General features: G+C 35.1%; 7 protein-coding genes across 8 annotated transcripts in view; 4 read left to right on the forward strand and 3 right to left on the reverse strand.

Moving 5' to 3' along the window:
- The first annotated feature begins 627 nt into the window (after positions 1 to 627).
- On the forward strand, positions 628 to 6,864 carry LOC133871066 (DNA-directed RNA polymerase III subunit rpc4-like). The gene is made up of 9 exons (XM_062308419.1): positions 628 to 783; positions 898 to 956; positions 1,105 to 1,165; positions 2,091 to 2,130; positions 4,144 to 4,382; positions 4,463 to 4,526; positions 5,756 to 5,847; positions 5,941 to 6,177; positions 6,504 to 6,864. The coding sequence occupies exons 1-9, from the start codon at positions 748 to 750 to the stop codon at positions 6,654 to 6,656; spliced, it is 981 nt and encodes a 326-aa protein (XP_062164403.1). The 5' UTR covers positions 628 to 747; the 3' UTR covers positions 6,657 to 6,864.
- Positions 6,865 to 7,336: 472 nt separating this feature from the next.
- Positions 7,337 to 11,596, reverse strand: LOC133870081 (uncharacterized). The gene is made up of 4 exons (XM_062307121.1): positions 10,941 to 11,596; positions 9,086 to 9,284; positions 8,414 to 8,507; positions 7,337 to 7,918 (listed from the first exon to the last, which is right to left on the reverse strand). The coding sequence occupies exons 1-4, from the start codon at positions 11,369 to 11,371 to the stop codon at positions 7,599 to 7,601; spliced, it is 1,044 nt and encodes a 347-aa protein (XP_062163105.1). The 5' UTR covers positions 11,372 to 11,596; the 3' UTR covers positions 7,337 to 7,598.
- A 1,304-nt stretch (positions 11,597 to 12,900) lies between these two features.
- LOC133870108 (large ribosomal subunit protein eL15z-like) lies at positions 12,901 to 15,826 on the forward strand. The gene is made up of 4 exons (XM_062307157.1): positions 12,901 to 13,057; positions 13,217 to 13,383; positions 14,865 to 15,062; positions 15,437 to 15,826. Exons 1-4 carry the CDS (start codon positions 13,054 to 13,056, stop codon positions 15,680 to 15,682), a joined length of 615 nt encoding a protein of 204 aa, XP_062163141.1. The 5' UTR covers positions 12,901 to 13,053; the 3' UTR covers positions 15,683 to 15,826.
- A 6,488-nt stretch (positions 15,827 to 22,314) lies between these two features.
- On the forward strand, positions 22,315 to 23,445 carry LOC133870534 (protein ASPARTIC PROTEASE IN GUARD CELL 2-like). Its single transcript, XM_062307698.1, has one exon. It carries the CDS (start codon positions 22,315 to 22,317, stop codon positions 23,443 to 23,445), a length of 1,131 nt encoding a protein of 376 aa, XP_062163682.1.
- Positions 23,446 to 33,853: 10,408 nt separating this feature from the next.
- Positions 33,854 to 35,427, forward strand: LOC133870536 (glucan endo-1,3-beta-glucosidase 6-like). Its single transcript, XM_062307701.1, has 2 exons — positions 33,854 to 34,197; positions 34,305 to 35,427. The coding sequence occupies exons 1-2, from the start codon at positions 33,854 to 33,856 to the stop codon at positions 35,425 to 35,427; spliced, it is 1,467 nt and encodes a 488-aa protein (XP_062163685.1).
- Positions 35,428 to 53,455: 18,028 nt separating this feature from the next.
- Positions 53,456 to 69,925, reverse strand: LOC133870455 (ran-binding protein M homolog). Of its 2 annotated transcripts, none has more exons than XM_062307583.1 (10): positions 69,394 to 69,925; positions 67,938 to 68,084; positions 67,617 to 67,703; positions 66,036 to 66,081; positions 59,020 to 59,096; positions 58,332 to 58,494; positions 57,391 to 57,459; positions 54,790 to 54,843; positions 54,297 to 54,383; positions 53,456 to 54,008 (listed from the first exon to the last, which is right to left on the reverse strand). In XM_062307583.1, exons 1-10 carry the CDS (start codon positions 69,765 to 69,767, stop codon positions 53,727 to 53,729), a joined length of 1,386 nt encoding a protein of 461 aa, XP_062163567.1. In that variant the 5' UTR covers positions 69,768 to 69,925; the 3' UTR covers positions 53,456 to 53,726. The 2 variants fall into 2 exon arrangements, with proteins under 2 accessions (XP_062163567.1, XP_062163566.1); XM_062307582.1 differs by having other exon boundaries at positions 54,784 to 54,843.
- A 1,579-nt stretch (positions 69,926 to 71,504) lies between these two features.
- Positions 71,505 to 71,592, reverse strand: part of LOC133871833 (uncharacterized) — a 2,746-nt gene continuing 2,658 nt past the window's right edge. Inside the window, exon 2 of the mRNA XM_062309271.1 lies at positions 71,505 to 71,592. This exon is cut by the window's right edge and continues 1,042 nt beyond it. The gene's annotated coding sequence lies outside the window, so the exon portion shown is untranslated.

Here is a 71,592-nt window from a genome sequence, read left to right on the forward strand (position 1 = left end):
GTTTTTTTTGTTTTTTAAATGCTATTTAATAGACTGTTATACACCTGCCATATAACTTGATGATGTGGTAGTAAAACTCCGCCTATAGTAATCTACTAAATTGCATTGCTCTTAAAAGAAAAAAAGCAAGATTTAATTTGTAATTACATAATTTACATTTTCAAAATCATTTTGTCATTAAATGCGCAATAAGTGTGTTAGTAGTTTAATCTCTGTTTGTTTTAACATAAAACGTTTTTGGCGAAAATTATTTTTCAATGTTTGACTCATGCATAAAATCTGCAACCGCGGCTACAACTCCAATGACAACAAGTGAGAGAGAGCGTGCGGAAATCAGACCAGATATTGTCGGTTGAAAAAGAGAAGATCAAACTTATTTCATGGTTTACGAAATTAAAAAAAAAAAAGAAAAAAAGAAGAAGAAGAAGAAGACTATTTTACGTCATTTAAATAAGATTTTCTTGATGAATTGAAAAAGTTTTTGGTCTATCCAAACATCAGAAAAAAGTAAAAAAGTTTTTAGAAAATTTGTCGAGGCAAAAGGAACGGAGTCAGTTTTAGATTGCATGTATAAATAATAAAATTTGGGAATCCTACGTAAGTATCATTATAAGCCTAGTGGTAAAATACTTTCATCTCCTCTCTGAGGTCTCTCGTTCGAAACGCCGTGCCTTCACTTTTGCCCCTTTTCTGGCATTTTTCGTCGTCGCCGTCGCCGTCGTCTTCTTCCACTTCAACCTGAAAACCATGGAACCAGACCAGTCCTCTTCGGCCCCTAGGAAGGTAACAACGCTTTCTTTCACGGCCTCCAAATCTATCTGAATTCGAAATTGGGATCTGGGTTCTAAAAATCTTTGCAATTCGAACTGAAAAGTGTGATTAAATCTGTCTCTGCAGCTCAAGTTTGCTCCCAAAGCCCCTCCTCGCAGAAGGCTCAAACCCACCGCTCCCAAAACGTAATCTGATAATCTCCCTTCATTTCGCTTTTTTAGTTCTCTCTAATTTTGCGCATTACTCTTATATATGGTTGTGGATAATAGTAATTATCATTTCAAATAAATGAAATTTTGTTTTGTTTTGTTTTCAATGTATTTTTCGATGCAGCGAAGCTGGTGACGAAGATGGAGAAGCTGAGCAGGTCCAGCAACTGCTTCGCCGCATCAATGTGTGTATTTCTTTCCCCCTTTTATAAAACATATTTGGGTCTCTGTTTTTAATAACAAATGTTTTTTAAGGCTCTGTTTGGTTGCCGAGAAACGGTTGGCGAGGAAAAAAAATAAATCGGTGTTTGTGGTCTTAAGCTCCTGTTTGGTTACATTTGTTAAAGACTTAAAGTCATCAAGTGGGTTTTTTTTTTTTAATTTTTTTTTAAATAACCATGTTAGGTGTGACGTGTGTCAGGAATCATTTTATTTTTGGGCAACTGGAAGAAAGAACACTTTGCCCAAATGCAATTATTTTAGCTTACTGAAAAGGTTTTCTTTCTTTACTTCTTTATAATTGATCTTATTATATTTTAAAAAAGATTAATAAAACCTTAAGTATGAGATTTACTATTTTGGTGAAATTCCTTTACAATTCTACTATATGCAGTTCCTTAAATCACAAATATTGTTTTCAAATTAAATTGTTAGAATTTTATCACGGCAACATTTATGGATCTAATATTTTTTACTTTAATATTTATCACATTTTACCACGTTTTACAAGTGATGGATACTGATGTGGCAAATTCTTAATCATTTACTTTGACAATCTTAATCTTATTCACATTTTTTTTTGTCTTAACTTCCTGTTAAATTAAAGCATGTGGCTATGATTTTACAGAGTTTTATGCTTTGTGATGTAAGAGCTTTATGCTCGTCATTTTTGATCAATAAAGTACTCAGATCTTTCATTCAAAAAAATAAAATAAAAAATCTGAAGCATGATATTTTTTCCCCCATTTCATAGTTGAAAATGTGTTTGACAACAATGCAACATTCGTTAGCTTTGATAATGAGCTTATTTCAAGAAGACATTTTATTCGGTTGTTTTGATGAGATATTCTCTGCTATCAACATTGACTTCTTTGCCTCTCATTTTTGTAGGAGAATCATGGAAGACGGAGGCCTAAAGACGAAAAGAAATGTAATTTCTCATCATATTCTTTCATTATTATTTTCCCAAATTTACATTAGAATTCATCAAACATTCATTTCCTTATCTACATTCGAATCCGTTAGTAAAAAGGCTTCAGAGTTCAGTTGTTGATAGATAGATGATGTGACTCAACTGCTGTGACTTGAACTTCTCAGTTTTGAGAAGCATCTTTTGAAGTAATGAGCTCATTGAATTTGTCCCGTGGAAATTGTTATTTATTTTTTCTTGCCCTAGAGGTAAACCATGAATTCGTATCCATTTCTTTTAGGCATAAGTTATCTAACACCCAACACCCATTCTTCATGGAGAAGCTCATCCCTCTGATTAGAGAGCCAGATTAACAAATGACAGTTTAGAAAAACATGTTTCAGAAGGTATGTCAATGGAATTGAGAGAAAGTTGGTCTAAAATGCGACTTTAGGATTTGATAGACTGGTATGTATTTTGATGTGCAAGTACCACGAAGAGATCAAAGGCTTCTCCTCTAGAAATAAATATGTAGATTGAAAATTGTGGAGTCCTGAGAAGATTTATATTAAGGACATCAGTAGAGTGACTAAGGAGAAGTGAAAAGTTAAGTAAAAAATACCTTTTTTGTTCAATTTTTTTTTTTTTTATGGAGTTGCTCAAGAAGCTCAACAGTTGGTGTAAACCCTTCCATATAAATTGAGAGAGAAGTTTTTGGCAGATTCCTATCCCAAAAGCTTGCTCTTGGAGTTGGAAAAAATTGCTTCAACTAAGGGATATTGCTAAATTGTTCATTTGGCTCAAGGTTGGCAAGGGAAGGAATATTTTTCTATGGTTTGATCATTGGCATCCTTTTGGATATCTTCTTGATAAGTTTGCTTACAGAGTGGTTTATGACTCGGGTTTTCCTCTAGGGGCTAAGCTCTCTACCATTCTTAGAGAAGGTGCTTGGCATTGGCCTCTTGCTCATTCAGAGGAGATAGTAGAGATTCAAAGTAGGCTCGTTGAAGTGATTATTGGGGATGCCGACTTGCCGGTTTGGAACTCTAGCAATGGAGTCTACTCATGTGCTGCTACGTGGGAGGTTTTGAGAGAAGAAGATCCCTGTGATTTGGTGGAAGCTGGTGTGGTTCTCCATGGTCATCCCTAAACACTCGTTTATCCTTTGGTTGGTTTTCCGTGATGCTCTTGTTACTAAACAGAGAATGTGTGCATGGGGATATGCTGGGCCTTCAAATTGCCTATCTTGTTATGGCTGTATGGAGAGTTGTTGTGATCATCTCTTCTTCCACTGTGGATTTAGCAGACGGATATGGTACTCTGTCATACATGATTGTGGGTTTTCTGCTCCTCCTTTTTGACTGGGACTCAGTTGTGGTGTGGAGTGTTGCTAAGCTAAAGGATAAAAGTCTCAAAGTTTGCCTTGCAAAGCTTTGCCTAGGTGCTTGCATCTATCACATTTGGAGGCAAAGAAATGCCTGCTTCATGGAAATTTCCCCCGGTCCGAGGAAGCCATTGTAGGCCAGATAAGGTGGGAGGTGCGATCCAGGATTTTGGCTAGGAAATCGGTTCAGATTGAAGCTAAGGATAGGCCTCTCATTCACTGTTGGAACCTTCATTCACTTTTGTAAATGTTTGGTTCTGTTTTGAACTCGTGGGGGTGTTTTTAGTTTCTGCTGTTTGTCTTTGTTGGAGCTCTGTTTTACTGGTTTAGCAGTTGTTGCTGCTTGTTGTGTTGTTTTCCATTTGGTTGCTGGGTTGGGTTTGTGGTTCCAGTGTTTACTGGAGTGATTTTGTGTTCTGTTGAGTTTTGAGCTATAAAAGTATTAATTCATCCAAAAAAAAACCCTTCCATATAATTGGAAGAAAACTGCATGCTTTGGATGGGCCGAACTAGATGGAAGAGCCTGTATTATCCATCAATATAACATGTATGACAGTATGAGGAAATGTGAATTGTAATGATCATCATCATTGGTTTTAACATTGTTGTGGATCCAGTTTTCATCTTATGTTTGGTGTGCGAACCTGCAGCTTCCATTCAAGTTGCATTTGGTCCTGGAGATAAGGCATCAACTCAGATAAAGAGATACGGTAGTGCTAAGGATGGGAGTGGTGGTAAAAGCAGCGATTCAGACACAAAAAGTTCCGATTATGGGCAAACTCTCTTATCTTTACCTTCAGCTGCCAATGAAAATGTCAGAGAAGCGTGTTTTGAAGATTCTACCAGTAAATCTGCGCAGCTTGTCAAGAAAGACTATAGAGAACCTTGGGTAAGAAATCACTGCCATGGATCTCTCTCTCTCTCTCTTGCTCATGTACTGGGCATCTAATGTCCCTGATGCTTCTGCAGGATTACCACAACACTTACTATCCTTCTACTCTTCCTTTGAGGATGCCTTCCTCTGGTGACCCAGGTATACTTTTAGATGCATCCAGAAATAATGACTCCATTTGCAGATGAATATCAAGTATTTATCCTTGTGAAGAAAGACAAATTCTTCTTGTCACATATGGCCATCTTCTAAAATAATTGTTAGTAAATATAACCCTCGGCCTTCTTCAATAAATGAAAACTGCCTTTTCTTTGCAATCTATATTCGTGTCGATCTTCATTTGAATCTATGAACGTGTAACTCCAACATAAAGGTGACCCTGGAGGCGGTGAGGACTGATATTAATGCATACTTCTCACTATCATTCTTTGTTCCTTGGCATAATGCTGAGCAGTGAGGCTGCAAAACCGAAATTCTTGCTGCAACTAGCAAGCTAAAGGCTAAAAATGCTAATGAAGGAGAAATACAAACAATTAATAAAATTACTGTAGTCCAATAAGTCAGCATATCCACATTTTCAGCTCAAAATTGTCGGCCCCGTTTAATAACCCCCTTCCCTCCCCCTTCCCCTTATTTTTACTTTTCCCAAAAAATATCAACTCAAAACATTCTTAATCTTTTTTACTTTTTATATCACATCAACAATTTTTTATTATTATTTAAATAAAAAAATCCACTACAAAACAAAAAATTTCTACTTTTCCATATAAATTATTTCAACTTTATATCACATCAATCACTTTTTACTCACACTCAAAAAAAAAATTCTCCCATAAGGGAAGGGGAGGGGAGGGGAGGGGGATTACTAAACAGGGTCAGGAAGACTTAACTTAGGTTTAATGCACTTAAACATTCTAGCAGATATTAGCGATATTCATAAGTCCCTAGGTCTGTAGTCAATATACAGGAAGACTAATTCACATACTAATCACTACTCGAGTTCCCAAATCATCACACTAAGGACTGATATTAATATTATGCCTCATTATCAGGCTACCCATAAAAAAGACAAAAGGGAAAATACCCAGAAATGGTAAAACTTCTTACAAAATTTTTTAAGCAAACATGCTTTCATCAGATATTCATATAACCCATTGTACCAAAGAATAAGGAAAGCTAAACAGCAATCTTGTATCAAAGGATTATGTTCATGTCACAAATGGGACTTGTGTTAAGTGGTTATTTTAGTGATTGCAGTATAGTTTTTCAGTAATGAGTGTAGAGTGATTATTTCAGCGATTCCTATTGTAATTTTTATTTAACTCATCTAACTCTGTAATGCTAAATACCATTGCTTGTTTTGCTTTCAGAAATTCTTGATGAAGCAGAATTTGGGGAGGCTGCAGCTAATACAGAGTACGATGAAAATACAATAAATCCTGCTTCAGACCTTGGGCTGATGGTTGGTTATCAAATCAAATGTCTAGATAATGTTGCATATTTACTAGAACAACATATTTAGCCATATTTACTACAAATTGGTGATTGGTGACAGGTGGAAAGTGAGGAAGAAAAGATGTTTTTCTTTAAGCTTCCTGCTAGTCTGCCATTTCTCAAGCGATCGACTAGTAGAAAGGGGAAAGAGAAAGTTGAAACCCATACATCATCGGATGGAGGAGGCGTTTCAAACAAGGGCTGCAGGTTGGAAGAGTTGCCAGATGGATATATGGGCAAAATGCTGGTCTACAAGAGTGGAGCAATCAAGTTAAAGCTAGGAGATGCCCTGTATGATGTGAGTCAAAACATGAGCTTGCTTTAACTAGGATACATGCACGCACAGACACTCCCTTGTTTCCTTACCTGCAGTTGGAAGGACCAAGCCAAGTTTTCTTTTAAGAACACCAGTAATTTCTTGCTGGTTTGTCCAGCCAAAACTTATATTTTTTCATCTTTTTGCCAGATAAGTTAGTATGTCTAGACTGTCTAGTGACTTGTTTTAAAACCCCCTTGGTAGGGGTCATATTTTCCATTCCTTACAAAATTAGTAGCTTCAGCGATCATATGTAGAAAGAAAGAAAGAAAAAAATTAAGTTTTTGGGGCTTCTGGTTTATGTGCAGGTTTCACCTGGTTCAGATTGCATATTTGCTCAAGATGTTGCAGCAATCAACCTTGCAGAAAGACAGTGTTGTGTTCTGGGAGAGCTTGGGAAACGGGCTGTCGTAAGCCCTGATGTTGATTCCCTGTTGGATAGCGTAATTGACTTGGGCTAGTGCAAAAGACCTTTCATGGTGGGAGAACTGCTAGAGCATGATAGAGAGCTATTATAGGCGCATTTGCAAAGAGGTAGTTATTAAAGAGTAAATATGTAACTAAACTGCTGACAAGTTGGCTTGTGCTGACCTTTAGGATGTCAAATTCTGAACTGTCAAATCCCTTCACAAAATCCATTCTAGAGAATTAAAAGGAGATATTTTGTCTGTTTTCGTCTATTCGGCAAACAGTAATTAAGGTTTGATAATCTTTTAAACGACCTCGAAAATCTACACAAAATTAATGGATTAAAGTTGAGAAGACTAATTCATTTAATTCAACCAGTTAATCTAAAATTAACTTATATAATCTTATTCCTATTTTTCTACACAACCTAAATCTGACATACAATATTTATTTTTGATGCGATCCATGAACTTAATACAAAATTAACATGTTAGAATTTTTAAAATTGAAAGATCTAACCCGTTTAATTAAATAAATCGAATTAAAATTGACTTATATAATCTTGAAACGATCCAAATTCAACACACAATCACAAATTACTACCCCTAACGGTTATGTTTTGCGATCAAGTGGCTTTAACAAGCATATATCTATTGCCACCAGATAATCAGTAATGTGTCATGACTCCAGGACTCTCTTATTGCTGGAATTTCTCTGTTAAAAGGGATCGGAGTTCATAAAATGGGACTGGAATAATTCAAATTGTTTCAGGAAATCTTGTACATGATCTGCAAATAAATCTCCACACCCTTGCAACGAATTGAAACTTACGATACATATCCAAGCAGAAAAGAGAGGTACACCATGCATACCCTGCCAGCTGAAAGGTCTTCACTTCCATTGTTAATACACTAAGCACAACTTGGCCGGAGGTAAACTTGTACCTATACAAGTTCCCGCCGGGGAAAAGCACCTGTCATGTCGTCAAATTCGGGTCAAGCCCTTTTGGGTCTAATGACATTTCGACCCAACACCACAATCAACAGGACCACAACCGAGATTAAGAACGACGTCTTTAGCCTTTTCTTGAAGGGATCCGAGGCTCCTGCTGCTGTGTCTCCTGGTGTTGTTGTCTTCTCGTCATCAGGGGACTCAAATAACTTGTTCATGCGATTTGTGATTTTATTGATCACTTCCATGAACTTAGCCTTGGTGTTGTCAAAAATCTGCCTTAATATATTCGTTGATTCATTGGAGTCATCAGAAGTCCCACAACTCTCATCTGGATCCAGGGGATTCTTGTTTTCAACTGCATCTATCATGAAAATTTCACGTCCAACATATCAGTAATAAACCAAAATATTTCATGAAGATCACATATCCCTGAATTGTAAGAATTAATCAGAAAACTAAAGTTTGTTATTGATATTAAAGCATTGCTTAGAGCATCGAAAGTTCAGCACCTTATTCTTACCCTACTAATGAAAATTTATTTATAATTGGCTAATCATTCTAGATTAAATACTTAATACTTCAAAAGAATAAATAGCATGTTGCCATTCCCATTTTATCAGATGACCTATTCCTATATAGCAAAATATCACCACCTTTCAAGGGCTTTTTGCACATTCAGTTAAAGGAAAAACCAATGACTGAAGTCAGAAATACAAGATCCATACAGAATTTGAAGGTTATGATAAAATGAAATACAAATATTTTGCAACACTCATTATAATAAATATGACTTTCCTCTATAACTTGAAATGTATTAATCAAATACACTTAACATAATAAACTAAAATCTACAAACCTGCAAAGTATGACTCCCTGAGCTCCCGCACCACCTCATTATTCATAACAGCATCCCAAACTGCTTTATCTGATGATAATGATATGACCATTCTCTACACAAGAAATACCCTTATTAAAAACAAAAATAATCTTGTCAGAGAAAAGAAAAATCCATATGACTTTAATGTAATAAGTGTAAAACATAAGAAGAAAACAGCTATAGCCGTTCTATACATTAGAGCAAGATCACAAGCACTACCACTTCCAGTTGTTAAGTCTTCAATTCACATGCATTCTATCTTGTATATAGCTTTAACCCAAGTTCAATAGACATAACTGCTAATGATATTGTGCGTAGGCTCCAACTCTGATCAGGAATTTCTCATAAAATTTGTCAAAAGCATTTTAGGCATTTAAAAAGATATTGTTGCCACATTTTTCTATTATCAATTTCACTCCCTCAAAGTTCTATAAATATTTAAATATGCCAACGCTTTCTGTGATACTAAAATATATGATATTAAAAAAAAGAAACTATAAATCTCAAATTCAATTATCTTTAATCTTCTCCTACAGTCTCAACCTACAATATTTCACCAAAAAACAGAACAAAAAGAGTTCAGTAAGTTCATGTTAAATAATTCATCCACACAGATTACATGGAAACCTAGATTTGGCGAGTATAAGGCACCTGAACAGACGGTTCAGTCTGCATTAAATGAAATGCATCAAAAACTCTATCAGATCCAAGAGGTTGCAGTGTTCTTGAATTGCAGAGATGCAACGAGGGCTCCACCCAGTCTAACTCCGACCCAGTAGGACTTGTGACTTGATCTGCTGCATCCTTGTCCGAATCAAAAGAAAATTTGTCCCAGACAAGCTTGGAGTATCTAGTAGGATCAAACACCCAATAAATTAAAAACCATTTCAGAAACAGAAAATGTTACAACTATACAATGTAATAGTCATAGTGAAAATATGATTAGATAATCCCTAAAAATATATATTTAAAGTCATAAGCCAACATTTATGGGGGGAAAACAGCTCATGAAAATTATGTTTTGAATTTCTCTTTCTACTTAGGTGTTTTCTTTGTATACTCCCAATGTAATAAGGGGTGTCTTACGCTTTCAATGAGATTGGTTTATTACTTATCAAAAAAAAATGTTTTGAATCATTTGCATCATATGCTAAACATCTTATAGGAGATAGCATTATCAGACTATGTAAGGCAGCATCTGTTTTGACTTAAAACATTTTCTCAATTTTCCAGTGTTTAGTACAAATGAAAAATACTGGTCAACAGAAAATGACTTCCAAGTGAGCAACAAATTTTCCTTTAATACTGGTCACTATGCTTCTTTAGATTACAAACCCTTTAATACTCTGTTCTGGACTGATTACGGCACTTAATCCTGGCATCTCTCTCACAGAAATTTACCAAAAAAATTCTAGCTTTCAATCATATTATAATAATGAAGTACAATTATCTTTGTCTCCAAATCAAATCACAAATCGAGCATAAAAGGAGTTGGATGAGAAAAAAAATTGGAGTCTATTCTCATAAATTTATTTTTTATAACTTTCATAGACCTTTTGAGTTGAAGATTTCTTCTTGTTCTTGGACAGGAATTTCTTGTGCAGGTTTATTGGGTTTCTAAGGATCTTGCAATCGGTATGAATAAGTCATCAACAATTAGACTACATAGACACTGCAATATTGGAAATTTCTGCTTTCTATTCTGTTTGACCACATGTATATAAACCAAGACATTGCTTATAGATTGAACAATATATGAAGCATAGAAGCGACTTCAAATGAGAATAAAGTGGACCACAGTTGCCAAACGTGTGTGGTTTCTTCTACAATATTTAAGACTAATATGACAATTGAGTCATTTTCGATTGCCAGCAAAGTATACAAATCAAATCAATGAATAATTTGCCTATAAATTATTCATCTACTTTCATTTACCCTTCCAGGCTACATATTTCCCTTTATGTGCTACATATATTCAGCATCACCATTTCTATTGTCATAGCGATCCCCATCACCATCACCATCAACGTTATTTCAACGTTATTGTGTGTAAGATTAAACCAAAGGTAGGCATACTTTAAAAATAACACCTGATCCAAGAATTGCTTGTTGGGGAAACTCAATGCACTTGTCATATTCTACCACCATCATCCCCATCATCCCCAACCCCACCGCCATAACCACAGTGATATAATTATACTGGAAGCAATTGATGCTTTAATGACAAAGCTAGAAAAGGAAAAAAAAAAAGAAAAAATCGATCTTCCTAGAGGTACTTGCTCCACCCAATGTATCATAAAACTCCAACACAACAATAACAAAAAAAATCGATGGGAATTTAAAAACAACAAATTTACAATATTTCCCCTTCTAATTACCCGGGTATATATATATATATATATATATATGTATATATAAAATAATGAACAACAAAAAGGAAATCCTAGACTTAGTTTAAATAAAATTGGAATCTTATTTTTCTGGGCAAATAGAATTAGAATCTTACTGTTGGAGAGCAGAGACAGCGTCCTGGACTTCATCCTTGGAAGGAACAGGGCCAAGAACAAAATCATCAAAATACCCATGTGGCCTCTCATCTTCGCACCCATCCACAGCCACCCAGTCAAACTCATCGCACTGAGACAAAGGAGGAGGCCATGTGGGTACCCCAGAGGCTGCAAAAATGGGAATATTATGTGAAGCAAAAGGCGAAGAATTGGACGAGAGAGAAAGGTGGGTAGAGGAACTGGGCTTATGGGTAGGCCTAGAGGTCGGACTGGTAGCAGTAGTGGTAGCATTGGTGGAGGAAGAAGTGGGTTCCTGAAGGGCCCCACCAGCAGCCACGCCGGTGGTTCTCGCAGAAGTAACTGCTCTCCCAACTGTCCTCAACATGCCTCCTCCTCCACTTCCGCCTCCCATGCCTTTGCCACTAAACATGGACAGAAGAATCTCTTATTATATCTTCTCTCTCTCACACTGTCTCTGCCTTTTGAAATCTATCTCCCCGACCGACCGACCGACTGACTGGTGATGTTTTCGATAAAAGTAATGGATAGGGTCACAGGATTGGAACAAGTTCCATTGGCGTCTCGAGTCTATTTCAAGAATGATTCTTCTGTTTGTCTGATAAGCGCCCGAGAGTCTTTTTCGAGTGCTCCCTCTATAAATTGTCTCGCTTAGTATACTATATACGTAACATCTTGCTTTATAATTAAGTTTCTATTATAATTAATGCGATTGTGACATATTAATTGCAATGTAAACAAGTCAATCACTATGGTATACTTTTTATGTCACTATCACGTAGACTTACATGTTTACTTTAGGATTTTAAGTATTTTATGGTTAGTTTGTTTGGACGTAAATTATTTTTTACATAATTATTTTTTAAAATTTAGTTTAGTATTTTAATGCCTAAAGAACTTTTGGGTACTAAAATTTTTCCTTTAATCACTTATAAAAGTTGACGTAATAATTCACGTAACAAGGTAACATGCTATTTCCGATCTATTATTGTTTTGTTTCATCTTGTGTGCCACGCGTAATGTAATATTGTCATTCATCAGTGCTCTTTAACATTTTTTTTTTCTTTCTTAATGTTGAAAGAGAAATTATTCATTTTTGTTATTGGTATTTTTTCATCCTTTTTAACTTTTTGAAGTTATCATTGAATTAATGGAGTCCATGTGGGCCAAAGACCAAAAGAAAATTTATAGCACCTATCTTGTTGACAAATGAAAATACACACTTAAGGTTGCCATGTTCTTCATCTCAAATCTAGGACAAATACAGAGTCTTTTCTATGTTGGGTGTTTTTATGCATTCAAACTTGGGGATTGGCATGAGTTTGAATTTAATTTGTTTTTTTACATATTTTTATTATAAGTGACACATGTCATATTATAATTGGTGCTACATATCATTTGATTGGTTTTCGTAAAAATTTTGGACAAAAGTCAATTATTTTTTTTTCCTTATCACAATGAGCTATGAGCAAATTTTTATACCCCAATAAATTTATCATAAATCGGTGTAACTACAAGAATTAAATTTGTAATTTTCCTTAAAATTAAAGAAACAAAGTCATCCTAAAGAAAAAGAGATCAGGATTGACTGCAATTTATTAACCGAATTGTAACTTACCCGAGCTAAGCTCAAGATGAAATGAAACCTAATTATCGGATAATCTGAGGTGCAGAGCCCATCTGTTCCAACAAATTAACCTTATTGGGGCACTTACTGAGGTGTCTGTCTGAACTTTTATAACTGCAATTTGAACAACCAGGCCGAAGAAGAAGAAGAGGCCAATCTAAAACCCCAAAGCCCAAATGTAGTATGTACAAAACCCCGAAGCCCTTCAGGCTCAAGAACCCTCCAAATAAAAATCTAAAAGGAAATTTTGAAAAGGCAAAGAAGCCCTTAAGACACATCACCAAAACACTGGAAAAAAACGATGAAGGGGGTATTTTCGTCTTTCAGAGAACTCACAGTGACATGATATGATTTTCTCTAAAACCCTAGTTTCAAGTTTGAACCCCATCGACACCGCAGTCTCCGATATTGGCCTCCCACGCAGCCTTCCCCTCGAAACCCAGAGAGAAAAAAAGCTTCTTTAGATAATGGGTATGGATTTATACACTCTTTTTTTGATTTACACTTTCCCTTTGCATCTTTATCTGTGAATTGAAAATGGGTATTATTGTTTTGTGTTCATAAAGTTTGTGGCGGGTTTTGTTCAATGTTTATGTGGGGTTGATACAATATTGGGATTGGTCTGAATAGGGGCATACAAGTACGTGTCGGAGCTATGGAGGAAGAAGCAGTCGGATGTGATGAGGTTTCTGCAGAGAGTCAGGTGCTGGGAGTACCGCCAGCACCCTTCCATTGTGCGCGTCACGCATCCTACCCGCCCCGACAAGGCTCGCCGCTTGGGCTACAAGGCCAAGCAGGTTTCTTTATATATGCATGCCCACATATATGCGTTGTATCGTCTTCTTGACCTTTGAGACTCATTGACTCCCTTCCTCATAGTTTTGCTACATTTACATATACTTGATTTGTGTGCTTGATATTTCTGTGATTATTGATTCTGGGGGTGTCCTGCATGCATTATTTTATTGTTTTAAGTCCTTGAGGAATCCTTTTGTTTGATATTAGTTTTGATTTGAACACCATGATGAGACTTCTTTGTAATGACTTAATTTGCATTAGCCTGCATTAATTCGGGATACAAAATTCAATGCTGTGTTAGAATGATATATACATAAAATCTTAAAGTTGCTTTTTGGTTTTTGGGTGACTAATACCTCCTATCAAACTTCATGAGCTACCATCTGTCATTTGCTTACCATATAAGTTCAAAAGGCTCAGACTGCGAATTGAACTTGCATTTCAGAAAATGCTATTCTTTTCTTGGTTTTCTGAAGGAAGGTATGATTTCAGTTTTGAAAATCTGGGTCTATAAATTTGAAAAGACTTTGACACCAGGAAAGGTTTAATTTGCATTGATCCCTTATTCTCAGCAATCAGCTGGAGTGAAAGGGTTTGATAGAAAGTATACACACACACACACACACACACTACTTGTTCCATATACTCATTTTTATGTTTTTGCGGATGAGTCCTTAAAAACATCCTTCTAACTGTTGCTCAGAAAATTGCTACATCATAATAGTGTCCATAAATGTTTTAAGATTTAGTTTTCCATTGCATTTTTTTCCCTTGGGCATCTGCGCACTCCGTTCTTCATTAACTGAATAGCATTTGCTCTTGCAAAATGTTGCTGTTTGATTGATATATTTCAGGATATCAGTGATGGTATTGCTACCACCTGAATGATTTTCTCTGGATTTCATTTTGCTTACTATGTTTGTAGTAGGTGTTGGTGTTGTTGACTACACCAAAAGAGATCCTATGTACTTAATGATCTCCTTTTAGAGCTGAGCTTAAAACAAAAGGAGAAGGTAAAGATGAAAAAAAAATGGACGGAAAATAATAATACGTGTTTCAAGGACTTGGAGAGGTCCTTGGAGGATATTTTAGCTTCGTTTTTTCATACTTTGTATCTCTAGATGGTGGCTTTTGTGTTCCCACTGTCGCTTAGTTATGTCGATTTTCTTGTTCGTTTTTCTTTCTAGTTTGATGATTCATTTTGTATACTTCCAGTGTACTTAGGGGGGCCTAACGCTTTTAATAAGACTTGATTATTATTTATAAAAAAAGAAGAAGACAGTTGGCATTACAATCTACTGATGCACTGAATTGTCCATTTTATTTAAATGCCATATTACAATGTTTGTGAAAGGTAAGAACAATTGCATCTCTTTCTCGAGTATTATGCTGCAGTAGCAATTGCTATACTTACTTTGATGATGTACTTATAATTTACCTGTTGCGCTCTGTACTTAGTGACTGGTAATATTCTCAATAGGGTTATGTGATATATCGTGTACGTGTAAGACGTGGCGGACGGAAGCGACCAGTTCCTAAGGGTATTGTGTATGGCAAACCCACAAACCAGGGTGTCACACAACTGAAATTCCAACGCAGCAAGCGCTCGGTCGCAGAGGAGCGTGCTGGACGTAAACTGGGCGGTCTTAGGGTTCTCAACTCTTACTGGCTCAATGAGGTATGTATAAAATGTATTGTATTTCACAACTACTTTTGTACTTGTTCATTCATCTGCAACTTTAAAAGGAGACTGCACTGGGACTTAGAACTGTAGAGGCATTCTTTTTTGTAATACTCAAGACTTCTGAATGATGGTGGGAACCCATCGATTGAATGTCTTATTAACAGTTGGAAAAATATTGTGAGAAAATGGGTTGTGGACTGGTGTTTGGGCATGGAATTTTCTTGAAAGGGTTCTCATGTGAAATTTTGTGTTGTCTTCCCCTTCGGATAAATTTTTGTCAAGTTCTCTAAGCATGCCATTTGTTGTAACATTTATAATTTCACTTTTCATATTTTGATGCATATTAATTCCGTTTTTTTTTTTTGCAGGATTCTACTTACAAATACTATGAGATTATCATGGTTGATCCTGCCCACAATGCGATCCGCAATGACCCAAGGATCACGTGGATCTGCAAACCGGTTCACAAGCACAGAGAACTTCGAGGACTCACCTCTGCTGGGAAGAAATACAGAGGTCTCCGTGGAAAGGGACACACGCATCACAAGGCACGGCCTTCGAGAAGAGCAACTTGGAAGAGGAACAACACTCTCTCTCTTCGCCGTTACCGTTAAATTGCAAGACATTTTTGGTGCTTTTTTTATTGTCTAGTTTTATCGATCTCTTGTAAGATTTTAGTTTAAGAAACTTACGTTTTCTGAATTAGAGTTGTTGAACATGGTTGATCTGGTTATGCTCAAACTTCTCAGTTTTGTGCTTGTTGAATTTGGTTTGGGATATGTCACCACATAACTGCATTTCAAGCTTCAGGCCTCTTGTTACTGGAATTTACTTGTGTTCTTTGTTAAAGAAATGCTTTGTGCTGATTCTTTGTTAATGGAGAAGCTTTTTGGACCCAAAGAATACAAGCCCGACTCTTGACTAAACCAGCTTAATGGACTAAGAAGAAACTTTCGGTCTAACTTTGGTCCAAGCAAATATGTATTTGTTACAGAGCAAGCCTTTTGAGCCCAAAGAACGTAAGTCTTTAGGGTGAAATGACAACTACTTTTATTTTTTATTTTTTATTTTTTTATTTTTTGGCACAATTCTAATTTAGTTCTGGCTAATAATTCTTGTACATTACCTTGGTATACAACAATTGTATACCAAGATACATTGTATGGGTCCCATGAGAAATGATACACTTATATTTTATATATATTTCTTGTACATCTACAGACAATTAAGTTTTAAATTTATGGGGCCCAATGTGGGTCCTATAAATCTAAAGGTGGAAAAGATGTATGGAAGATGTAAAAATATCATTTTTCGGGTAAATCACCCTCTTTTTCTAATCACTCCCCCTTATTTTTGTTTTTCTTTTTTTAAATTTTTTTTTATTAAGGATATTTTGTCATTTGAGACATTAAAATTTTTTGGTAGTTTGGAATGATATTATCGCAATCTTAAGTTTGTGGGACATTAATTGTCAATTAAATGGTAGTTTGAAAATATGGGTGTACAAGCGGGCAGATTTAAGAATGAAGCATTCTTAAATCTATTCTTAAATCTGTATGTTAGAACCACCGATCAATTTCATTTACAAAAAGTTTTGTATTGAAATTGAAGAATATTCCTCTCACTCTTCTTATTTGTATAGCAATTAATTCTTCATAAAGATAGAAAATCCACTTGATTTTTGTTAATAATTTTGACAGAAAGTGTGTTGGTAGGATGTCATTATAGGAAAAATGACACTTCAACTATGATAACCCACATTACTTTTAATTGTCCAAACTCTCATATCCGGATTTCTTGGGATGAGTCTGACATCTGAGTTTGCAAGACCTGCTTGTCCCGAGCCTCGGTTGGATGAGTTGAATCTCGATTCCGGAATGTTTGTATACGTATTCCCAAGACTCAATCTAGATGTATCTCATGTCGCTTATTCCCGAAAATAGTTTTTTCGGGGGATAACTAATTGGGGCTTCTATCTCCCGGAAATTTTGTTGTCTTAGTTTGAGACCCGCAATTCTCAATGGGCCGGTAAGAGTGAGATTATTCCCAACAGATAGAGACAAATATGGCTAACCCATCTTGCTTTTCCATGGTCTTACCAAAGAAACACACCATTTTACGTGCATGGCATGGCCGGGCGACCATGCAGCATCAACAATGTGATTGTCGAAAAGACATGTTGGTGTGGAGTATAACATTACTCATGATATTATACTTCAATTACATTTGACGTCTGTTGAGATTGTATTCTGAACTCCTAGCTTGCAAGCAATTGCCTCCGAGAAGATTTTAATTTTTACATGAAGAATGATCATTTGAAAGACTTGGATTTTAAAAATACTTTTTCCCCTAATTTTATTCAAGTTAATAAAGTTTTTGTTTTTGTTTTTTTTTTTAAAAGAACTTTTTCGTTGTGCCCTAGAAAAACACAATTGGGAGACGGTGAAGCAATCTTCCTTTCTTTTTGAGACTGGTATTTTGGATAGTAAGCTCAATGCTACTCACATAGCCTGTATTCCTATAACTAGCAGTCCTGTTAGTGTTACTGATTTTAGGTCGATTAGTCTCTGTAATGTTTTGTATAAGTTAATCTCCAAGATTCTTGCTAATATATAGGATCAAGGAAGTTTTGCCAGATATAATGTCTTGTACACAGAGTGCTTTTATCTCAGGTCGCTTGATCACTGACAACATCTTTGCAGCATATGAGACCATGCACTTCATGCAGACTAGCATATGGAGTAAGGTGGGGTATATGAGGATTAAACTTGATATGAGTAAGGCGTACGATCGGGTGGAGTGGGTTTTTCTGGAATCTGTTATGGGAAGACTTGGGTTTTTCTAATTGGTGGATAACCTGGATTATGGCCTGTGTTCATTCTGTTTCTTACTGATCAGTGCTGGTTAACTGGAATCCTGTGGGAGAGATTATTCCTACTCAATGGATTCGTCAAGGGGACCCTATCTCCCCTTACCTATTCCTATATGTGAAGAGGCTCTCAGCTCCCAAGCTTCTTCGATCACCAATTAAGCTGAGCACAATGAGGTTATAAGGGGCCCTAAACTTAGCCATCTATTTTTTATTGTCTATACTCTCAACTTCACCCATGAAAGACTTATGGTCCATGCATGTGTTACGTACCTAAGTTGGAGTACGTATATACATTCGAGCAAATGACTTTACAAAGGTGTGCATTTGCTTTTTTCTATTTTGGAAGATTGAGATTAATTAATTAGGATACAAAAAGCCTCGCAAACTCATATGCTATATATACAGTGCATCTATATAACAAGAAAAATAAAAATTCAAACAACGTAACCGATTAATTTTTTGTTTTGCAAAAAAAAAAGTTACTAAAAAAAAGGAAAAACAAAAGAAAACCACTAGTGAATCTGGAATCTATATAATGTGCTTGCAGAAAAAAGGAGATTAAAGCTCTGGTGTTTATATATATATACACATATATTTTGTTCTTTTGCAATGCATGCATATATAGGCGAAATTAGGGGCCTAGCTAGCCCACAGTTCCAGTGCAATTTATGTTCAATTGCCTCTTATATCTACTCTCCAACGTGACAGCGCGCATGCACCATGTTGTATCCAACGATTATTTCCCAACTTTAATTTCAAGGGCTCACTCCCATTAATTTTACTTTTACAATTAATGTATATATATATGCATGCATCCTATATATGTTGCATGCACATAATACGTGTTTTATGTAGTACTGGATAGGTACTCAGAATCTCCAAGGCTCCAAAGATGGTTCTATTTTCTCATATTTGCGATGCTTTATTATAAACATCCTGTCATTTATTTTCATGTGATCGGAAAACTGTTTTATCTATGATAATATACATGTTTTTTTTTTTCTTTTCTTGTAATTTCTTTAATTAATATTTTATATATAATACTCTATCTTAATAAGTAAGACCAACGTCAGCACATGTAATATTTCATTAAAATGAGAGCTGAATAACCGAGACATTATTTGGACTCACATAGATGTTTGGACTCTAAATTTAGAGTCTTTTAATTTAGATTTCATACATAGATGGTTTTGTTGTATACGCAGTATCATTTGGTTATGCTTTCATTTATATCTTCTACCTTGCTATTTTTTGTTATTCTATTGATTGACATAGACTTTATTATATAGTATAATAGATTGAATGTAATATGTTCTGTTGGTTGTTGTTAAATACGTACATTTTATGATCTATATAGTAACATATGGAAGACGCTCGATCTTAGTGATGCAAGTAACCCTGTTATGGTAGAGGACAATCCTGAAACACCTTCCTCTGCAAATGCTGGAAGCCCCGAATCTTTCCTCCGATCACAATAGACACAATCCAAAAAACCACCCATGAATTAGCCTATTGTATGGGATCACTTTAAAAAAGTGGAACCAATTGATAAGGACAACCCTAAAGCTATGTACAATCATTGCAATAGGTATGTAGAAGGCAAATTACGCAAAAAGAAGAAGAAGAAGAAGATGAGGGATGCCTAGTCCGGGGGAACGCATGAGAGAGAGAGAGATGAGAGCAAATGAGATGGGGTTTGACGGCGTGAGGAAAAAATAAGAAGTTAAGAACCAAGTTAAACCCTATTGCAAAACGACGTCATTTTGTATAATATGTATATATAACGGTTGCCTTACAAAAAATTACTAACCGCCCCACTAGGTATGTTTAGCGATTATTTTTAACTACCTTTAAAAGCAATTAAATGATTTAACGATTAGCGATTATAAGCAGTTAAGAGTTAACCGTTCGTTTTTTCAGCCCTACCCATAGCCCCTAGTAATGGGCTTCACATGTACACGTACTACGATAATGGCATACAATGCTTATGCATTGATGAGGAAAACGGGCGTATTATAATTTATTGGACCATCTCATGCATGCCACCTTAAGGATTCTAGCTCTGATACCCAAGTAATGGCTTTTTTTTTGGGAGATTCTTTTGACTTGTTTTCAGATTTGCCTTGATCACAATGAACTTTCGTATTTTCATTTTTTTTTACTAGTCATTTTGTTAATCAAAACTACCACTTCTCTTAATTGGCTAAAGACTATTATAACTTAGATGGTTAATTTGTATACTTAGATTTCTCTCAAAATGGAAAAGCAAATTATTATCTGTCGAGAATAATCTCATCGAAAACTGTTTTAACATTGTTGATCTATAATTAAATGATCAGTCTAGAAGAAAGACGTACACGTAACAATATTTATTGGGCCCTAATATCCGAAAGCCCATCGGTCCATGAGAACGGGTTAACTGTTGAATTAATGAACCGAAAAACCTTATTACATATATCTGTCTGAATAATTTCAAGTTTTTTTTTTTTTTTTTTTTTTTTTTTTTTTTTTTAATTAAATTTAAATGTTTAATTAGAAGGAGTTGCTTAATTAAGACGTACAAAGAGATCTAGGGATTCACATTCATGTTCATGTCATTGTGTTTTTTGTCACTTTCCTCCAACCTTTTTAGGCTTGTCTACAACAAAGGTAATTACGTCTATGTTTTGATATTTATGGGTAAAGTCGATTCCACTTTGTAATTCAATAAATACGTCAACTTTATGCATGTGACTTCTAATATTTTTGTCTCCTATATATTAATTCCTTATCCTAAGTGGAACTAGATTTTTGGGGCAACGAGGAACAAAAAAATAAAATAAAAAATAAAAAATTTGGAAGATTCAATTTATAAAAATAAATAAAATTTAGAAGAAATTTTCAAATTTTTTTATGGCATTTTTAAACTAAAATATATATATATATATACACACTATAAAGAGATCAAATTTTAGACCTAATACTTTAGGAGTTGGGACAAGGGCAAATGGCTTACGTAATGGTTTAACTTTTTCTTTTTAATTTGCAGCATTATTCTGTCTTTCAATTTTTACTTTCAAAGGTACATATGGTCCCTCCATAAAGAGCTAGCCACGTATGCCAACTTGATCATGCCAACTCTCACATGCATCACATTCAATCATATTCTCTCTAAACCCAAGCATATAATCTGACCACTTTCTATTTATGAGGTAAAGATGTTACCTTTAGCTTCTTTTTAAAAAAAAGAAAAAGAAAAAGAAAATTAAAAAAAAAAAGAAGGAAAAAATGAAGCTAGCTTAAACAACCTACTAATTTCCTTTATATACAATCCCACCAGCTTCTCAGTGTTCTTACTGTCCTGACTGTTTACTTTTACCAATTTAGTTAAAAAAGAATCAAATTTGCTTTAGCTTTTTTACTAGCTAGTTTAGTTATAAAAAAAAATCCTAATTATCTTTTATTTTAAAATATTTAATTAGTTTTAAAAGAAGCCCATCTCAAAAGAGAGTTTAGTTATTGATCGAAGTGAATTAATTTTACCCGAAAAAATTTAACTACAAAATCCTTGTAAGTGGTTATCCTTCCCCCACTATCCTTATTCTTTAACTGGAGTATTATACCAGATTTAGAACAATACCTCTTTATGATTAATAATTTCAACAATTTGATAACTGGGTGTACGTACATCAAGTAAACACCCAATGCATTTGACAACATGGGACCCTTATGCATGTGATGTGGATTCATGCATGCATATGAAGTAGGTCTCATACTGTCAAATGCATTGAGTGTACATTTGATGTTCACAAATAATGATAAAATTTGATCAGAATTATGTGGAGAGATATTCGTCGTTTTAGGGGCATGCGCGCAGCTTAGATTCAAACTCCATGTTTCAAGGAATAAAGTGTTAAATGAGGCATTCTTAATCATAATAATTAATAAGGTAATTATAAGTCTGTACGTTTGTTGAAACTACGTACGAATCAATTAATTTTCAATTCCTTTAAAAACAATTTGTTTAAGATGGATATATTCTATCAAGGTTTTTTTTTTTTTTTTTGTAAGCTGATCAGTAAGTACTCGTTAGAACCCGGCCTTAGCAATTCCATGCCTCAACTTAACCCCATGCCACTTCATTAATTAAAGTCCATCACTCTGATGCCAAAAACTAGCTAGAGTGAACAAGCATGTGAAAAGACTATTTAATGAGTTTGGCTCTCTCTATGTCTCTCCCCGGCCATCTATAAATACCCATGACAATATTAATGTTCTTCATCACCGAGTTGCTTGCAAAGTCTATGCAATTTTCTCTCTTGTCACTGAGCTCCCACTCCCACATCTTGCTTCACTCCTCCTCCCAATCTTCCATCTTAATTCATTGAGGAAGACATGGGGTGTTTTTTATTGGGAAATATCTGTTTGGGTTTTTTGTGTTTGCTGGTGTGCACTACGTTGGCATTGAAGCTCGACGTAGTGCACGACCAAATAAGGCCCTCCCTTCGCTCTGAGATCTATACCAATGACCGTACGGCGTATTTTATTCCAGTTGGGATTGGAAGCCCCCCAAACAGTATGTACTTGGTCCTTGACGTAGGAAGCAACGCCTTGTGGGTTCAGTGTCAACCCCCAGCTTCGCCTTCATTTGCGGAAGTACTGTCCTGCAGGCTCGAGGGATGTGAGCGCCTCGCCAACACCCGTTGTCATAAGGGTGAGTGCCTTTACAGGTTGCATTTGGCTGATAAGTCCTACACCGAAGGGAAGGTAGGGATTGACACCATCACAGTCGGAGGCGTGGCCATTCGGAATATAGCCATATCATGCGGAATCGAAAACAGGGGATATTTCACAACCATCCCCGGAATTATGGGCCTCGGACAGGACTGGCGGGGCATGTCATTCTTGAGTCAGATCTATCAGCTGGCTGGGGGTGTTTTCAGCTACTGTTTGCCAAGTTCGGGGACCACGTCCGGGTGGTTGGAGTTTGGGCCTGGAGCATATCGTGATGGCCCTACATGGGTCTCCTTGCTGTACAACCCATGGAACCCCACTTGGTACTACGTGGAACTCTCTGGCCTTGGAGTCGGAACCAGGCGGGTGTCCCTCCCTGAAGGGATTTTCAAGTTGACACCAAAAGGCGATGGTGGGGCTATTATTGACACCATATCCTTTGTAACCACCCTGCCAAAAGTGGCTTACGAGGCATTTCGCGATGCCTATGTTGCAGAAGCAGCCAACCTCCCTCGTGCTCCCGAAGACTCTGTTTTCGATACTTGTTTTAATTTGACGGGGTTGGGGACGGTTCAAGTGCCAACCGTCTCCTTTTACTTCGGTGAGATCGGGACAACCCTCACCCTTTCTGCCAAAAATATTTTGTATTTGGCCGACGAAGTGGGAGTTTATTGCTTCGCCTTCAAACCAACCTCTACCAGACTTGTTACAATCGGGACCTTCCAACAAGCCGGCATCCAGATTTCAATTGATTGGGGTGGGTTTTTAGGATTTGGGCCTAATTTTTGTTAGGTATCCCTGGGAACTTGCAAAAAGTTTGTGGCATACATAATTGTTTTCTCGTGAGTTTTGTTAACCTGTCTGATCCCTTCCGCTACGTACAAACCGTACCGATTAATGAAATTTCCTCTGTAACTTAATTAATTGTCGCTCTCCCTTCTCTAACTCTTTCTAAACCTTCAAATTATTCTCTGTTTGAGTGATTAAATTATTCTATGTTCAATCAATTTGGATGTAACAAATTTTTCATTTATAACTTTTTCTTTCGGTCTGTCACAAACTTACAATCTATATATAATGTCCATGTACATCAGCGCCATATTTTTTTTTTGGCCTTTATGACTACAAACAGCAAACGGCTGCCATTGCTTGCAGCATACTTGGCATGCAACTGATTTTATATTCACGTAGGGATCACTTTATCTTCCAAAACAGGAAAAAGACGAGTTTCAAGTGATCGTTGGACTCATTTAGTAAAAGATGTACGTCTCTTATCTCTATCTTCCAAATAAAGAAAAAGTTAACGCAGTTACGTACGCAGTGCTGCTACTCTTTGTAAGTTCATTTCCTTCGATCATACGTTACCGGCCAACTCGTGGCACCAAACCTCACACGTACATCGATCTGTCCCCAATAATATCTCAGAAAATGTGTTTCCATTTAAACTGGATTGAAAGTTGAAACTGGCTTAATTAATTAACATTAATTCTCGTAAAATGGAATCCGATCCGGGGCTTACATCCTGTATTTTTATATATAAAAACTAGCGTTTCCTGAACTTACTGGCATACTACATCATGCCACGTCATCATCTAAACATTTTATTATTATTATTATTTAAAAAAAAAAAAAAAAAAAATCGACAGAAAAAGGTTTCTGATAAGGAACGTTTTGGCTCCTTTGGCAGAAAAGGTTTGATTGCCAAAATTAGCAACCCTGGCCTTTACTTTGAAAAGGGGGGAAGATAATTGGCCTTGAATCCCTTTATCAATGGCGCCAAGAGAAAAAGAAGTTAGCGTGCATGTGAACATCACCAGGACGTACGTTCACGCACGTGGCTGGCTCTTTATAGTCTATAGAGGGACCATATATATGTGTGTTTGAAAGTAAATATTGAAGGATACCATGCATAATGCTAATTTCGTATTTAACGATTAATAACTGCTGGTCTCTACCAATCGTAACTCTAACGTACGTACAAGTGGGGCCTCCCTTACCCTCACTAATCCCTACGCGATTAGGATCTCCAGTAATTTGTATTTGTCCAACAATTGATCTAAGAGACTCGAATATGTACGTGACTCACTTGTACGTCCAAATGGGTAAGTGGTTAGTCTAAAATTTATTTAATTAAGCTGTGCGTCTCATGTGATCAGAACTCTCACGATTATTGTTTAAATTGCTAACAATTTGAAAAATAAATTTCTAAAAATCTTAATTCATCCATACCTTATCACAGTGTAAAAGCTACTTTAAAGTATAAATGTTGCACCTTATCTTAATCCAGTCCGAAAAGGCATGTCTCAAATGAATTCGGATCCAGTACTCCTGTTCAAATGAAATGCTTCTCAAATATAAAAACCATGCAACTCTTCTCCTGTTCAAATTCAGGTTTGTCTCAAACGCACTGCGGGTGCATGTCAAAAAATAACTTTAGCCATTTCTAGAAAGAAACAACTTTAGTCTTTAAAGCACACATTCGTACTAAAATGGAAAAAGCAAAAGAAAAAAATTATATAGACCACTCTCTTTGGAAGAGGAAGAAAAGCCGCAGTGATCAGTGCTTTCCGTGGGCATGACGTAAATATGGACAAATCCCATCAAAGGTTCTCCATATTCAAGCGAGGCTGATCCTAACCTTTGTTAGAAGATTTTATTTTATAATTAAAAAGGCATACGGGTTTAACCTAATTACCTAGGGACATTAGTGAGATTCATAATAGTTTACACTAATTAGGTATATATATGAAGATTTTCATTGTGACATTCGAATATGTGCCCTAATGTACTGGACAACGTACTTTGAGAATTTTTATGGGACTACTAAGCCACCACCCTAGATGGTACGTTTCTTTTTGTGTCAAAATATTCTGTCTAATAGTTGCATTTCTTTTTTGCTAAATTTACTATTAACAAAATCATATGACTCATTTTAATTTGTAGATGATCCTAACGGAAAGTAAATGGAATTAGTTTCTTAAAACAATTGAACACCATATGCGATATATGATTCGTCTTTAGAAAAATTGAAAACCATGAGGGTGTTAAATAGAACCGAGTCAAACTAAGGATTTTTGTCACTGATATCAAAATTGATACGGCACTTAAAAGAAAGATGATTTTTTTTATATCTCTTGTACATCTCTCATATATCTCTTTTCTAAATTAACCACTAGATATTTTGTAAGACGACCCACAATAATCTACATGTGGCTCCTACAGATCTAATATCATGGTTAATTTGGAAAAGACATGTATGGAAAATGTATAAATTAAAGATGTACATATAACATGTCTCCATTGAAAATTATGGTCGCTAATAACACGCTATCTTTATCATGCGGATTTTCTTTATTTATGACAAATCAATTGTACTACAAAGAAAAAGGGCCGGGAGAGGAATCCTCAATTTGAATCTTAAACAAAACATTTTGTAAAGGAAACTAGTTGGTGGTTTTAACATACAAATTTATTACCTTATTAGGATTAAGAATGCCTCATTTAACATTTTTTTTTTTTCCTTGAAACATGGGATTTTTTATGTAGCTGCATGCATGCCCCTAAAAGGAAGACTATCTTATCATTGTATATTAAATTTGTAACGTCCATTTCTCATTAATTACATGCCTTAAAAACTTAAAACTAGACAGTACTATATATAATTCCGAACAGAGGAGGTAAGCAATTACTACAAGCTAGCAAATAACTCTCTAGCCTACAATAATCATATCCCTAAGAAGACGATGGAGAAGATTTCTTTCAAGATGGCTTTCTTGTTCGTCTTATTGGCTACAACATGTTAATTAGTTTCTATTTCTCTTCGATCATGTATATATAGATCGATGCACTTAGGATTAATTATTTATTTGATGTTTTACTATAATAATATGATGTACAACTGACATATATATGCATGACAGGTGTATCATTCTCATGCGTGGCACGAGCTGGTGGACTTAGTTGCGTTAATGATCTTGAATGTATGCGTTTGATTCATATATTGTCCGTATAGAGGCTACTACGTAGATGGATATTGTGTGTGCGGGCGAGTTAAAGGAGCTCAACAACCAGCAACCATTGAAGTTAACCATTAGAGAGAGATATATTTTGTCTCTAAATAAGATATGGAGGGTGATCGAGGAATTAACGTACAAGGACATGGTCCAATATTTTGGATGCATGTATGAGTTTAATTCGCTTCCCCTATTAATAAAAAAGTGATCAACTATTTTTATTTTGTTTGGATGAATTAAAGCTTTATAAACCACCAAAAAGATAATACAACCCTCCCGTAAAAACTGGAACACATCCAAAAAAAGGAGCAAAGGCCTACTACAACAGCAGACCACAATAACTAAACAAGCCTGCAGCAAGCAAACTACAATGCAGTATCACTAACTAACAAACAAACTACAGATCAGACTATCTCAGCTCAAAACAAAATAAACCAACAATACAAGCTACAATAAAGGGTGTAAGTGCCACCTATATACAATACCTAGGTGGCTAGACAGATCCTTAAACCTCCCTTTAGCCAGCAACCTCGATCAAACCTCCCATTTGATAGTAGCCACAATAGTCTCTTCTGACTTAAGAGTAATCTCATGTTGAAGGTCATTTCGATGCCTCCAAATATGGTAGATCACCGCCCCAAAGCATAATCTACTGGTAGCCAACTCGATTACATGGATTTTAAATTTATATATTTTACCACGCGCAATAGTATGAATTAATTGTACTATAGTAAGAGTTATCGAACCACAAGGATTAAAGGGTTGATTTGAGTAATGGGATATTTGAAGGAACGTATTTAACCTAACTTAAAAATAAAAACAAAATTAAAGTTGTAGAATTGAAGCTACAACGAATCAAGAAATTTAAACTAGAAAATGAAATAAACTTAAAAAGAAACTTAGGGTAATGATCGCATCAAATCCTCAACCAATGAAATGCTTAAAGTCTATATGGTTCTTCTTAACATGCATGATATGAGCGCGTAATGGGCGTCAACCATTACGATGACCTCGACATGAAAACACTTTCGTTAAGACGTAAAAATAAAGCACCTAGTTTCACATTTAAACAACTCCACGTAAAAATTAATCTATAATTGAAAAACGTTTACACTACAAAAGGCTTGGGGTGATTAATGCTCCCTAGCTTACTACTATATAAAACATCTTAATAAGGATACATAATACATGAAAACCCTAATTAGGCCACAATGATAAGATATCTAGTTTCACACCGATCTATTCCACATAAAATTTACACTACAATTGAAAAACGTTTTAAACTAACAAAGGTGTGAAACGACCCGTGTTTCCTAGCATACCCTATAAGATAACTCTAATAGGTAAACATATATCATGTCAAATTAGAACCATTGCAAAAGATATCGTTCTATTTCAAGAACATTGGTTTTACTCAAGAATCCAAGAAAACTCATAGACAAGCAAATCCATTTTTCATGAATAATTAGATTGGAATATTGATAATAAAACATTTTAGCATGAGTTTTGATATCCTCTAGTCTTATACAATCATCAAACATTTATCAAGAAAATTTCAATAACGTCAAGAACACTTCATGGTTTTGGAAGAGATTTGATCAAAACCCTAAGAAATGGTTTAGCTAGACATGAAGTAAACTAATCTAAGCATGAAATTAAAGGAAAACAGTAAAGGAACAATAAGAAAATGAATCAAAAACTACTATATTAAACTAAGGAAATTCGGATTACAAAGAAAATAAAAATCAAGAACAAAACCTAATCTAAACTTGAAATTTAAATAAGAAATACAAAGGAATTGGGCTCTCTAGATTTCGGCCCAGAAAACGTGCATCAAAGAAAATGAAAAGCACTAAAATTAATTAAGATACACCTGAGAAAATCGAACCCCCCCAAAAGATGCATAAAAATAAACCTAAATCCTAATCTCATATTTATAGAGATTTAATTTACAAACGGGGACATCAGAGATCAATTTTTGGCCGCACAAGATAGTGTCGACATCCTTTTTGAACTGCTCAAATTGGATTAATTTCATCTACACAAAATATGTCGACATCCGAAGATTTTCTTGTAAAATATCCAGGTTCAATCGATCGACTTTGTGGCTGTATAAATAATCGATCGATCGATTTACCTTGGCCGATTTTTCATCTTTTCAGGATCAACTTTGAACTCTAGAAATGACCAAAGTGCTATTGATGTATTTTCAGGTCTAATTCAAATGTTTTGAATTAGATTTCAACTAAGACCTTAAAATAAGATATAACACAAAACTACAACAAAATGTTGTATATACAACATAAACTAGGTCTAACAAATGCAAATTAAGGGGTCTTGAATCGAATAATTGAAGACTTATCATCTACCCAAACAAGCCTTCAAGTTTTTTGCCTACAACATAGAGCTACCCCAATCCACAACATCATCCCAAAACAAAGGAAGATATATAAATGAACAACCAACTATCAATTCCCTCCAAATTCTCTTGCTGAAATTGCAGCTAAAGAACAAGTGTTCTCTAGACTCCATATCCCCATGGCAGAACAAACAGTTAGGATCGCCCATATAACCCAACAAACTTAAGGCAATTTAAATATAAGTTTGCGTTCACAATAAAAAATTACTTTGGTGTGCCCCCCCCCCCCCTTTAAATATAGTCATTGCTATACGACAAGATTCTTTTTTATCTTTGAATTGGTTAATATGTTTGAGTTTATGGCTCATAATTAACTAAAGTTTTTACGCATCACAAATCTATTGCAAACTTGAACTTACAAATCTCATTTTCAATTCACATGTTTAAAATTGATATTTTTAAATCGCACGTTTACCTTTTGAAAATAAAAACCAAAACGGCCCTTAGTTTCCTTGCATTAGCAAAGGGCCTTCAAATAAATCTCAAATGCCCATTTTCGCTGAAGCAATCATCAGCTAGGCGAAATACATAATCACTAATGACTTACCTGTATTGATTTTCATTAAGACCCATCCGTTTCGAGACAATTTACTTGTTACCAAGGCCAATAAAATTATTTAAAAAAGGGTTAATATCTTTTTGTTCCCTGTGATTTTAAATTTTTATTTTTTTATCTCATGTGTTTCATTTTATTTTTAGTACTTGAGTTTTGAAAATTTTATTTTTCGGTATTTGAGTTTCAATTCGTATTACAGATAGTACCTCAATTTTGAAAAAAGACTGAATTGATACATCGGTTAAGTTTTTTGTCCAAAAACTAATGGCCCGCCACTGAGATTGACACGTGACACTATATAAAAAAAAAATTAAAAATTTTCAAAAATTAATATAAAAAATATATTTGGGCCCCACCCTCATCTGAGGGGGTGTTGTACCCATGTAGTAAATCTAACGTTTCCCTTAATGAAATTTCCTCTGTAGCTTAATTAATTGTCACTTTCCCTTCTCGATCTAACTCTTTCTAAACCTTCAAATTATTCTCTGTTTGAGTGATTAAATTATTCTATGTTCAATCGATTTGGATGTAACAAATTTTTCATTTATAAATTTTTCTTTCGGTCTGTCACAAACTTACAATCTATCATGTCCATGTACATCAGCGCCTTATTTTTATTTTTTTTTTGCCTTTATTATGACTACAAACAGCAAACGGCTGCCATTGCTTGCTGCATACTTGGCATGCAACTGATTTTATATTCACGTTGGGATCACTTTATCTTCCAAAAGAGGAAAAAGATGAGTTTCAAGTGATCGTTGGACTCATTTAGTAAAAGATGTACGTCTCTTATCTCTATCTTCCAAAATAAGAAAAAGTTAACGCAGTTACGCAGTGCTGCTATTCTTTGTAAGTTCATTTCCTTCGATCATACGTTATCGGCCAACTCGTGGCACCAAACCTCACACGTACGTATATCGATCTGTCCCGAATAATATCCCAGAAAATGTGTTTTTTCTTCTTTTAAACTGGATTAATTGAAAGTTGAAACTGGCTTTATTAACATTCTCGTAAAATGGAATCCGGGGCTTATATCCGGCCTGTATTTTTTATATATAACTAGCGTCATCGATCATCTAAACTTTTTATTAATTTTATTTTAAAAAAAATCGACATAAAAGGTTTCTTATAAGGAACGTTTTGGCTCCTTGGTAGAAAAGGTTTGATTGCCAAAATTAGCAACCCTTCACTTTGAAAAGTGGGGAAGATAATTGCCGGCCTAGCCTTCATCATGGCGCCAAGAGAAAAAAGAGTTAGCGTGCATGCATGTGAACATCATCTGGCCGTACGTGTGTGTGCATATGTGTCTGTGTGTGTCTTTAAAAGTAAATATCAAAGGATAGCATAATGCTAATTTAGCATTTAACGAGTAATAACTGCTGGTCTCTACAATCGTAACTCTAACAAGTGGGGCCTCCCTTACGTACACTCACTAATAATCCCTAGCCTGCATGATTAGAATCTCTAGTAATTTGTATTTTTGCAACAATAATAAAAGATTCATACGAGACTTAAATGTTCAAATTGATAAATAATTAGTCTAAAATTCATTTAAGAGGTGAATCTCGATCACGTGAGAACTTTCATAATTACTGCTTAAATTGCTAACAATTTAAAGAGTAAATTGCTAAAATTTTTAATTTGTCTATACTCCTTATTAGATATGTAATAGGCTTACTTAAGGCAGAAATAATTATTACAGTGTAAAAGTTACTTTAAAGTATATATAAATATTGCACCTTATATTAATCCAGTCCGAAAAAGCTCAAACGAATTCGAATACTCTCTGTTCAAATGAAATTCTTTTCAAATATAAGAAAGAATCAAATGAAATTCTTCTCAAATTCAGGTTTGTCTCAAACGCATGCGGGTGCATATCAAAAAATAACTTTAGCCATTTCTAGAAGAAACCACTTTAGTCTTTAAAGCGCACATTCGTACTAAAATGGAAAAAGCAACAGAAAAAATTATATAGTCCACGTACGTACTAGCTCTCTTTAATTGGAAGAGGATCAGAAGAAAAGCCTCAGTGAGTGCTTTCCGTGGGCATGACGTAAATACGGACAAATCCCATCAAAGCTTCTCCATATTCAAGGCGCGCTGATCATCCTAACCTTTGCTGGAAGAATTTTTTTTTTTTTTTTTTTTTTTAATTAAAAAGGCATATATGAAGATTCATAGTTCCTTATGGACATTAGTAAGATTCATATATAGTAGTTTCTACTAATCAGGTATATATAAAGATTTTTATTGTGAGATTCGAGTGTGTGCCTAGGGACAGAACTAGAGACGCCGGTTACGGGCCATGTCTCCCTAAAAAAAAAAAAAAAAAAAAAAAAAAAAGGTAAAAAATATTATAAGGTAAAAAAAATTAGTTTATTGGCTCCTACCAACAAATTTTTCAGCCCTTGGCTCCTGCCCATAAAAGCTTCTGGCTCCGTCTCTGTATGTACCCTAATGTACCTGACAACTTTGAGAATTTTTATGGGACCACTGAACCATTACCCTAGATGATTTCTTTTTGTATATATCAAAATATTCGGTCTAATAGTTGGGTTTCTTTTTTCTAAAATTATTAACAAAATCATATATATGACTCATTTTTGTAGATGATCCTAACGGCAAGTAAATGGAATTAGTTGATTAAGACAATTGAATACCATATGCGATATATGATTAGTCTTAGAAAAATTGAAAACCAAGAGGGTGTCAAATAGAACTATGTCAAACCAAAGATTTTCGTTGCTGATGTCAAAATTAAAAGGGAAATGATTTTTTTACATTTTTTTGTACATCTCTTTTCTAAATTAACTATTGGATCTTTTAAACCTACAAGAACCAACATGTGGATCCAACAAACCCAATAGTTGATTTAGAAAAAATATATATGAGAGATGTACAAAAGATGTACATGTAACATGTCTCCACTTAAAATTGTCGTTGCTGATAACACACCAACTTTATCACGCAGATTCTCTTACTGGGAAATGCTACACATCCCAAAATTTTTCATTAAAATTTGGTTCCCAAATGATGTGTCACAATCTCGACACATCATTTGAGAACCAAATTTTTGAAAAAAATTTAAAAAGTCTAGCATTTCTCTTTCTTTATTTATGACAAATCAATTGTAATACAGAGAAAAAGGGAGAGGAATCCTTAATTTGAATCTTAAACAAAACATTTTATAAAGGAAACTGATTGATGGTTTTAACATACAAATTTATCAATTTCCTTTACAAATTTTTTTTGTTTAAGATTCAAATTGAGGATATATTCATCTCACTCATCTTCTAATTTGTATGGCAATTAATTGATTCCTCATAAATAAAGAAAATCCGCATAAAAAAAATGTAATTCAATTCCGATGATCGAGATGGCAAAATGTAATTCAATTCCGATGATCGAGATGGCTCTGTTTGAATCACGAGACAATCATCCATTATCATAGTGTTATGTGTACATGTGAAGCCCATTGCTAGGGGTTACCTAAGTTGGAGTAGATTTAAGCAAATGACTTTACAAAGGCATTTGCTTTGTTCTATTTTGGGAGAATATATATATATATATATATATATGAGTAATGCTACATGTCATACCCATGTCTCTTTTGTGTCCCTCTAAAAATGAGGTGGCTTTTAAAATCACCATTGAGCTTGTGATTGATCAAAATTGAATTTTGATCACATGGTAATTTTAAAAGCCACTTCATTTTTAGAGGGACACAAGAGGGACATGAGTATGACGTTTAGAATTACTCATATATATATATATATATATATATATATATGTTGAGTGAGATTATAACACCACTGCAGCCACAGGTCCACAGGAACGCGCGTCGCACGTACGTACAAAAATTCTAACCCACTGATCATTTTCTCCTTCCTTTCATCCTGTCAATCTCTTCCACTTTCGTTGCTGTTCCAGATTTCAATTCAAGCTCGCCCCTTTATCTACGAGTTTATCCATGCACACAGCAACGCCATTCAAGTTTATCCTGTTTTGCGTGCGACTGCATGTGTCTGCCTTGATCAGTACTGTAGTTAATTTGAACTCTCCTTCAATCTAGCTAGAATCCCTCCAATTATCTCCCCTAAGCTTTCTCTCTCTCAATCGTGTACGTGGAAAATTACGTACGTAGTGTTTTCTCTCCCTCAACAACCATCACGTACAACCGCTCCAAAGTCTAGCATCTTTTAGAATCCCCCCATGGCCAAGTATCTTACGTTGAATCTTGCTTTGATTTTTTTGTCTTTTTCAATCAATGTGTCTTTGGTAAGTGGGAATATTGGTATCAACTGGGGCACTCAAGCAAGCCACCGGTTGCCTCCGAAGACTGTAGTAAGGTTGCTCGAGGACAATGAGATTAAAAAGGTCAAGCTTTTCGATGCCGATTATGGGGCATTGAAAGCTCTTGGTAACTCCGGGATTGAGGTCATGGTGGGGATTCCTAATGACATGCTTCAATCTCTTGCCAGCAGCGCCAAGGTTGCTGAGAAATGGGTTGCCAAAAACGTCTCCAAACATGTGGCAAAAAATAACGTCTACATCAAGTGAGCTTCCATTGTTTTTTTTTTTTTTTTTTGACTTTGTTAATTATAATGATACTTATGCAAACATATAAGAATTCGATCTCACATTCCTTTAATGTTATCTACAGGTATGTTGCTGTTGGAAATGAGCCATTTTCAGAAGCATACCAAGGCAGCTTCCTCGATGCAATCTTGCCGGCTCTACAAAATGTCCAGTTGGCACTAACAAAGGCTGGAATCAGCGACAAAATAAAGGTAACAGTCCCCATGAGTGCTGATATATATCAGAGCTCAACTGGCCTTCCTTCTGGGGGTGACTTCCGCACTGACATCTACGACCAAATGCTTGGCATTGTCAAGTTCTTGACTGCCCATTCAGCCCCATTTACTCTAAACATCCAACCATTCATAAGCCTTTACACTGACCCACACTTCCCTTTGGAGTATGCTTTCTTTGATGCTAATGCAACACCTCTAAATGATGGTGGAGCATTGTACCATAATTTATTTGACGCAAGTTTTGATACTCTCCTGTGGGCTTTGCGGAAGAATGGGTACGAAAATATTCGAGTCACGGTTGGGGAGATTGGATGGCCAAGTGATGGAGATCGGAATGGTATTTTGTTGTATGCTCAGCGGTTCAACCAGGGCTTCATATCACGTGTGACAGGTAGTACTGGAACACCAATGAGACCTGCGCAACCGATTGAAGCATACATGTTTAGCTTGTTCGATGAGGATGCCAAGAGCATTGAGCCAGGCAAGTTCGAACGTCACTGGGGGCTTTTCACATATGATGGCTTACCTAAATACGAGCTGAACCTTGGCACCACAAAGTATGGATCCTTGGTTCGGGCACGAGATGTGCATTACTTGGAGCGGAAGTGGTGCATCTTGAAGCCATCTACTAAACTTAATGAGCCAAACGTTGGTACAAGCGTGAGCTATGCCTGTGAGCACGCTGATTGCTCAAGTCTTGGATATGGGACGTCTTGCGGAGATTTGGATGCTCGGGCCACCATATCATATGCCTTCAACCAATTTTACCAAACAAGTAATCAACTGGAAGCAGCTTGCACGTTTAACAGAACTTCCATGATTACAAAATGGGACCCATCTGTGGGTAATTGCCGATTTGAGATAATGCTTGATCCTTATTATGGAGGTGCCGAAACAACACATGGGTCTCTCCGAAGGCCAGTGGCTCCTCATGTGGTTTCTGCCCTTCTATTTTTATTAATTATTATCTGAACTTTGGCCTTCTTCTCTTAATTAGCTAGCTGTTTTGTGGGTTATTCCAACTGGTTTCCAAGGCTGGCGATAGAACTTCTTGTAAACACCGTCATTGTCAAATGCTTTATTACATAAAATATATATATATATATATATATATATATATATATATATATATATATATATATATATATATATATATATATATATATATATATATATAGTTTATCACTTTTTTATTAATAGGGGAAGCAAATTAAACTCATACATCAATAATTAATATTGGACCATGTCCTTGTACGTACGTTCCTGGATCACCCTCCATTAATTTCTTATTTAGAGACAAAATATATCTCTCTAATGGTTAACTTCAATGGTAGATGGTTGTTCATGAGCTCCTTTAACTCGCCCGCACACACAATATCCATCTATACAGTAGCCTTTGTACGGACAATGAATCAGACGATTACATTCAAGATCATTAACGCAACGAAGTCCACCAGCTCGTGCCACGCATGAGAATGATACACCTGTACGTCATATGTCAGTCGTTGTACATCAGATTAATTAGTAAAACATCAAATAAATAATTAATCCTAAGTGCATCAATCTATATATACATGAAGAGAAATAGAAACTTAAATGTTGTAGCCAATAAGACGAACAAGAAAGCCATCTTGAAAGAAATCTTCTCCATCGTCTTCTTAGTGATTATTGCAGCTAGGCTAGCTAGAGAATTTTGTGCTTGTAGTAATTCTTTACCTCCTCTGCTCGGAATTATATATAGTGTCTAGTTTTAAGTTTTAAAGGCATGTAATTAATGAAAAATGGACCTTACAAATTTAATATACAATGATTAGATCGATTGTCTTCCTTTTAGGGCCGGGCATGCATCCGGCATACGTGTCAAGGAAAAAATGTTAAATGAGGCATTCTTATCCTAATAATTAATAAGGTAATAAATCTGTTTGTTAAAATTTCCTTTACAAAAAAAAAAATTGTTTCAGATTCAAATTAATTGAAGATTCCTCTCACTCTTCTTATTTGTGTATATAGCAATTAATTCTTCGTAATGATAGAAAATCCGCATGATCAATTAAGATCGCATGTTATTACTGATCATAATTTTGATATCAGCAACGACAAGGCTAGCTAGTTCACTTGCCTATTTTACCATATGGATTTATTTATTTTATTTATTTTTGTTCTAAAGAGTTACAAAGAAGGATTTGGAGAGAATACAGGGGGATTAACCCATCTTTACAAGCAGTGATATGATACATTTACAAGAAGTTACAAAGAAGGTGGGTAAATCACCTTCTATTTCTAATCGCTCTTTTTTCTTTTTCTTTTCTTTTTAAAAAATTAAGTTTTAGTTTTTTTTTTTTTTTTTGGTAGATATTATTTTAAATTTTTTTATTAAGGGTATTTTGTCATTAGGGACATTTAAATTTTTTTGGTAGTTAGGAATGATATTATCGCAATCAAAAGTTTGTGGGACATTATCATTTTTTTTTTTGACATGTCCACATAAGAGGGGGGGATTCAAATTAGTGACCTCCGTTTCATGAGGCGTGGTCTCCAACCGATTGAACTACACCTTAGAAACGTGGGACATTGTCAATTGAATAGTAGTTTGAAAGTAGTGGTGTACATGCAAACATATATCAACGTCCGCATTTGCTATCGACAACTACTCACATATGCGGATGCGGATAACAAAAACCTAGGAGTGTAAAGTCGGTCGGTTATAACCGACCCGTAACTGGGTACTAACCGGTAGCCGGCCAACCGGTTTGATACCTAGTTGAAAATAACCGGTAACCATCTACTGGAGCAGTTACTGGTTTTAGAAAATATTGAAACCGATTATAACCGATAACCGGGTATATATATATATATTATTTAAAAAACTAAAATAATAAAATTTAGGGTTTTACACTTTTACTTCCATTCCAACTTAGGCCAACATATTTTGCCAAAAAATGTTGAAATGTTTTTTTAAATGGCTAAAAAAGTCTAAATTAAGCTCAAAAACTTGGCCCAATACCGAAATTAGGCACAAAAGACCAAATTTTTTAAAAATTTTGGTTATCGGTTCGGATAACTATGTACCAACCAGTAACCGCCGGTTATTAAATAGCTGGTTAACCGGCTACTCGGTTACCAGAGCTGGTTAGTGATTTTAGCTAACCAACTACCTCGGTTACGGTTATTGGTGTTAGTTAATAACTAATAATCGTAACCGAGTTTTCACCCCTACAAAAATCATTATCCTCATATGTAGATGCGGATGGCGATTTTAGGTTATGTGAGTGCAGTTATTAACCGCATCCGCATATCTTTTATATATAATATATCTTTTATAAGTTATATTTAATAAACTGACCAAAATAACATCGTTTTGAATTAAGTATAGGTTATGTTTAAATTATTTTAGTTGGCTATGTTGCTTTCTCATGTAACACTAGCTTGGACAAAAATGAAAAATTAGTGTGAAATTAATATATTTTCAAAAGATTATGATACTTAAAAAAAGCTCAAAACACTAAAAATCGGTCTACACTATTTTCAAAATTGTTTAAAATAGGCCCTAATAGAGACTTAAAGAAGATCCAATAGACTAAAATAGGCCCAAAATGCTCGTTACCTAATATGCGGATAGTAACCACAATAACCAAGTGGATGAGGTGAGTAAAAATCGGATGCGGATGCTGATATTTAAAAGTGATATTCCACTACAAAAAAAAAAAAAAAAAAAAAAAAAAGCAAATTCTGGACCGTTTTAAACCGTCCAAAAAATGCAGAAAAATCGTCTGGAATCAATCCCAGACAGTTTTTTCTAGAAAGTTTATATAATGTCGCTAAATGAATTTCTGGACGGTTTGGGCAAAACCATCTGGAATTCCATATGGTTTGGGACCAAACTGTCCATAAAATTCTGGACGGTTTGGTCCCAAACCGTCCAGATTTTCGTTTTTTTTTTCCCGCTTTTCGTCCACTTTTGTTTTTTTTTTTAAAAAAAATTAATGTAATTAATTATATAATGATATTATTTTGTTTAGGGTTTAGGTGCCGCCGGGTTAATTTTCTTCTACGGTGCCAACAATGCCGCTGGATCGATCGACGGACGACGACGTCGAAGACTACGAGTGGATCATCTGTAGCCTATGGATCTGGATCGAGGGACAAAGCCTGGCTTGCATTTGCCGGTCTCTCGGCTCCGGTTACCGCAAACGCTGCTCTCTCGTCTGTAGCCGGTGGATCCGGATCGAGGGACAGAGTCGTCACCGTCTCTCCCTCGACGCCCAATCAGATCTCCTCCTTATGATTCCTTCCGTCTTCTTCTGATTCGATGCCGTTACCAAACTCGCCCTGAAATGCAACTGCAGATCCGCGAGCATCGGTGAAGACGCGCTCATCGTCATCTCGCTTAATGTCGCAACCTCATGCACCTTAAGCTCCGAGTGTCGACGACTTCGCAACCAGAGATCTGAGGCGGTTGCTTCGATCAGCTCGATTCAAAGGGGTCGGAAGCGATCGAGGGTTAGCTCTGTCTTGGATGGTTGTGATGTTTTAGGGTTATTTCTTAATACAAATTTTTTGGTTGTTAAAAGAAACAGACGGTTGTGATTTTGGCTGGGAAAAAAATTGGATGGATGTGGTGAAATTTGGTGGCATCACGTGAATTAATAACATGGCGTGGGGAAAAAAAAATTCCAAACGGTTAAATTTTATGGAGGATTTGGTAAAAACCGTCCATAAAATTCTATGGGAATAACATTTATAGACGGTTTTGGATGAAATCGTCTATAATTTATAGACGGTTTCATCCAAAACCGTCTGAAATTTTATGGACGGTTCAATAAAATCTTCCATAACAATTTTTTTACAAATGGTTTTGAAAAACCGTCTACAAAATTTTTTTCTAGACGGTTTTAGAAACCGTCTAGAAAAAAAGGGTCCAGAATTTGCTTTTTTTATTTTTGGCAGTGTTCACATTTTGCGGATGCTGCAAATAATCACATCCGCATGTATATCCTTATAGTTATTTGAGGTAGTATGTAAACTTTTCCAAAAAGATTTTATTGCCATTGTTTGGGGGCCGCGATTTCGTCACAAAATTTTATTTGTCTGAATTTACTCTTTCACAAATTTAGTTTTAAAGTTTTTTTTTTAAAAAAAAAAATAAAAAATAAAAATAGAGAATTACAGTTTTTAAGGTTTAGTAAAAATAAATTGTAGCTTATGTTCTCCTTAAATAAGAGATAAATGTAAAATTGGACCTCGTGGTGGTTTGGGGTTTTAACAAATAGATTCATGGGACTTAAAGAAATTATTAAACACTCATTGGGGTAAGCAATTTTTTCTTTTTCTTTTTTTTTTTAAAAAACAAATAGGTTGATACCATTAAAAAAAAGTACTTAACAAAATCTATTAATACGACTTCTCAACACCAATCAAATTGTGACATATATCACTTATAATAAAAAATAAAAAATTATAATAAAAATGGGAAAGTACATGTAATGATGTGGTCGTTTTGTACTTCAATAATAATACCACTCGCAATAGCACGAATCACTGTAAGATAGTGTCTATATTGAGGGTGTCGATCCACAAGGATTGTATTGATTGTATCTATTAAGCTTCAATAAAATCAATTCTAATTTATTCATAGAAAATGGTGTTTTTGTAATTTTTAATTTATAAACAAACAACGAAAATTAAATACTCGAAAATAATTTATAGTTAAGCTAAATGAATTCGAAAATAGGGAATTGATTTCACCACTAACCTTATACCAATGACTATCATACTAACATGGGACATTCATTCTAGGCATAATATTACTTGTGTGTGGTTGTCAAGCACACAACAAAGTGTCAAAAAAATACCATCATTAAAAATAAGTGTAACCCATCTTTGACTAGCACAAATCGTCTACCTAAACTAGGGTGCAGCATGATCCGTCTACCCTAAGCATGGATTATCATATTTATTAACTTAGTTACACCCAAACAATGATTAAGTGTAGCTCATCTTAGGATTGATACAAATCATCTACCTAAATTACACTAGTCTAAGGTATAGCATGACTTGTCTATCCGCCTAGGCATAAACTATCAAAACCTCTTGTTGCATGTTCAAATTATACCATTGCATAACCATTATATTTATCATTTTTTTGGACGACAAATATAATTTGAGTACAATCAAAATAAAAGACTTTCTCATAGACAAGATAAACATTTCATCATGATTGTATTAAACATTAAAACAAATTACAAAAATGCAATTTTCATAGCTATATAATCATCAATGCCCAAAATAAAAATCTCAAAGAAAAAACACAATTAAGCCATAAATATTTAGATAGAGTTTATCAAAATTTTAAAAAGAGCTTTAGACATGCATAGAGGTCCTTGAATCACTTGGAGTTGAAGAGCAATGTCCCATAATACTTGTTGTCCACGAAGTCCATGAACAAACTAAAAAAAACTAAGGAAAGAAAACTAAAGAAAAAAAAAAAAAAAAAAAAAAAAGAGGAGGAGAAAAGCTCTTCACTGTATGGAAAAGAGCTTCCTTAAAAACAATTTAAACAAAGCTACGGACTAAGCTACTTAAAAGAGAGAGAGAGAAAAAAAAAATAAAAAAAATAAAATAAAATTGTGTGGATGCCTTATTTTATAGACCAGGAAGTTTCTTCCAGGAGAGGAAAAACACCTCCATCATGATTTCGTGCCGCCCACTTGTTGAATTATAGCCACAAAAAAATGTAATGATGACAAGATCTCATCCTTCAATTTTCAATGTACAGCACTTTGCAAAAGTGGGACGCATCTCTCTCGGTGCAACGTGCAAGTGGACTGATATCAAGGGTAGGGAAAAAACGGTGCCCATGTCATCTAAACTTCCTGCCGCACAAGTTAACTTTTCTAGCAGACTTGATGGCGCTGACTCAGTTTGGAACTGGACTTCTTTTCTTCGGTTTCCTTGATAATTTTTAGGCCACCTTTAATAATTTTGCTTTGTATTTTTTGTTAGGACCTAAAAATAAAATAAACATTAAAACAAGACAAAACATTATATTACAATAAAGTTAAAGATTTAACAATAGCAAATTAAAGGATTTAAATATGCATTATTCAAGACCTATCGCATAACCCATAAAATCATCACCATATTGTCAATGTCTTCTCCAATCTACCAAACAATATTAATGTCTCCCAATGACAAAAATATTTTTCATAAAATTAATAAAAAATAATCCAAAAAATTAAAAATCAATGAAAACCAATGGGGTGATTTGTCATATTTTTTTATTTTTTATTTTCAAAATTATAAAGATATTTTTATCTGATTGAAAAGTTTTTTTGGGTCAATTTTGTTTTGTTTTGTTTTGTTTTTTTTTTTTGGTTTTTTTTTTTTTTTTACCATGAAATGGACATTGACATTTTTTTGATAGTTTAACGGAGACATTGACACAATTAATAGTTTGAGGGATATTGACAATAAAGTGATAGTTTGAGGGGTACGAAAATTAAAAGTGGCTCTTTAGCCAACCCTAGAGAAAAAAAACTCTCAAAAAACAGATCTGAGAGGAGGAGGGAGCAAATCTGCTCCCTCCTCATCTCTTTTTCCTTTTCTACTCTCCGCTCCTACCCTCCCCATTCCATTCTTGTTTTTTCTTTTTCTTTTTTGTAGGTATTCTCTTACCAGATCAGCAATTTTTGCCTCTCCGCCATGCATCCGTTCATCTATCTTTGTGATGTGCAATTCTTCTTCTCCCTGGCCGTTGCTATTGTTTGCTGGTTGTGTTTTTGCTTTGAATAAGAGTTTTCTTCTTCATAGATCTGCCCTCATAGACGATTTATAGGATGAAGGTTAGTCAGATGTGAGAGGTTATCTCTCACAGCCGGTTTAAATAAATTGTTCTAGGATATTTGGCGACCTTTATCTAAGATCTAGTCTGCTCGGAGCAGATCTGCTCTTTAACTATTTTTATACATGTATTAGCAGAAGATGAAAATCATGAATAACACTTTATCGTAAGAATTTTATTTGTATCTATGACTTTGTAACCTCGTAGCATGTGACTATGATTTTACAGAACTTTATACTTTGTGATATAAGAGTTTTATTCTCATAATTTTTTATCAATGAAATACTCAAATATTTTGTTAAAAAGAAGAAAAAAAAAAAATCCTAATAAAGTAATAAATTTGTATGTTAAAACCACCGATCAGTTTCCTTTACAAAATGATTTGTTTAAGATTCAAATTGAGGATTCCTCTCCCTTTTTCTCTGTATTACAATTGATTTGTCATAAATAAAGAAAGAGAAATGCTAGACTTTTTAAATTTTTTTCAAAAATTTGGTTCTCAAATGATGTGTCGAGATTGTGACACATCATTTGGGAACCAAATTTTAATGAAAAATTTTGGGATGTGTAGCATTTCCCAATAAGAGAATCTGCGTGATAAAGTTGGTGTGTTATCAGCAACGACAATTTTAAGTGGAGACATGTTACATGTACATCTTTTGTACATCTCTCATATATATTTTTTCTAAATCAACTATTGGGTTTGTTGGATCCACATGTTGGTTCTTGTAGGTTTAAAAGATCCAATAGTTAATTTAGAAAAGAGATGTACAAAAAAATGTAAAAAAATCATTTCCCTTTTAATTTTGACATCAGCAACGAAAATCTTTGGTTTGACATAGTTCTATTTGACACCCTCTTGGTTTTCAATTTTTCTAAGACTAATCATATATCGCATATGGTATTCAATTGTCTTAATCAACTAATTCCATTTACTTGCCGTTAGGATCATCTACAAAAATGAGTCATATGATTTTGTTAATAATTTTAGAAAAAAGAAACCCAACTATTAGACCGAATATTTTGATACAAAAAGAAATCATCTAGGGTAATGGTTCAGTGGTCCCATAAAAATTCTCAAAGTTGTCAGGTACATTAGGGTACATACAGAGACGGAGCCAGAAGCTTTTATGGGCAGGAGCCAAGGGCTGAAAAATTTGTTGGTAGGAGCCAATAAACTAATTTTTTTTACCTTATAATATTTTTTACCTTTTTTTTTATTTTTTTTTTTATTTTTTTTTTTTATTTTTTTTTTAGGGAGACATGGCCCGTAACCGGCGTCTCTAGTTCTGTCCCTAGGCACACACTCGAATCTCACAATAAAAATCTTTATATATACCTGATTAGTAGAAACTACTATATATGAATCTTACTAATGTCCATAAGGAACTATGAATCTTCATATATGCCTTTTTAATTAAAAAAAAAAAAAAAAAAAAAAATTCTTCCAGCAAAGGTTAGGATGATCAGCGCGCCTTGAATATGGAGAAGCTTTGATGGGATTTGTCCGTATTTACGTCATGCCCACGGAAAGCACTCACTGAGGCTTTTCTTCTGATCCTCTTCCAATTAAAGAGAGCTAGTACGTACGTGGACTATATAATTTTTTCTGTTGCTTTTTCCATTTTAGTACGAATGTGCGCTTTAAAGACTAAAGTGGTTTCTTCTAGAAATGGCTAAAGTTATTTTTTGATATGCACCCGCATGCGTTTGAGACAAACCTGAATTTGAGAAGAATTTCATTTGATTCTTTCTTATATTTGAACAGAGAGTATTCGAATTCGTTTGAGCTTTTTCGGACTGGATTAATATAAGGTGCAATATTGGTTCGAATCATATTCAGAATAATATTCTACTTTTTTCTAAATTAATCATATTTTATTCAACATTTTAAATTTTTTTCAAATTTTATCTCACAAAGTCGAATCTCGTAATTCGCACAGTGAATTTGAATAATATTCGGATTCAACACCCAAACGTTACAACTCATTTTAAATAAGTAGTATCTCTCCGTCTTTTGGGCTTGTTTACAATATTATTCCGAATATTATTCGCTGTGGTTTTTGTCACTTTCTTCCAACCTTTTTGGGCTTGTCTACAACAAAAGTAACTACGTCTATGTTTTGATATTTATGAGAAAAGCCAATTCCACTTTGTAATTCAATAAATATGTTTTCATATTTATAGAATGGCAGCTCATTCTATAAATATCAAAACATATTTATTGAATTACAAAGTGAAATTGGCTTTTCCTATAAATATCAAATCATAGACGTAGTTACCTTTGTTGCAGACAAGCCCAAAAAGGTTGGAGAAAAGTGACAAAAGCCACAGCGAATAATATTCAGAATAATATTGTAGATAAGCCTACCAGTTTTTTGAGCTTGTCTACAATATTATTCCGAATATTATTCGCCGTGGTTTTTGTCACTTTCCTCTAACCTTTTTGGGCTTGTCTACAACAAAGGCAAGTACTGCATTACTCGAAAGTTACATACAGTCCACATGCACGCTACAAAACCCACCCACCCACCACTCAAAAGCAAGAACGAGTGGTCTTGGTCCACAATTTTTATTATTAATTCCTTTGGCCTTTTCTTCTTTTAACGGATAAGATGTTACCATATTATACATATATAAACCACTAAAACGGCCCACTTTCCTCTCCAGCTTCGTGGTCTCGAGTCTTTCCTTTTACCAGTTTAGTTAAAACAGAGTCAAAGTTATTTTAGTTTTCTTTTTTTCTTTTTTTTTTTTCCTTTTACTAGTTTAGTTATAAAAGAATCCTAATTATTTTTAGTTTAAAAATATAAAAATATTAAAAACTAAATTTAGAGCCCCATCAATTCATCAAAACCCACGTACTGGCCAAACGATCAGTGGGCTTCTCTTGCTCTCTTATAAATTTTCCCTTCTAAAACCCATACCAAGTTACAAGGCCATTACTATTCACTCTGATAAATGTTAAAAACTAGAGTGAACAAGCACGGGAAAAGACTATTATGCCCCCTACAACTGTGAAATTGATATAAATCCGACAGGTCAAAATATTAAACACCTTCTAGGTTTATCTAAGAATTTTCAAAATTTTCAAAATTTGAAAATGTTGAATAAAATATGATTTATTTTTGAAAAAAAACTAGAATATTATTCGAACCAAACACACCTGCTTATCTACAATATTATTCTGAATATTATTCGCTGTGGCTTTTGTCACTTTTCTCCAACATTTTTGGGCTTGTTTGCAACAAAGGTAACTACGTCTATGTTTTGATATTTATGGGAAAAGCCAATTCCACTTTGTAATTTAATAAATATGTTTTGATATTTATAGAATGAGCTGCTTAATTGGTTCGTTTGGGTGCTAAATCCGAATATTATTCAAATTAATTCATTACGTGAATTACGAGGTTTGACTTTGTGAGATAAAATTTGAAAAACATTGAAAAAATTGAATAAAATATGATTAATTTTGAAAAAAGTAGAATATTATTCGAACCAAACACACCAGGTTTTTTGGGCTTGTCTACAATATTATTCCGAATATTATTCGCTGTAGTTTTTGTCACTTTCCTCCAACCTTTTTAGGTTTGTCTACAACAAAGGTAATTACGTCTATGTTTTGATATTTATGGGAAAAGCCAATTCCACTTTATAATTCAATAAATATGTTTTGATATTTATAGGAGCTGCTTAATTAAGTAAGAAGGAGAGATACTACTTATTTAAAATGAGTATCGGAATAATATTCTACTATTTTCAAAAATAAATCATATTTTATTTGTTTGTCCGTTTGCATGAGTGTTGAATCCAAATGTTATTCAAATTCACTGTGCGAATTACGAGGTTTTACTTAGTGAGATAAATTTGAAAAAATTTGAAAATGTTGAATAAAATATGATTTAATTTTGAAAAAAATATAATATTATTCCGAATATTATACGAACCAAACACACCAGGTTTTTTGAGCTTGTCTACAATATTATTACGAATATTATTTGCCGTGGTTTTTGTCACTTTCCTCCAACCTTTTTGGGCTTGTCTACAACAATGGCAAGTACTGCATTACTCTAAAGTTACATACAGTCCACATGCACGCTACAAAACCCACCCACCAACCACTCAAAAGCAAGAACGAGTGGTCTTGGTCCACAATTTTTATTAAGAATTCCTTTGGCTTTTTTCTTCTTTTAACGGATAAAATGTTACCATATTATACATATATAAACCACTAAAACGGCCCACTTTCCTCTCCAGCTTCGTGGTCCCGAGTCTTTCCTTTTACTAGTTTAGTTAAATTAAACAAAGTCAAAGTTATTTTAGTTTTTTTTTTTTTTTTTTTTTTTTTTTTTTTTTTTTTTTTTTTTTTTTTTTTCCTTTTACTAGTTTAGTTATAAAAGAATCCTAATTATCTTTAGTTTAAAAATATAAAAATATTAAAAACTAAATTTACAGCCCCATCAATTCGTCAAAACCCACGTACTGGCCAAACGATCAGTGGGCTTCTCTTATAAATTTTCCCTTCTAAAACCCATACCAAGTTACAAGGCCATTACTATTCACTCTGATAAATGTTAAAAACTAGAGTGAACAAGCACGGGAAAAGACTATTATGCCCCCTACAACTGTGAAATTGACATAAATCCGATAGGTCAAAATATTAAACATCTTCTAGGTTTATCTAAGAATTATCAAAATTTTCAAAATTTGAAAATGTTGAATAAAATATGATTTATTTTTGAAAAAAAGTAGAATATTATTCCGAATATTATTCGAAATCTACAATATTATTCTGAATATTATTCGTTGTGGCTTTTCTTACTTTTCTCCAACCTTTTTGGGCTTGTCTGCAACAAAGGTAACTACGTCTATGTTTTGATATTTATGGGAAAAGCCAATTCCACTTTGTAATTCAATAAATATGTTTTGATAATTATAGAATGAGCTACCATTCTATAAATATGAAAACATATTTATTGAATTACAAAGTGGAATCGGCTTTTCCCATAAATATAAAAACATAGACGTAGTTACCTTTGTTGTAGACAAGCCCAAAAAGGTTGGAAGAAAGTGACAGAAACCACAGCGAATAATATTCGGAATAATATTGTAAACAAGCCCAAAAAAGACGGAGAGATACTACTTATTTAAAATGAGTTGTAACGTTTGGGTGTTGAATCCGAATATTATTCAAATTTACTGTGCGAATTATGATATTCGACTTTGTGAGATAAAATTTGAAAAAAATTTAAAATGTTGAATAAAATATGATTAATTTTGAAAAAAGTAGAATACGAATCATATTCGGAATAACATTCTACTTTTTTCAAAATTAATCATATTTTATTCAACATTTTAAATTTTTTTCAAATTTTATCTCACAAAGTCAAATCTCGTAATTCGCACAGTGAATTTGAATAATATTCGGATTCAACACCCAAACGGACTATTTGTACATCAAATGAGTTGTTAGAAATAATTCTACTCCAAGTCGAATTGGTGTAGTAGTCTAAATCTGAGTCCAATAAAGACTCGTTGAAGAATCTGATCAATAGTCAAACTCCTAGTTGAATAGATATAAAACTCTCAGAACAAATCAAACTCCAGACACTCTTAGGTTAAGTGGAAATTGTAAACCTAATCCAGGTTTAACTCCACATCTTTGCCTATAAATAGGCTCATACCCTAGGTATAAACGATAGACTGATTATTTTATGCATTAAACATACTTTTATCTAAAAAGCTAATTTAGGCATCAGAGCGAAACTCTCGAAATGGTCTCTTAATTTTAGTTGCTTTGCAGTGATCGTGGGAACGTGAAGAACATTGAAGAACGCGTCGTTTACACCGTACCGAAAATTGTCCTAACAGTTTGACGCTGTCTGTGGGAACAATTATTTGTTTCACTTAAAAAAATATAAAAAATATATATATATAAAAAAAAATAAAAAATAAAATAAAAAAATAAAAAAAATAAAAGAAAAGAAGAAGAAGAAGAAGAAGAAGAAGAAGAAATTCGTCATGGTTATGAACACGTATTCAAAAGATGTTAGAAGAACTGGACTACTCAAGATGATTCAGGGACTTGGAACGAACCCCATGCACAGTTAAGTCGGTGCTGGTCTTCATCGAGTATGCAAGATTAGTTTACGTTCTTCCCTTCATCGTTGTTAGTAGCAGTTTGTTGTCTTATTCTATGACTTTCCATTCAAATACATGCCTTCCATAATTCTAAGGATTGTAAAAATTTATGACTATTGGTTTTACAAGAAAAAAACAAAAGTTTGAATGAGATAAGTATTATATCTTAAATGCTTTATTATAGGAAGCCAAAACTTAGTCTCTTATTAGACTAGTGCTGGAAGATTTTGTCAAGATAAATAATAAATAAAACTACTTACTTTTATTAACATTATAGTTTATAGGCTTTCATAACTGTTAAGTGTAAAGAACAAGAAAAGAGAGAAAACCTTAATGCAAATCCAGGGAGATAACCCCGCAGAAAAAACAAGGATGAGAGAAAACTCGATCTAAGGCAAATCCAGGGAGACAACCTTGCAGAGAAAACAAGGCAGGGAGACAACCCTATTAAAAACAATCAAACCAAAGCCAAGCCTAGAGATAGGGAAAAAACTCTAAGATAAATCAAGGAAAACAACCCTGTAGAGAAAAAAATAAAGGGAGAAAACCTTAAGGCAAATTTAGGGAGACAATTCTGTAGAGAAAATAAGAAAGGGAGAAACCTTAAGGCAAATTCAGGGAGACAACCTTGTAGAGAAAACGATAAAGGGAAAAAACCCTAAGGCAAATTCAAGGAGACAACCCTATAGAGAAAACAAGAAATGGAGAAAACCCTAAGGCAAATTCAGAGAGACAACCCTACAGAGAAAACAATGAAGGGAGACGACTCTCGGTTTTCAGGTTTTGGGTTTACAAGTTTGCATGTTTTCAAGAGGCATGAGACTATCCTCAGAGGTAGAGAGAAAACCCTAAAGAAAAACAAGAAGGTATAGGGATCGAATTTATCCCTCAATTTTCAGGTTACAAATTTACAGGTACAAGGGAGCTACCCTAGAGACAAGAAGACAATTACCGTGTAGAGAAAACAAGACAGGAAGAAAACCCTTAGTTTTTCTGGATTTCTTGAGACATAAAATTCTCATTATCCGAACATGCCTCGGATAAGGGAATTGGGATTAGGGGTAACTGTTGGGAATAATCCTAATCCAAGTCGAATTTGGGTAGTAGTCCTAATCCAAGTCCAATAAGGACTCTTTGAAGAATCTAATCAACAGTCCAACTCCAAATTGAATGTGGATGGGACTTTCAGAACAAATCAAATTCAAGGCACTCATAGTTTAAATAGGAATATTAAACCTAATTCATATTTAACTTTACCTCTTTGCATATAAATAGGCTTATAACTCAAGTATAAACAACAAACTGCTTATTTTATGCATTTAACATATTTTTCTTTTAGAAGATAATTATTTAGGTATCAGAGCGAGACCCCTAGAAGGGTCTCTTAATTTTATTTGTTTTATAGTGATCGTGGGAGATCCAAACAATATTACAGTCATGTCACAATTATAAGGCCTATTGCAATGCATATGCTTACAGGCCAATTCAATAGGTGTGCAAATTTATATGCTGTCAAATGTACCGGGTGTACACTCGATCGATGTACACCCAGTTGATGTTATCAAATTGTTGAAATTATTGATCATAAAGAGGTATTCTTCTAAATTTGGTGTAATAGTCGAGTTAAAGAATAAATATAGTGGGGGAAGGATAACCACTTACATGGATTTTGTAGTTAAATATTTTTGGGTGAAATTAATTCACTTAAATAACTAAACTCTCTTTTGGGATGGGCTTCTTTTAAAACTAATTAAAGATAATTAAATATTTTAAAATAAAAGATAATTAGGATTATATTTTTTATAACTAAACTAGCTAGTAAAAGGAAAAGAAAAAAGAAAAAGAAAGGTAAAACAAATTTGATTCTTTTTTAACTAAATTGGTAAAAGTAAATAGTCAGGATAGTGAGAACATTGAGAAGCTGGTGGGATTGCATATAAAAGAAATTAGTGGGTTGTTTAAGCTAGCTTCGTTTTTTTTTTTTTAGAAAGAAGCTGAAGGAAACATCTTAACCTTATAAATAGAAAGTGGGCACATTTATATGTTTGGGTTTAGAGGGAATATGATTGAATGTGATGTGAGAGTAGTTGGCATCAGGTTAGCATACATAGCTAGCTAGCTCTTTGAAAGTAAAAATTGAAAGACAGAATAATAATGCTGCAAAAAGAAAAAGTTAAACCATTACGTAAGTCATTTGTCCTTGTGCGAGCTCCTAAAGCATTAGGTCTAAATATATATATATATATATATATATATATATATTTAGTTTAAAAATGCCATAAAAAATTGAAAATTTCTTCTAAATTTTTTGTACTTTTATAAATTGAATCTCCCAAAGTTTTTATTTATTCATTTTTTACTTAATTTTGTTCCTCGTTGCCCCAAAAAATCTAGTTCCGCCTAGGATAAGGAATAGGCAAGTCACATGCATAAAGTTAATGTATTTATTGAATTACAAAGTGGAATCGGTTTTTCCCATAAATATCAAAATATAGACGTAATTATCTTTTGTTGTAGACCAACCCAAAAAAGTAGGATGAAAGTCAAAAAAACACAACGACATGAACATGAATGTGAATCGATCCCTTTATCTCTCTGTCTTACTTAAGCAGCCCCTTCTACGCATTTTTTTTAAATAAATAATAATAAATAAAAAAATCGGACAGATGTAACATTTTTAAAATGTAATGTGTTATTTTAAAAATATTTTAAAATGTACGTATTTAACAACAACCAACAAGACGTATTACATTCAATCTATACTACTAATAAAGTCTATGTCAATATATAGAATAACAAAAATTAGCAAGGTAGAAGAGATAAATGAAAGCATAACCAAACGGTATACAACAAAACCATCTATGTATGAAATTTAAATTAAAATACTCTAAATTTAGAGTTCAAACATTGTCTTGGTTATTCAGCTTTCATTTTTAATGAAATATTTCATGTGTTAGTCTTACTTATTGAGAGAGAGTATTATATATAAATTAAATATTAATTAAAGAAATTATAAGAAAAAAAAAAACATGTATATTATCATAGATATGACGTACAGTTTTTTGATCACAGGAAAATAAATGACAGGATGTTTATAATAAAGCATCGCAAATATGAGAAAATGTAACCATCTTAGACCCTTGGAGATTCCGAGTACCTATTCAGTACGTGTGTGTGTGTGTATATATATATATATATATTGTAAAAGTATTTCGGTTGTTTGATTTTTCTTTTTTTAAATATTTAATTTTTTCTTGCTAGATGCGCTACTGTATAGCACGAGTCTGCGATGCTTTTTTAATCGTAATTAATCTCAATCTTCCAAAATAGAAAAAAAGCAAATGCGCGCCTTTGTAAAGTCATTTGCTTGAATGTACTCCAACTTAGGTAACACGTACATGCAGGGACCACAAGTCTTTCATGGGTGAAGTTGAGAGTTCATTTGGACAATTACAACTAAGATGGGTCATCATGGCTGATGTGTCGGCCATTTTTTCTGTAATGACATCCTATTAACGCACTTTCTGCCATAATTATTAACAAAAATCATGCGGATTTTATGTCTTTATGAAGAATTAATTGCTATACAAATAAGAAGAGTGAGAGGGACATTCCTCAATTTGAATCTTAAACAATTTTTTTTTTTTGGTAAATGAAATCGATTGGTGGTTTTAACATACAGATTTATACCAAAGTTTGGCTCATTAAGTTTAGTAGATGGCTTCAAGATGCACCACTTCCGCTCCACGTGTAGTGCCCCATATTTTAATACATAAAACATGACGTATTAAATTAGAATTTAAGACCAAATATTAAGGTAAAAGAATATAAATGAACATTGATAGGAATAAATAGCTCTAAATTGGTTAAGTAAGATTATATATTGCGCCCTAGGCTATAAATCGAAGGGAATGAACTAATCTGGCACGATGGCGATCGATCGCCAAGACCGACGATCAATCGACACCCCCCACTATCTTTATTCTTTAACTGGACTATTACACCAGATTTAGAAGAATACCATGCAATTTATCTGCATCAATAATTTGATAACATGCATGGAGCTAGATCTATTTATAAATAATCAGTATGTTGAAAAAATTGATCTATGAGAACCCTTTACTCACACCTAAACCATGAATATATTCAAGCAGATAAATTTTGATCAGAAATGTTTCTCCGCATTATAATAGATATATATAGCAATTCCTTTTAAACAATTTTTTTTTTTTTTTTGGTTTTAGAAAAATTATAGTTATTCCGATAGAACTTCATTGTTAAATGCTTCATACATGTAAAATAGTACCGGAAAATGTCCTAAACTCCTCACCCTTTATTTCTTATTTAGCGGCCAAGATAAGTTTAACAGAATCTCTAGTACTTGAGAGAATGAGATGGTTCGATAACTTTAACCGCAGTACTCCTGAGGGAGGGAGAGAGTCTCTTTTGAACTTAAACCCCACACCACTAGATTAAAGCCCATCACTCTGATAATTGCAGAAAGTTGCATGCAGTCCACATGCACGCTCCTCAAAAGTAAGAACTTAGAACGACCTTTGCCTTTTTCTTCTTTTAACGGATAAGATGTTACCATATTATACATATATAAACCACTAAAATTAAACGGCCCACTTTCCTCTCCAGCTTCATGGTCCCGAGTCTTTTCTTTTACCAGTTTAGTTAAAAGAGTCAAAGTTATTTCAGCTTTCTTTTTTTTTTTTCTTTTTTTTTTTCCTTTTACTAGTTTAGTTATAAAAGAATCCTAATTATCTTTAGTTTAAAAATATAAAAATAATAAAAACTAAATTTATATCCCCATCATTTCATCAAAACCAACGTACTGGCCAAACGATATGTGGGCTTCTCTTCCTCTCTTCTAAATTTTCCCCTCTAAAACCCAAACCAAGCAACAAGGCCATCACTATTCACTCTGATAAATGTAAAAAACTAGAGTGAACAAGCACGTGAAAAGACTATTATTTCCCCCTACAACTTTGAAATTGACATAAATCCGACAGGTTATCTAAGAATTTTCAATATTGGAACCACCACTCAATTCAATTAAACTTTTTGGTTCAAGCTATAAAGTTGGTGAGGTTACAAGCTTCTATAGGTGTATGTAGAGAACATCCCATTCTTCCCGTGGACTGCGTATCAGCTAGGTATCATGGGGAGCCTCTATATACAGTATAACCATACCCTAAAACCATTCTGATCACTTGCAACAGTTTGAGTAAAGGTAAACTGGCTATTAACAAGGGGACGATGGAAGCAGTGGTTAGTATATGACCTAGCGTTTGGAATTCTTACCCATGTTGAGTTCTCTGTGCAGACCGAAAGCTTCACCTTGATCCCCATTTAAGGACCTTCTCTCCAAGCAGCAAGCAGTAAGCTGCCTGAGTAACCTCTCAAGACATGATTGCAAGAAACCATGTGAGTCTTTCAAGTTGGGATTTGTTGACAAGATCATGGCGTTCACTGTGTCAGCCACAACTTCTCGCTGTGACTCTTCAAGCAGATATCCAACCGATGACTCCCGTGGCTGTTCATATGCCAACAAGGCAACGCAGTCCTAGAGATAGAGAGAGACTTACAATTATTATTAAGCTTAAAATTACCAAAAAAAAGTAAGGATCATTAATTCTGTTTAGGAGCCAAATATGCATCTCTAAGTGTAACTTTGCCCCAACTAGCCTAAGCAAGCTATAAAGCCATTTGACCCCAAGAGGTAGCTCAATCGGTACAAGGTTATGAAAAAGCCATTTGGCAACTCCATGGGGTTATGGAAAAAAGTCATCATTTGTTAGTATTTCCCACATGCAACGGACTTTATTATGCTTGGCAAATAATTTTCCAGTACCTGTACAAAATCTTCAAACCCAGCCAGCCCAAAAAACTTAGCCAATTCAATCCTTCCATACTTCACAGCTTCCTCCAGTGCCCCAACCTATACATCAGGGAGAGGTGTTCAAACTATAAAAAAACCAGTCGATTAATTAAGTACATGGTCATGACTCTGTAGGTTCCGAAACTAGCATTGTTTGTGACAAGTCCAACAATTAAGGGTTTTCAACCAAACCTAAAAGAAGTCAGAGGATATAAGAACTAATCAATCAGATAAAGCAAAAAGAAAGGTGAGAACACATGCACATTGCAGTTTGCACAGAACACAGATCCATATCTATGTTCATGTTCATTGTCCATAGTTTAAATAATACCAGTGGACTTCAAATGGTAACTTGCATTGATTTCTGTCAAATAAACAAAAAACTTCTTAAATGGAAGAAGCTTGGATTTGTGCAAAGCCACTAGTAAGCAAAATAAATAGGGCAAAGAAGAGAACATACACGAACCAATTCAATGAACTTCTGACAGTGAAGAAGAAAGCAGGTAGCTGACTTATCATCCTGCAGAAAACACAACCGGTTGTCATGGCCTGGATTAGTAAAGTTGTTCCAAAGAAGGATAATCATTTGACAAAAGGGTGAAAGTAAATATGAATACAAAAACATATATAGATATCGAAACCTGCATTGCAATCAGTGCTTAGCACTAGAATCATTTCTTTCATTTTCTACCACAAGAAACAAGTGCAACCAATATGCAGAATAAGAAATATCATGCTATCAGAAGATCGGGAAAAAAAAAATCAGAATGCAAAAACATGGTCTTCAATTTATCATTCATCTAGTCACAACCTGCAGGTATGGGAAAGTACTCTAACCCTGCTGAAGTTCTCAATCTGCATTTTTGTCGCAACAAAATTCTGAAATTGCCCCTTTTTTAGTATCGTAAGAATTTTTATTAAAAGGTCAATTAAGTAATTTGATTATGAAATGACATCTGTATATTTCCTTTCCTTAGTTTCCTTCCCTCATCCTACTTTCCCATGCTCCCTTTTTCTCTTTCTTTTTCTTTTGGCACAGACAATGTATCTGGCTTGCTATAGCTGTTAAAAGTAACCGGTACATCAAAGCCTCAACCACCCTTTCCCCTTCCTGAGGAAGGAACACATGGTGGACAAAAAGAAAAAAGACAAAAAAAAAGAAAAAAGGGTTAAATATACAAGCACCACTTGGTCAAACTGCATCTCCAACCTGAGCAGAAACCACAAGGCATTGGAAGTATGGGCTGCATGCATGATATCATGGACATGAAGCCAATCTATATAATATTCCAAGCGTAGGGATGCACCTGAGGAAGGAGTTTGTGACTGAGCAATCCAAACCTGACAACCTGCTCAGTATGTCATCCTAACCTACCCAGTTTCCATAAAGCATTTCAGAACCCAATTTTATATGTTCCAAACCCATCCACAGAAGTGTCCAACTGTCTCCGAATAACCTCAATTACAACATAGGTGAACTGGAAGTATATCATATATCTTAGAAAAAACCATTATGACAAAATGTTTTAAGGGGAAAAGTAAAAATAATTTCCCCAGCAAGAAAAGTGCTAAAAAATACTATAATAGGACCACTAGGTCTTACTTTTCAAAAACTTTTTCTATGAAAGTTCAACAGTCTACTGAAGTGGTTAGTACCACTTCTGTTCTTTATTAACTATTTCAGTGTCTATTCCACACTCACTTATAATATCTCAAACAACATATTACACATTTTCAAAAAAAAAATCAAATTTAGAATATAACATTACACCACCAGCTTTTTGAGAAGTGATAATTTATTGAAAAGAAAACATTTTTTTGATAAGTAACGTAAAATTTTATTATTAAAGCCTAATGCGCCCCTAAGTACACAGGTTGTATACATAGAGAGGTCCCACAAGCCCAAAGCCCAAGCAACAACAAAAACACCCACAACCCAAACAACCCATCAAGCCCACAACCCCATAACGCCAAGCCCAAAACCCTCAAAGGCTAACAAGCATGAGCCTTGCCTTTCCCACGCCTTGATAATGCTCCCTTCGCAGCATATTATTGAAAAGAAAACATGCAAAGCCTTCGTACAATATTACATGACCAACAAATCATAATTAAAATACATAAATAAATCTGAAAGGAAATTGAAATCAACATAGAAAAATTTCGACCGAGTCATAGTTTCAATCTTCCAATAAATATATATTCCTTTTGTGTCTGTTAAGTTTATTTCAATTGCTGATATTTTATAAGTAAAAATTAAAATTTGTTGCGTTATGTTTTGCAATCAACAATAACTTTAGAATTATTCTTTTATGAATTTAATTAAAATTAAATTTCAATACAAAAAGAACTATTTAAAAAGGCATTGCACTTGGTTAAAATACTAAAGAACGAGTGCAAATGGACATTTTCTAGAGGAAATTGTAAAAATAGCATCAATGAGTTGTTAGAGACTTGAACTTCTATGGAAAAAGTATTTGAAAAAAAAGATTGCCTTAGGCTGTCTTTGAAATGGAGAAGTAAGCTTTAGTTGCACTTTTGCAAATAGCCAAAAACAAGAAACATGTAGAAAATTATGGAGAAAAGCAAGTCAGGTTTCATGCTTCCAATTCAAGCCCCATTAAAAGAATTCAATGCCAAGGGGACTGCACCCAGAAAACCTCCCCATTCTAATATATGGCTGAAAAACTGACGAGAGCACATTGAAAATTCAAAGATAGTTGGAACAGAAAAAAAGGACAAGATTAAAGCAGTGAAGCAATTAAATGCTTTATAAAATGGTGATCATATCTAAGCATGATAACAATCATCATCAATGACATATTCTTGGAGAAATGGAAAGCCTGGCCTGGGCGAGGAGTGGGGGTGTTTTTAAAAAAAGAGGTAGGGAGTACTAGGAATGCATGGATAAGTAACCTAAGTGATATACATGCCTTGTGGATGAGTATTGAACAAAATTTCTTGCATGTTAACAACATAAAACTTCTGAATATCAGAGTTTGCATGGCAGTATGCTAATATTAACAAGAATCAATATGAATATCAAAACTACACAGAAATTTGAGTCCACCTGAACAATCTGGGGATACCAGTCACGAAGTTTACCCAGTGCAGCATCAATCTCCCCTCTCTTTATTAGCTTCATGCCCAGAAAAAATAGGTCAGCCAAACCAATAATATTTGCAAAATTGAGACAGTTCAACTAAAATAAAAGCAAAAACACCAGAGCTAGAAAACAAAGCAGCATCAAGATAATAGCAAAAATCCGTCATTTTAAATCTGAAATAAAATGGTCAGATGAACTGGAGTTCACAAATCCTGGAAAGAAATAGCAATCCCCAAAAGCATGTGATTACTGGATAATGTTTTAATGTAATAAACTGCAAGCCCATTCTATTGATTTTGGTAATGAGAACTTGAAACCCAGGTACCTCACCAACAACCCAACACACATTTTTGGTGAAGCTCTCATAGAAAACACCAATTCATGCAAGTAACACACACACACACACACACACGATGTGGGACTAACACGGCTTGTCCTGATCTTTCTTATAAACTAACCCATTTTGTCCTGATCACACAGTTCTTATAAACTTCATTATATATGTGCCCTCACAACCTTTGGCTTGGGCCATATCTTCTTTATTGGTACACAGGGAGTATACAAGGAAACACTTAGAAAGAGAACAGCAAGCTTTATCATACAAAACTTCTCTTAATTAATTGTGTTATTTATATGAAAAGAAGTGTCTAATTCATACTATGTTATCTCTCATGTAAAACACATTTAATTATTTAAAAGCCTAAACTGGTATTCCACCATTGCATGTGAGAATGGATAAGATCCTATCACCCCTCAAACAATGCACTCATATAAATATTCATGTATATCAAAATTTTAGTGTAATCATCATATAACAATCATATGTTAGACAAGAACAATGCACCGATATGACTGATTCCTCTACCAAAATCCCATATGGACATAGCCATTGTCTAAAATTATACCTGTCGAAGAGTCTTTCTCTGGTTCAATGCATATGTGATATCCTGCTCACTAAAGCCATTCTCTTGAGCCATATAGACAGGAGGCATGGTAGTTTTACTAGCCATATCAAACGAATTTAGAGTATCTTCATAGCCATAATGTAGTAAGTAGGAGCGAACAATTCTGTTTCAAATAAAAATAAATGAGTAATTAAAGAATGGCAGATGTAGACAAAATTACAGTAAGATGACTTCTCAGAACATAAAATGAGTGTCCCTAACACATAGTTCTCAGCAATAAACAATCTCAACAGTATTGCATTGAGCAGGATAATGGCAAGAAAAATGAGAAGTTGATGGCCAACACTTTACAATCAACTGTTAGGTAGACTGGAATGGGTTGGATCACATTTACCAGGACCTTAAACGCAACAAGCTGCTATTCCTCCAATGATCGCATTTGTTAAATTTGGAATCCAAACTCTATCTGAAGAACATTTAGGATTTGAACCCGCATTGTCTGGATTTGGTCTCCAAACATTACATGTATCAATCATTAAGCATTTGAGGGAAAAGGAGGATTCAAAAGTAAGATAAATTTCTAGCTCTTTCAGCACAAATCAGACCATTCCCTACACATGTATCATAAGAACCCAAAAGGTTTCCATGAAAGCAGATAATGTCTTGGTTTAATTTGATGTGAACATACCCATAACTGACATTTGGCAGCAAAGATATCTTCTCAATAGTCGTTTGTTGCTTCATCCTCTCTTGTTTCTCAAAATCCTAATAAAATGATATGAATAGAAAAGCAAAAATTAATAACATCAACAATTAAAAGAAATAGTATTGAGTGATTTTCAGGAATTCAAAGACTGAAAGCATGATATAAATTTTTTTATCTATCGTCTTAATTCCGATTCACAAAACTCCTAATTCAATTAGTTGCATTCATCTTACAGAAATAACCCTACATGGCTTTGAAATCCTTCACAAGATTAAATAAAAAAAATATTTTTCAAATAATAATAAGAAGAAGAAGAAGAAGAAGTAAAGGAAAACAATGAGTCAATATTAGTAGAGATGTTATTTTGCATTTCTTGTCCAATCCTTTTCCCTAAAGAGGGATGGCACCCTTTTGATTTTTATGTAAATAACAATGATTTCATTCTCTCCTTCCCAAAGCTGTTGCCCTCTAACAGAACACAAAAAACACCTCTTTACTGTACAGCATTTCAACCGTGCTCTTCTTGGTGAGCTTCTATTGATATTAATAGTGTATACAGTATAGTTTTTTTTTTTTTATAAGTAAAAGTTTATTGAAATGAGTATAGTATGTTAACTATGACTGTCTTACATTTGAATATTTGAATCTCCTCTTATCTCTCTCTTTATCACCGCACGCTGAATATTATATCTCTATCACAGCATGCTTGCATTTGAATATTTGAATCTCCTCTTATCTCTCTCTATCACCGCATGCTGGATATTATATCTCTATCACAGCATGCGGTTACATAGTAGTGTAGACCTAGTATAACTCTCATCTATTAGAGATAAGTCTTGTGTGTTAATACCCTCCCGCAAGTTCAAAGGGGGAGATCGGACGTTGAGCTTGAAACACAAAGTTTGAAAGTGAGTGGAGACAAGTGGTTTAGTGAGAACATCTACTAATTGCTTTGAGCTTGGAATGAAGAGAATTTCCAAAGATTTATCAGCCACGCGATTGCGAACAAAGTGGAAGTCGATTTCCACGTGTTTTGTACGTGCATGAAAACTGGATTGACGGACATGTACGTAGCCCCAATGTTATCACACCATAGTTTAGGTGTAGAGGATAGAGAGATACCGAGTTCACGAAGAAGTGCCTGGATCCAAAAGAGTTCAGCAGTGGTATTGGCAACTGACTTGTATTTTGCTTCCGTAGAGGAGCGTGAGACAGTTGGTTGCTTCCTAGAGTTCCATGAGATCAAGTTTGAGCCAAAGAAGACACAATAAGCTCCTGTGGAGCGTCTATCATCTGGGCAGCCTGCCCAATCAGCATCTGAGTAGGCTTGTAGGTTGTTGGATTGTGTGTGATGAAGAAGAAGAACGTGAGAGACTGTATGCTTTAGGTATCTAAGAATTCGTTTTACCGCTTGCCAGTGAAGTTTAGCTGGTCTATGCATGAACTGGCACACACGGTTAACAACGAAGCCCAAATCAGGACGTGTCAGGAATTGGTATTGTAGAAAGCCAACCGTGCTGCAATATAGAGAATGATCATCCATCGGATCACCTATGAATGCTGATAGAACCGAAGAGGATGCCATGGGAGAGGTGATTGGTTTAGCCTCCAACATGTTGGTTTCCTTCAAGAGGTCCAAAATATACTTGTGTTAGGAGAGAAGACCTGTTTTGACTTTGAGAACTTCAACCCCAAGAAAATAATGAAGATCCCCTAAATCCTTAACAGCAAAGTCAACACTAAGAAGCTAAAGGAGTTCTGAAATGGCAATAGGTACATTGGCAGTTATGATTATGTCATCAACATAAATGAGGAGATACATGGTGACAAATTTGTTGTTGTAGATGAACAGTGATGAATCTGCCTTAGAACCCGTGAAGCCAAGTTGAAGAAGTTTTTCACTTAGTCTAGAAAACCAGGTGCGGGGAGCCTGATTTAAACCATAAAAGGCCTTGTGGAGCTTGCATACATGATGTGGATAGCTTGTATTGGTGAAGCTGAGTGGTTGAACCATGTAGACATCTTCTGAGAGGAAGCCATGGAGGAAGACATTCTGAATATCAATTTGTTTGAGGGACCAACCTGCAGAGTAAGCAATAGATAGGACAGTTCTTATGGTTGTAGGTTTAACCACCAGCCTATAAGTCTCACCATAGTCAAGTCCAGCTTATTGGTGAAAGCCTTTAGCAACTAGCCTTGCCTTGTGTCATTCAACAAATCCATTCGCCTTTCTTTTAAGTTTGAATACCCATTTGCAGCCCACTAGAATATTGGCTGCCAATGGGGGAACAAGAGACCAAGTTTGATTTTTAAGCAAGGCATTAAACTCCTCTTGCATTGTAGTACGCCATTCAAGGATTGTTACTGCATTTGAAAAGCATGTAGGTTCCATAAAGGCTAAGTGAGTTTCGGACAGTAGTGTTCGAGGTACAGGGTACATGATTGTGCCATCTGTGAGTTTTCTCTGCTGTACAATGTTATTCAGGGCCCTGGTTTGCATAGTGTGAATGCGCGCATGAGGTACTGCAGTGCTGGAATCCGAACTAGACACAAGTGGGTCTGCAGCATTGCTGGAATCTGAAGTAGACACAGTTGGTTCTGCAGAAGAAGAGTGTAACAAAGGAGATGATGCTGCAGAGGGCTGTAGAGTGATAGGAGCAGGGGCTGGAATATGTAAAGGAGGAATCAAGGGAGCAGGGGAAGCAGCAGGGGGCTCGGTGGTTGATGAAGTAGTAGTAAAAGGAAATTGATTTTCATAAAATAACACATCTCTTGAGATGTACACGCAGCCAAATTCTATGTGAAAGCATTTGTAATCTTTGTGGTTTGGACTATAGCCAAGGAAGACACATTCTTTTGAACGAAGGGAAAATTTATGTGGATTATATGGACGAAGGTTAGGAAAACAGGCACACCCAAAAACCTTGAGAAAATTGTAATCAGGAATTTGTTTAAAGAGTTTTTGGAATGGGGACTGGTTTTTCAGCAATGGAGTGGGTAACCTATTGATTAGGTAGCAAGATATGAGACATGCTTCATCCCAATAAGTTTTGGAATGATGACTATCGGCTAAAAGTGCTAATGTGGTGTTCATAAGATGACGATGATTTTTTTCAGCGCATCCTTATTGTTGATGCGTGTGAGGGAATGAAATGCGATGAATGATGCCAATAGATTGAAAGTAATATGGAGGTTGCGATATTCGCCACCCCAATTGATTTGAACACTTTCAATTTTGGAGTTAAGTAAGCGTTATACCATAGCTTGGAATTTGAGAAAAATAGGCATAACATCAGATTTGCACTGAATGGGAAAAACCCATGTAAAGCGACTGAAAGCATCAATGAATGAAACATAATAATGATTACCATTGATTGAAAGAGTTGGGAAAGGACCCCATACATCAGAAAATATTAAATCTAAAGAATTACATATGCTGGAAGTGGAAACTGAAAATGGCAATAGATGTCCTTTGGCCTGAGAGCAGGTAGTGCAAGGAGTTGATGCCTTGTTGGGGAAGATTGGAAGCTTAAACTGAGATAGAACTCTATGGACTGTGCGCAGAACAAGATGACCTAAGCGTTTGTGCCAGTGAGCGGTTAAAGTTCTCTCACCTACAAGTGCTTGTTTGATGGAGAAAGGGCGGGATGAGGGATGGAGTTGATAGAGCCCATCTTTAATTTGGCCTTGATGGAGGGTGATCCCGGTTTGACAATCCTTAAATCACAAAGTGAGAGGAATGAAATTCAAAAAATATGAAATTGTCAAGAGCAAACTCACGAACTGAAAGGAGATTTTTGCAAATTAAAGGAACATGAAGGAGTTGCTTAAGAAGATATTGACAAGTAAGAGTTATAGAAGCAGAACCAATGTGAGTGATAGGCAAACCTATTCCATCTCCTACATGGATTTGATCATGGCCATGATAGTCCTCATTGGAGAGATTGAGATGTTGAATCTCACTAGTAACATGGTGAGTCGCCCCGGTGTCAAGGTACCGGCTGTCCTAAGTGGGCAGCATAGGAGAGGTGTAGTAGGCTTGTGGATGCTGCTGTGATTCGGATGGAAGGGCTGATTCCAGCCTTTGGTAGCATCAAGCAATGGTGTGGCCGATTATGCCACAAAACTGACATGTAGGCCGGGAGGACGAAGTAGCACCATTGTTGAAGTAGGAGCCATGGCCACGGTTGCTAGAAGAGGCGCCTCGACCACGGTAATAGGTAGGGGTGTACAAACGGAGCGGTTATAACCGTTTCAAAACCGTTAACCGCTTATAACCGCTAACTGCTAACCGCTATAACCACTAACCGCTTTTAAAAGCGGTTATAAATAACCGTTAACCGTCTAGGCGGAGGCGATTAGAGGTTATAGGGTTTTAAAAGCGGTTATAAATAACCGCTAACCGCTTTTATATATATATATATATATATTAAAAAAAAAAAATTGGGACTGGGGAGGGGAGACTCGGGAGAGGGGCGTCATTTTGGGCTTGCTGAATGCCCAAAACGACGCCGTTTTTTAGACTATATAAATACATAATATTACATATTTTCATTTTTCAGTTTAGGCCTTAGGGTTTGTCAAACGGCGCCTTCTTTCTGGCCTCTGCCGAAGTTCTGCGAATCTGAAGCTCTGCGCCTCTGCCCTTTGCCCTTCTTCATTTCATTTTCCTCTCAACTCTCAAGCTCTCTTTAGTCTTTAGTCCAGACGGCGTGCAGCTGCAGCAGCTCTGCCCTTCTTCATTTCATTTTCCTCTCAAGCTCTCTTTAGTCCAGACGGCGTGCAGACTCCTCACCTCACCTGCAGCTTGCGCCGCTCGCCCTGTCACGGTGCCGCTCGCCCTGTCACGAACCTCTTCGATCATCTCGTCTCCGCCGCCGTTGCTACATTGTAAGGTTCTTTCATTTCTTTCGTTTTTTTCTCAGTTTCTTTTGTTTCTTTCTCTGTTTTTTTCTCGGTTTCTTTTGTTTCTTTCTCTGATTGGGGGATTGCTTTGAATATTAGGGTTTGATCGAGCTTTTGGAGAAGAAGGGAATTTTTGGTATGTAATATTATTGTCTTTGATATCAGCTTTTTGAATTATAATCAAAGAACAGCACTAACCCATTCCGCTGTCTTTTCTACTATCTTTTTCCATTGTATATTCCGTTTGGTTCCCGAGAAACTGTAGAAAGAAGAAGTAAGCATGTTAATCTTGTAGCCACCAGTTCTTCTTATCTGAACATTTTCTCATTTACTGTACGTTTGATTGAGATTTGTTATTTGTTTGTGCCTTTGTGTTTTGGATTTGTAATTTTGTATTTAGATTTGTTATTTTTGTACTAATGGACAAAAGGCCCAAAAAATATTAAATTTTTTTCTTTAAAAAAATAAAATCTGTACAAAAACCGGCCCAAAACCGGTGTAATCCTGGCCCAAAACTTGTGTGAACATAGCCCAAAACCGGTTAAAACCCGGCCAAAAACCGGTCAAAATCCGGCCCAAAACCGGAATTCAAAAGCGGTTTTAAAACCGCCGGTTATTGAGGCAATAACCGCCTCCACCTAGGCGGTTAGCGGTTGCGGTTGGTAAAATAAAATAACCGCTAGGCGGTTAGCGGTTTTAGCCAATAACCGCCGGTTATAACCGCTTGTACACCTCTAGTAATAGGTGCGGCCACCAGAAGAGGAGCCTCGGCCACAGTAGCCTCTACCTCTCTACATGGCAGCCCAGGTGGTGTAATTTGCAGCAGGTGAAGCAAATTCAAGAACCGGAAGTTGCTGCTCAATACGCATTGTGTGGGCAAGAAGGTGACCATACAGCTCATCAAATGAAAGTGGATCTACACGCATTGTGACAAATGTAACAAATGGATCAAATTCAGATCCAAGGCCTTTGAGGAGAAACGAGACACTCTCAAAATCGTTGAGAGGTTGACCAACAACAGCAAGAGTATCACTCAATGTTTTAATGGTTTGGAAATACTCAGTGATAAGAGTTATTTCCCTTCTTGACAGTGGCTAAATGGAAGTAGATCTACATGACGCGAGCCCGGGCTTGAGAGGCAAACATGGAGACCAAAGTAGTCCACAAAGCAGTGGCTGTTACACAGCCAACAGCATGGACAACGTATGGTTCAGTAAGCGTGGAGATGAGAATGCTGAGGATCATTTGATCCTTTTGACACCATGCAAGAAAGGCCAGATTGACCATGGTGGCAGGGGCACCAGCATTGGTGCTGGTGTTTGGAATAATCTGGGCAGGAGTCAAAGATGAACCATCGAGGAAGCCGAAGGAATCTTGTAGGCAAGAATCTGCGTCCTACAAGCCATAAAATTTCCTTTGGAGAGCTTAATATTCAGGTTGTGGTTCATGTTAGGGACGGTAAATACAACAGATTGGAAGGTGTTTGGGTTGAGTGGGGAAGCCATAAAAGCTACCGAGGAAGAGATTGAATCGGATTCAGAGCCAGACATAGATCAAGACGATTAGTCTCGTGTTAATACCCTCAATGACCCTCCCTCCCTCCATCCTTGTCCTTTCCACCCCTCTTAACGCTGCAACTTTCTAGAAGAACTCAGTCACCAGAATGTTATGCCATCCTTGTTCCTAGTCACACCCATAACCGCCTACCAAACAACCTCCTAGTACCTAACTGCTATTATAACAAACCACAGGAAATGCTTAAGGAAGAACCAAAAGAAAGAAAAGTGGAGGTGTGCAAAGATAGAGAGAGAGAGAGAGAGAGAGAGAGTCAAGGGTAGGTCTGAGTGTGCAAGCTACAATCTAAGCTGAAGTGTCTGTGTGTTTTGCACGTATTATTATTGTTATTGTTATTGTTATATACATTATATACATCACATTCACCAGCCTAGGCAAACACCTAATACTATGGCTGAGATTGATAACCAAGGAAATAAAGGAAAGATACCACATAAACAAAAAGAACCAAAAGGATATTTCGATTACGTATCAAAAAAAATAAAAAATAAAGCAAAAGGAGGAGAATCATATCTTGCCTCAAGATCAAAAGCAAATGGTTTCTGCCCAAAGTTGACATGAATCCTGCCAAATTCAATAAAGACAAATCTGAAAATCAGGATGACCCATGCCCACTATGATAAAAAGAAACTATAACATACAATTACTATCCGACAAGTAGTGGAACAATTTCTAAGTGCAAGAAGACTTCATGAGAGGCGATTTATCATTTCTGACAATTGCATTAGAGAAAGGGATTGAACTTTTTCTACAGCTTCAACCAAGCACCCGTTTCTTTCTCTTAGGCCAGTAAAAAAGGGGGAAGAGAAGGGGGAAATCTTCCACTAAACATCTTGGACTCTTCGAAAGCCGATAAAGTAAAAAACAATAGCAATTTGCAAGAGAGGAGACATTAGCACAAATAATCACAACTATTCTAGCAATCAATAGTTCAATTATCTTTACCAGTGCCCAACAATGAGCACCAACATTGGCACCCTTTAACACAACTTCTGAGACATGTTAAAGATATGAAGCGGAGTGAAAAGAAATTCTATTTTATTTACAGGTTTAATAGTGAATATTCCAAAGTATACATTATTTACTATTGTATACACAGGAAAAATAAATACTATCGTATGCACAGAAGGGACACTAAAATATACAAATTAACCTGTCTAAAATCTAATAGTGATTTTCACTGTCACGTCAGAGAGTAAGCACAAGTACATGTAGCATTTCTCTTGATGAAAACATCTAGACTATTGGTACACAATCTTCTTAATAAGAAGCACACAGCGCATCTATTTCTACACAAATTTTAAATTGCTGAGTTATTTGAAAAACTACCATGCCAGTAAATAAAGTGAACACAATTAGGGTTTTCTCTTTCTTGGAAGTAGGCTCATTCTTTATTGCTAAAGCTACACAATCAATCTGGCATGTAGTGGAACAATCAGAGATACAAACAAGAGATTCATAAAAATAAATAATGCAGAAATAATGACACAATTGCAGTCTTGCAGACTATCAAAAAAACAAATACAATATTGCAAGCAGTGTAACAAATAGATCTATAACACATGGTTACAAACAGGAGAAGTACAATAAAGTGATAGTTGCATGAAGATTCAATTAATTAAGTCCACTATATTCTTTTTTCTTTTACCCTGTTTTTAGAAAGACCAAAACTGGATACTATTAAAGCTTACCAACAGTTATATTCAGTCTCTTGTTTAATTCTTTAAATGTGTGAGTTCATTCTATTTAAGCTCTAACATACCATGAATGGAAACCTCTAACCTAACCTACCAAAAATAATTCTTTCTATATCTTATTAAAAAAGAGCAGGGGCTAGACTGTTTTATGATGTTGTCAGCAAAAATATTCTATAAAGCAGCAAACACGCAGCAAAACGATGCCACACTCATGCAAAAGAAGTAAAAATATTTCATTTCCAAATGATAAAACATCACATAAATAATTAATCTCTACTAGCAGAGAAAAGTTCCAAACTATAGATCGATATCTGCACTATCTGAATCTCACAATAAACTGCACAAGCAAGTCAAATGATGACAGAAGCTGCATAAAATTTTTAAAGAAGAGGGACAACATACTCTTCATTTAGGCTGTGAACAGCAACGGTTGGAAATAAGGGGCCCTTCATGTCATTGTACACTGTTCCTACTACTGCCCCATTTTTACTGCCATCAATCAACAGAGCACATGTAACAACCAGAATCCTTTAGTAATTGGGGACAACAACAGGAAGTGAATTAAAGCCAACATGAGCCAAAGTTGAATCAATGACATATCAATTTTTTTTTTTTTTTTTTTTTTTTTTTTTTCCTTTTGATAAGAGAATCAATGATATAACCACATAAAACACTGTTGATTCAAACAGTAAATAAACTGAACATAGCAGACAAATGTCTTACGTGAAAAAGAATTCATGTGAAGCATAGTTAATTCCAGCACCAACTATATCATTAGTTGTGTAGGTTGGGCCAAAAGGATCTCCCTTTCCTTGTCCACGATAAAGCATTCCATCATCCCCATGGTATCCACAACTGTTTGCCTCCCACCTATCACATAATAAATAAATATAATAAGACATGGCAATAACTAAAACTAACAAGGCATGCTAATTCAGCCAAAACAGATTTTGAAACTTGTACAATGGTACAATGTAAGGCTATCACCAAGGTTATTCTTTAAATTTCTTATGTCCTGGGAAGCGCAAATGCAATGACCACTAGAGAATTCCTCAAATGGACAGATTTAAACATGTATCCCACTAGTCAATACAAGTTCACTGAAGAATGTTGTTTCTAAAGGAGCTGCCAAAGCTAATACAGTTAAACTGGTGGGTCCCACAAAAATTAGTTAGAGAGCACTACTTTTGGTGGTCTTATGAAGTAGATAACATGAGATATGGCTCGACTTATGAGGTTTTGGCCTCCACAAACTATAACAAATCTGAATTGGTGATCTATAGTGTGTTGAGTGATGAGTCTAGTCTATGTTTTTCTTTTTGATAATCCGGGGCTTCACCCCGACTAGATCTCCAAGACACTATGAAAAGCACCCCCTCTACACAGGTCGGTTAAAGGTCGGGTTTTTGCACAAACGTGGTTCCAATAAATTGTTTGCACTCAAAGGGGGTCAAACCTTAGGCCTAATACTTCATAAGACACCAGAGTCAAGTGACTTACCACTCGGGCCAACCCTTGGGGTTGAGTCCAGTCTATGTTATTCTTATTTTGGTTCAGTACGACTACTGTTACATATTAGTTTAAGTAGGAATATCTAATTTAGACATGTTACTTCTACTTGTACAAACCATAAACCTAACTTTGTATTCTTGCTAGTCATTAAAAAAAAAAACTTCAAAATAATTGCAGCCAGATATTATGACACATTTTTAGACATTTCCATATAAACAAGACAACAGTTTTTGGTGCCCATCATATGATAGCTCATTCAACCCCACCCCCTCTTCAAAGTTTAACAAAGACCAGTGAGACACTTTCGTTAACATTGGCAACCTTCGTCAGATTTTGCCATAGAGATCATAATTAAAGCACGAGTATATTATGAATGCCCGAACCGAACCAGTCACGAACTATAACTCAAAAGCCATAACCATTTAAACAATGATTCTCAACCTCAACCCAATGCTAAGCCATTTAATTTGCAAATCCCTTATTCTTCAGTCTAATTAAGTTAAAAAAGTTTAAGCGCAAGGTTACAATAACATCGAATAACATTTTGTAGGAAGTTTTTTCAAAAAATATTTTCTTTATCCCTTTCCTCCAATTGCTCGGCAACCAAACAGAAACCCTAACTCAAACGAAAAAGCAACAAAAGAAAAGCCGAAACCGGTTCTCTCACCCGGGCTGCCTGCGCATCTTGAAAGAGTCGGGGGTGAAGCCAATAGCGATCTGGCCCTTCGCCCCAGCGTCCTTGACGAAAATCTCGAAGTAGTAGACGAGGCGCTTAACCGGAGCCGGCTTGCTGGCCTGCACCACGCCGACGTCGTGCCCGTGCAGGTTCACGCTCGTGTACTTTACAGAGAGCTTGTCCGGCGACACCACCAGGAACCCGCCCGAGCTGTTGATTGTGTTCAGATCGATCGGCGCCTCCTCCTCCTCCTCCACGCCTCTAGCTCCCCGCGCCGCGCCGAGCCGCGCCAGCTCCAGGAAGTATGCCCCCAGATCTTGCTTCTGATTCTTGCTACTGTTGCCGTTGCTGTTGCTGTTGGTCATTTTCTGAATCGAAGAAACGAAACCCTAGAATCTTCAAGAATTATTCATTGGGGAAATTGAAGGATTTACGAAAGCGTGAGAAATGAAATTTTCTGTTTTTGCTTTGCTTGTTGAACAGATGAAGAATTTTTGTTTTACAAATCCTACACAAATTTGTTCGGATTTGGTATTATTGTTACTGTTCATCACGAGGGGTCTTAGAGACTGTAGTGTGCTGTGATTGGGCCACGTCAGGTGGTTGATGATGACGTGGCAATATCAGGATGCTATTACTAGTCTCTAAAGTTTATTATGGACTACAAAATGCACTCCAAAAAGTTCGATTTTACTTAAATTTTTTATTTTTAAGTGCATTTTTTAGAATCTCATGTTCTAAGAACATGAGATATTTGGAGAAAAAAACTGTTTGTATGTTTTATTAATTCATTATATTTCTCATTTTTAAATCAACTTATGAGCTTGATTATAAATAGCTTGAAATTTGCATTGTTACATGTGTGGGTGAGAGATTTTTCATATATTTTTTAAATATTATTTTTCAAATATCAAATTCTACTCTAATTTTATTTAATTTTTTTTGAATTTTGTCTCAAATTTTCTAAACCATCCAAACATTATTTCAAAAAATAAATTCTCTTGGTATTCGCAATTTTTCAAAAAATCGTACACCCAAACAAGTCATACCTTTAAAGCTTAACATTTTTTTTTTTGTCAAATCCAATTAAAGAAGGATGGAAATTCTTTAAAAATTTTAGAAAATTCCATAAGAAATGAGAAAAAAGGTACATATTCAAAAATATTGAGCAGGGGAGCCCATATGATATTCCAATTGTTTAGAAATATGTTCGGACACTCGGAGACAAACACACTTTCTCTTATTTCTGCTAAAATTATCTAAATTTTAGGCAAAAAAAAAAACAAAAATTAAGAGATCTAAATCCAATTAGTGAATGGTTCCTTGGGCTTCAAGTTGCATTGAGCTTTATATTTGGGAGTGGAGGAATGTCAAATCCAAATTATCCAATGTTAGGATCTTCAAAGTGGGTTGGATTGACATTCTAAAAACAAGTTGTATGAATTTCTGAAAAAATATATTAACTATTTCTTAAATTTCTGAAAAAAATATATTAACTTTTTTTTAAAAAAAAAAAAATCAAAATTATGTCAACTAAATCTCTCAATTTATTAAATTAAAATGATTAAGTTGGAATTAAGTTGGGTTAGAGTATATGTTTAGGCTAATTTAGCCTTCATTTTCTTCCTACTAATAATCATTCCTCACATAGTTACATGCTGTCATAGCCAATGAGGAACTTCACCTTCTCACTTGTCTTCATCTCTAGAGAAAGATTAGCATCTAATGCATGTAGCAGTAGTTGCAAAACCCACATTCTGGTTTATTTATTTAATAAAATCATACAATTTTTCCAAGTTAGAGTGTGAAAAAATATTAAAAGGAGGTGGGGGATTTCTCTAAATTTTTTAAATTTGAAGCAAATAATGGTTTTAAGCTCAAATTTTGGCGGCGTGCATATTAGACTTTAAAGGTAATTTCTTTGGAATTGTAAAGTATTTCTTCAGCTACGCTGTCATTGTGTGTAGGGAAAATGCTTGATGGGGGATACTCATCCGTCCCCCATCACCCATTTATAATAAAAAAATAATTTTTTATTAAAAAAAGGCTCACAGGAGACTGATGAGTGTCCCCTGTGTAGCAAGCCTCTGTGTGTAGACCAACATATTTCAAGGTACTGTTCGGCTATAGGTGATCCAGGATACCTCGTAAAACAAAAGAAAAAAATTGGAACAAAATTTTTATTTCAGA

Source organism: Alnus glutinosa, chromosome 6, assembly GCF_958979055.1.
Source record: "Alnus glutinosa chromosome 6, dhAlnGlut1.1, whole genome shotgun sequence".
In the NCBI taxonomy this organism is placed as follows: Eukaryota; Viridiplantae; Streptophyta; class Magnoliopsida; order Fagales; family Betulaceae; genus Alnus; species Alnus glutinosa.

Bases quoted from the DNA above. Each gene is read 5' to 3' on its own strand.
- LOC133870081 (XM_062307121.1), bottom strand. From the start codon at position 11,371: ATGTTTAGTGGCAAAGGCATGGGAGGCGGAAGTGGAGGAGGAGGCATG. The intron at 9,285-10,940 runs GTAAGATTCTAA...TGATCCTACTAG, and splicing joins GCTGTCTCTGCTCTCCAACA to ATACTCCAAGCTTGTCTGGG. The intron at 8,508-9,085 runs GTGCCTTATACT...TTTCTTGTGTAG, and splicing joins AGACTGAACCGTCTGTTCAG to AGAATGGTCATATCATTATC.
- LOC133870455 (XM_062307582.1), bottom strand. From the start codon at position 69,767: ATGACCAACAGCAACAGCAACGGCAACAGTAGCAAGAATCAGAAGCAA. The intron at 67,704-67,937 runs GTAAGACATTTG...GATTGATGGCAG, and splicing joins TCACATGAATTCTTTTTCAC to TAAAAATGGGGCAGTAGTAG. The intron at 54,384-54,783 runs GTATGTTCTCTT...CCTGATGTATAG, and splicing joins AGTTCATTGAATTGGTTCGT to GTTGGGGCACTGGAGGAAGC.
- LOC133870108 (XM_062307157.1), top strand. The intron at 13,384-14,864 runs GTTTCTTTATAT...TATTCTCAATAG, and splicing joins TGGGCTACAAGGCCAAGCAG to GGTTATGTGATATATCGTGT. The intron at 15,063-15,436 runs GTATGTATAAAA...TTTTTTTTGCAG, and splicing joins ACTCTTACTGGCTCAATGAG to GATTCTACTTACAAATACTA.
- LOC133871066 (XM_062308419.1), top strand. From the start codon at position 748: ATGGAACCAGACCAGTCCTCTTCGGCCCCTAGGAAG. The intron at 957-1,104 runs GTAATCTGATAA...TTTTCGATGCAG, and splicing joins AAACCCACCGCTCCCAAAAC to CGAAGCTGGTGACGAAGATG. The intron at 2,131-4,143 runs GTAATTTCTCAT...GCGAACCTGCAG, and splicing joins GCCTAAAGACGAAAAGAAAT to CTTCCATTCAAGTTGCATTT.
- LOC133870536 (XM_062307701.1), top strand. From the start codon at position 33,854: ATGGCCAAGTATCTTACGTTGAATCTTGCTTTGATTTTTTTGTCTTTT. The intron at 34,198-34,304 runs GTGAGCTTCCAT...TGTTATCTACAG, and splicing joins AAAAATAACGTCTACATCAA to GTATGTTGCTGTTGGAAATG.
- LOC133870534 (XM_062307698.1), top strand. From the start codon at position 22,315: ATGGGGTGTTTTTTATTGGGAAATATCTGTTTGGGTTTTTTGTGTTTG.